General features: G+C 45.0%; 1 protein-coding gene across 2 annotated transcripts; it reads right to left on the bottom strand.

Annotated features, from left to right (window-relative positions):
- Positions 1–2,946: 2,946 nt before the first annotated feature.
- On the bottom strand, positions 2,947–31,116 carry BEND4 (BEN domain containing 4). 2 transcript variants are annotated; one of them, XM_033160908.1, is made up of 5 exons: positions 30,612–31,116; positions 13,712–14,278; positions 11,990–12,081; positions 8,319–8,559; positions 2,947–3,399 (listed from the first exon to the last, which is right to left on the bottom strand). In XM_033160908.1, the coding sequence occupies exons 1-5, from the start codon at positions 31,093–31,095 to the stop codon at positions 3,182–3,184; spliced, it is 1,602 nt and encodes a 533-aa protein (XP_033016799.1). In that variant the 5' UTR covers positions 31,096–31,116; the 3' UTR covers positions 2,947–3,181. The 2 variants fall into 2 exon arrangements, with proteins under 2 accessions (XP_033016799.1, XP_033016801.1); XM_033160910.1 differs by having other exon boundaries at positions 3,290–3,399; positions 8,390–8,559.
- Between the last annotated feature and the right edge of the window lie 31,232 nt (positions 31,117–62,348).

Here is a 62,348-nt window from a genome sequence, read left to right as displayed (position 1 = left end):
AAGGTCTGCTCCCTCCCATTTTGTATGGATTTTACAAAGACTGCACACACAAAAAATACCTGCATGTAAATTGCATGCACTCTTTCCATCAAATGTGCATTTTTTTCCCATTGCACCACAACCCTTTAAATGTATTTCCTCCTAAAATGTGCATTTTGTACCCTCTCTTTTCGTCGTTGTTGAAGATGCATATTTTTGTACTTTTGGGACAAAAGCTGCAACACAAAATTCAGATTAAGTGCATAATCCAACGGATAAGTTCCATTCCCAGCTGTCAGCAAGTTTGGGGATCTCAAATCTGGCAGCAAAAAGCAGCTCAAACAAATTCCTCTCCCACCCCCAGCTAGGCTGCAGGGAAGCAGCTTCTGTGTGGCACTTCATAATGCAAGAGTGGGGCCCGAGTAGAAATCTGCAGATTACCCTTCCCATCAAGACAGCCAGGCTTACCCGTTGCCTTAGCAAACCCCAAATGGTATTGCTTCGGTGAGGTCTGTTATGTGAATCTGGTGTGCATAATTCGAACGAAACACTTTTACTTGGATTCATACACAAATATTGGATTTCACACTGCTTATTACAAAAATACACTATCATGAGATTATACTGTAGACAAACGTGGACTCATGCATTCCATCTGACTTTTTCCCCCCACCAAAAAGATCAGCAAGTGTCACCACAGGAAACATACACCAAGGCCTGCGCTATCTTAGCAATGTGGCAGCGGCTGTGTTAAGTACAACACTATACAAATAGGACAGAAATGCCGTAATTTTTGAAGGATGGCAGTGTTTCTCTTCCCATCAGGCCACCTGGTGTCCTGCTGATTTACAACCAATTTGTCTCGGAAACCGACGGCACCGAAATGTTGATTGTATGTTAATGGGCAGAGATGGCATCATAGCCAAATAAAATATATAAACGAAGGATGTGAGCCAACTAAAGCTAAGCTCATTTTTTTAAAGTCCTACAGGTTCCAGTGGAAGAGAGCCAAGTGTGTACTTAACACCCATGAGGTTTAAAAGCGCTTAGCTTTTGCATGCCAAGACCCCGTAACTCTGCAGCAATCCGGCAAAGGCAAGCGGAAGGAATGACCTCCAAGTCAGGCCTCAATTTATTCCCTGCCATTGGGAGCAGGCCCGGCTGGCGCTGATTGGCCAGCCAAACCCGGGGCCAGGAGGAATCCTGCCCAAGCCTACCAGGAGCCAAACCAATGGCTTCGATTTTCAAGGAGATTCTGATTCAACACCAAGAATAACTTTCTGACAGTGGAACGGACTCCCTCAGGAGGTTGTGGACTCTTCTTCCTTGGAGGTTTTTAAGCAGAGGTTGGATGGCCATCAGCCATGGATGCTTTAGTCGAGATTCCTGCATTGCAGGAGATTGGACTAGAGATCCAATGCCGAGGGCCTTCTGGCAATTCCCTCATTGTGAGAAGTGAGGTTACAGGAAACCAGGCAGAGGGCCTTCTCAGTAGTGGCACCTCCCTTCCATCAGAGGTCAAGGAAATAAGCAGCTATCCTATTTTTAAAAGACATCTGAAGGCAGCCCTGTTTAGGGAAGTTTTTAATATTTAATGCTATATTGTTTTTAACATTCGATTGGGAGCTGCCCAGAGTGGCTGGGGAAACTCAGCCAGATGGGCGGGGTACAAATAATAAATTATTACTATTATTAATTCTCAAGGTCCCTTCCAACACGATGATTCTATGAGGGTTCGGAGACCCTCTGGAATGGTGTTGGTTGTAATGTGGCAAGGGGGGGCTGCAAGAAGAGGGAGAGATATTTGACACAAATCGAGGGTGGTGGTGTCAACCTTACCTACGAAAGAGTGTTGTTTTTTCCTCTCCTGCTGAGCGCCTTGTGAGGCAAATACACTTCCGAGGAAGAACTTGAAACAACAAAACCCCAAAACAATAACGGAAATAAGCTATTTCTAGAAGTGTTATACATTTACAGATTATTCTTTAAGAGTCCCAAACAGCAGCTCCCAAACTTGATATTGCAAGATCTTAAGTATTTTTAGACAATGCTCTTTTATTTTGCACATTAGCTTATTTCACACAGAGCAGCTCTGAACTGTTTCAAGTCACCACCATGCGGGTCTTAGCTCTTTGTTTTTTTTGGAGGGGGGGGATGGCAACAGCTGCTCTTTCTCACCTCGGGCCCTTCCACTGACAAGCAAATGGCTGAGGTGAATAAGCAGGGGACTCCCAGAGTGCAGTACACTCATAGAGACTTTTGTTTGGTCTTGGCCTGTGAGACTGAGTCAGTGACACTTCTTCAGCTTAAAATATGAAATGTTAACATTATGCCAGCTAGGGATGTAAGGGCCACTGCACACCTGACAGAGAGCAGGAGTGTATTCCTGAATTAGTGATTGTACACAAAACTGCGTGGCACCAGCAAAAGCAAGGCTTTACAGGAAAACATTTAGAGCAACAGAGAAAGTTTGAAAAGTAACAAGTTATCTCTTGGAACATTTATTAATCTATTAGCAGTATAGACTAGTTGCAGTATCTTTAGATGACATTCCTGCCCCCCCCCAAAAGGCAAGAAAACTTCCAAAATAAAATGCAACATGTCAAAACTCTCCCTGATTTAGATGCCTTCCAGATTTAATGAAATGTCACTACACATTCCTAGTCCCTAAAATTGCACATGAACTCAGAAGTGTAAAGTTGTGTGTTGGTGGGGGGTGGGACTGCGTTTGGCCACTGTGAAGCTATACAGAGCTGTGAGACTGGTTTTCATTGCCACACGTGAGGTGGGGAGATAAAACCGCGTCTGAGTTTTGTGCGTTAAAGATGGCAGGTGGAGACTCGCATACAGAAAACACGGGAAAGGAAATCCTTCACACATAAAAAACTAACGTGTAAGGCAGACACTTTCTAGCCTGGCCTGTTTCCTGACATGCCAACTTTCAAGCTATGTTTGTGTGGCGTTATTATTATTATTTTGCGTGGAGGAGAATTCTGCTCCCCACCCACTCAGAAGTAGGTTTGCGTCCTTATATTGTGTTTCGAGAAGCCTGGGCTTAGACACACTGGGATTTCACAGGAAGGCCTTGGATGAAACAAGACTCTGAACATGCTTTGGGTTCTTAAGTCACGTCAAACAGCACATCAAACACGCAGTCTCTTCCACTGCCCCAATACACGTGTGTGTTTCCTCCCCTTTGCCATCAGTCTGCAGATCCATCGTGGATGCCCCTGCTGAAGAGGCCATCTTGCGAACTGTGTTGCTCAATCCCTTCGTAATACGAGTTGCCGTTGTGGAGGAACGTCCCCACCGCACGACCTTGCCGTGCATGTCCCACGGCATCACTGAACACCTTGTTTATCTGTTCCTCGGAAGGCATCCACCAATCAGGGTTGGACGTGCAGTGCATCCTAATGAATTCTATGGGAAAATGTGGAGTTAGCAACAGCGGCCCACTGGCACCATTAGCTCTCTCGCAAGCTGGGCAGTGGCATGCGGATGCATTGCATTCATACGCCGGGTATATATTCTCGGAGGCAATGCTAAGAGGGGCAACCCCAAAGCTTTTAACTCCTGCAACATGTAGTCCTTTCTCCAGCTCCCATCAGGGGCTCCAACACACAGTGCGAATTAACACAGTTTGTACTGGGCGGCTGCACGGTGTGGGTTTCCAAAAGCATTTTGGGGTTAGTAATTGAGGTGTCTGGGAGGGAAAGGGGTGATGGGATGCATGGGATGTTAAGGAACAGCGGCAGGAACACAGGAAAAGGGGGGTAGAAAACATTGCATTGGAAACAAACCGACTGCTGACCAGGACAGTGCTGATTTCATACTAAATAGATTAAGTTAGCCGCGTTAGTCTGCCATAGTCAAAACAAAAAAAACAAAAAAAATTCCTTATGAGAAACGGCTTAGGGAGCTGGGTATGTTTACCCTGGAGAAGAGAAGGTTAAGGGGTGATATGATAGCCATGTTCAAATATATCAAAGGATGTCATATAGAGGAGGGTGAAAGGTTGTTTTCTGCTGCTCCAGAGAAGCGGACACGGAGCAATGGATTCAAACTACAAGAAAGAAGATTCCACCTAAACATTAGGAAGAACTTCCTGACAGTGAGAGCTGTTCGGCAGTGGAATTTGCTACCAAGGAGTGTGGTGGAGTCTCCTTCTTTGGAGGTCTTTAAGCAGAGGCTTGACAGCCATCTGTCAGGAATGCTTTGATGGTGTTTCCTGCTTGGCAGGGGGTTGGACTGGATGGCCCTTGTGATCTCTTCCAACTCTATGATTCTATCCTTCCAGTAGCACCTTAGAGACCAGCTAAGTTTGTTCTTGGTATGAGCTTTCGTGTGCATGCACACTTCTTCAGATACGCTGAAACAGAAGTCACCAGACCCTTATATATAGTGAGCAATACCTCTCCCCACCCTCTCACTATATATAAGGGTCTGGTGACTTTTGTTTCAGTGTATCTGAAGAAGTGTGCATGCACACGAAAGCTCATACCAAGAACAAACTTAGCTGGTCTCTAATGTGCTACTGGAAGGAATTTTAAAAAAATAAATTAAAATACTGCACCAAAAAGTGAACATTTTGATTCGGCAAAATTAACACAGGGAGAACACACTGGCAGGACTTTCCTTATCTTGCACAACTTATTCACCAAGTCAAGCTATTCTGAACAATGTTGGGCAGAAGATTCCTGCACTGCAGAGGGTTGGGCTCTTGTGGTCCCTTTCCAACTCTGCGATCCTTGTTTTGCTCCTGATAGGGCATGTGGGATGGAGTTATGCAGGACTCCCAAGACAGAGTGCTTTCTTTGCCATTTTAATTTTATTCTCCTTTGGATATTTCCCCCCCCCAGCTGTTACTCGAAGCCATTGTATATACGTGACTGCAGTTAAATGAAGTTTTCAGAATTCTGAGCGACTCTTACTGTGAAATGCTTCAAGATGTTTTTTAAATAATATGTTGTCCAGAAATTGAGTTATAAAGAATGAAATTAACAAGAGCTGTAAAACGGGGGGCTTTCTACTGTGCCTGCACAAACTGGCAGGGCTTAGGAAAAGGTGGCTTTCTCCCTCTCCCTTCCTTGTAGGATTACTTCATGTTCTAGAAATATAATCTATGGCTATCAGCTTGGACCCCATTAAAATTAAACCTCCTCCAACATAACAAAAAGCCCCAGCGAGCCATTCGGAGCAATAGGCATAATGCCAGTAGACATCCACTTCAAATGTTGGGTGCTTCCGCACAGCATCCTACTGTGGGGTTCGTGCCGAGAAAAGATTTGCTCAGTGTCCATGCAATGCCCTCGGCAAAATGCTGTCCCACATCCCCTTCCCGCCATTTAATGTGGATTATCGTTTCATGGGAAATTCTGAGAAGTAAAAATAAAACTTGCAGAAGGAGTAAATCCAGATTAAATGGGACAGAGGGTGGGGTTGGGAATACGGGATGGCATTTCGATGAAGTCGATGTTGTGTAGACGCTGCAAAAAGAAGAAATAGCATGCAGAAGCTATACCGAGTCTACTATCAGGGACTGTGTGGAAGCTCCCTTCAACAGTGTCAGATGTGTTTGAAACTCCAAGTTATGTTTTGCCTAATTCTCCCACTTAATGCTTGCATGCCTTAACTGGTGGGGTATATATGCAATTTACGTGCAAAAGGCTTACCACCTGCAATTTTTCAAAAAAAAAATTTAGTGTGCAATTGTGCACCCCATTGCTGACATTTAAGGACGGTCTCGATCCAGCAAGGGATGGATACCAGCATGCAGAAGCACGCTTCCGTGCCTGTGTGCAGCCAGCGCAAGTTGTGCACCTGGATGCAGATCCATCACAAACTGTGCCCCACTGAAGCAGATGGATGCATCTTTCAAAGTGCATCCCATTCGGAGCCCAAGCCGCCACCGCACTCACATCTGCCGCTCCTCAAGCCTCTGAGGGGCGATTCTGCAAGCTTCAGCCTTCTCCTTGTTGAGAATGGGCCTGCTCAAGGCTGACCATCATGGGCCCTGGACCTGAGCATTACAGCGCTGCCACTTGCAAGCCTGCGAGCATGAGGGGGGAACAGCTGCCTGCCTTCCTCCCGGGAGGGGGCTTCAGCACCAGAGCTGCAATAACTCACACAGCTCAGCAGGTGCTAATCTTCCTGAGCTGTTAACAGTGCTGCTTCAGGGCAAGCCAGCTCTCAAGCAAGCAGGAGCAGGAGCTTGACAGCTGCAGCAAGTGTGTCTGTCAGGCAACCGAGGTGACAGCAGTCACCTGAGGGAGGGCGCACAAGGTGTCGGCCCTGCAAGGGATACCTGGGTCCTGCAAACGCCAGTCAAATGCCTAGTGCTAACAGTAGGCCTGCCAAAGCCACTAGTCCTTAGTGCTGGACTGGAGCCAGTGTGTTTGGCATTTGAAAAGTTCCCTTCCGGTGCCTCTACATTTAGATGTCATAAAAGGGAGGTGGAAGAGAAAGAATTTTCTCTCTTCCGAAACGATCTGCTGCTTCACATGGCTATAGTGTGACACAAAAACAACACTGAAATAACCTCACCGTTGCTCTTCGAAGGTAATAAAACCCATTGCTGTATTTACTTGAGTCTAATGCGCATCTCTCTTTTTTTTGCCAAATTAAGCTGCGAAAAATTGGGTGTGCATTAGATTCAATGGCGCATTAGACTCAAGTAAATACGTACCTCGCTGTGAGCTCATGCTAGCTGGCAGTGAGAGGCGGGCTCTGTCCCACCTCTCCACTGAGGGGTGAGCAGCTGCAGGCCTCAATGGAGAAGTTTAAAAGCTAGCGAGGAGACATGCCAGATCCTTGCAGAGGAAGCGCGTTACATCCGCCAGCAAATACTTTTGTTGTTGTTTCAAGGTTCTGAATATTGAGGTGCGCATTAGATTCGATGGCGCATTAGACTCAAGTAAATACAGTACGTCCTGACCTGGCAAGAGGGATCTATGGGTAGAAGCACACTGACACATGAGCAGTTGCTGCAGAGGCACCTCTGCAAGGGCGTCATCCATGCCAGTCACCCATCTCTCCCTGGTTTTGCTGGTTGCATCTTTTGCAACCGGACCGTGCTAGTTGTTGTGTACATTGAGATGTATGCAGCCACAGCTAGACTGTGGCCATAAGACCAGGATATCGCCTGTTCCCTTCCATTACAAATGGTTTCCATATCTCATTAAAAATGGACTTTGGAAACAATTCTATCTCTTATTCTGAAGACAGTGTATTGATTTCAATGAAGAACCACACTTCATTCAATCAAGGATTAATCGGGACAAGAAAAGCAACCTGAATATTTTTTCTCTCCAAACAGTGAATCCAAGTAATTAGATTTAAATGTGTAGATTAATCAACCTTAATCTATTTTATAATCAAGTTTAATTTAAAGTCTGATGAAAGTTTTAGTTGATTTGAATAGGCAGGGTCAATTATAAGCAATTGGATTGTGTTTTGATGAGAGGCACTTGGGTAAGAACCCCCCTTTTTGCTACGGAGGCTGTTTTAATTTTGGCTTCCTACTATGATGGAGAATGTAAAATAAAATATTAAAGATGGCCTTGTCATCTAATGAGCAGCCGCTTGGGCTTATTGCATAGTAAATTAGTGAAGGAAATGCTAATTATCTCCAAAAGAGGACCTCTTTTGAGGGTTTTTTTTTGGGGGGGGAGAAGCATGCTTCTCAATGCTGCTCAAACTTTCTATATTTATGAACACTTTGCATTGTCTACTGAGGAGCCCTTTTGCAGCCTACAGTAAATTCTGGGGCATATTCTTGTCTAGGGCACATGCTCTGTTCACATGAGGCCAGTTGGGACCTCATTGTCACCTAGCAACAACTGAGAGCGCATCCTTGAAAACATCCTCACATCTGTGCACTGCAGGGGGAAATGGGTGGTGAGGTGGTGGAGGAGGAGGAGCAGGAGGAGGCAGTCTTCCAGAGACACTTTCCAACCCCTGCTAATTATCTTAGTGAAGAACCCTCGAGATCCCCAGAGCACAGTCTGAAAACTGCTCGATAAACTGATTAGAAAGGTAAGTGATCAGTCAACCCATCTCCCATCGATTGATGGCGGAACCTAAGCCCCATGAACCCCATGTTTACAGGAAGCTCCCTGTTCCTTCTAGACCAGACATCTCCAACCTGGTGCTCACCAGGGGTTTTGGACTACAACTCCAATCATTCCAACTAAAACAGGAATCCTGGCTGGGGCTGATGCAGTTGTTGTCCAAAGCCACGTGAGAGAACAGGAAGCTAAGCCGCCTTGCCTAAAAGCCCAAAGCCAATGCGGTGAAATGGAGATTGCGTATGGTGGACACCAAGTGAGAAGATGTAGTACCTCTGAGACATGTTACTTTTACTGGATCCAGAGGGCGTCTTTCAGGACCAGTGTCTCCTGACTGCACTGACCTTTTCCTTTTCCCAAGGCCGCACGAGTACTTAAGCTCATCGGTGGTGAAGACAAATCGGATGAGGTATCGAAGGAGCCTCCGCCCATCTTTCTTTGAGGAGTTCACTGCCTCGTCCCACTGTTTGCTAGTGATGTAGACGGGATAGTTGTTAAGCAACTGTTTGCTCCCCTAAAAAAATAAGAGAGAGAGAGAGAGAGAGCAGAGCAGTTTCCTGGTTTTTTATGTGAAGGCTAACAGGCAGAGAAGATGAAGTCAGTTGCCAAATAAAATAAAACGGAAATTAGGCAGCTGTGAAATGCTGACAGTGAAAACATAGGCTGACGGGAACAAGGACTTGCTCATACTGAGAATGAGCATTAAAAAAGAAGAAGAAATCATTTGCATTTTCTATAACAAGAACCAGTGAGGTATGATGAACACCTTGAGAGGAAAGAAGCTATTTATAATGTACTTTCGCAGGTAGGTTAAAAAGTGTCAAGATCCAGTGATTGGGAAAGCTATTTAAATATAATTTTCTTTCTTCATCTATTAGAATGTGCAAAAATGTCTTTTGAAGAGTGTGATCAAACAGGTCTTTCAATGGCAGCTGACGGATAGCTACTTCAGACGCTACTTTTTATAATAATTCCATTTACATAATTAACGTATTACCTTTTGTTTAACACCCTTAGAACCTGACAGCAGTTAAGTTGCAGGGAAAACTTTAAAGCAAATAAACAAAAGTTACAAACCCTAAGTTCCCAGAGCAGCATGACTATTAATGAATTCTATGTAAAGGCAGAAGATGGCTTTGTGGGGCGGACAATTCCCCCCACAAAATCTCTTGGTTGCCGTTTGCTTACAATGCCCAGCTAAGGAAGCCCATAAGCAGGCATTCACCCTGATAGAAACCTCCGGGGTTCTGTGGAAGGTTCAGGTGGGGTTCCTCCATGAGACAATCGGTACAATGGCTTGCACTCAACCGCCAAATCTTTTCCTGCAACCCACAGTTACAAGGATGTGCTACGAATATGCTATTGGACACACTCTTACTGAACAGTTGAAGAGAAGCAGCAGTGAGGTCCACCAGGCCTGGTTCAAACAGCCTATGTGACTCAGAATGCAGCCCAGAATCCTCAGCAGCAGGTTAAGGTTCCATGCTGGACGCTAATCCTCAGCAGACAAGTCAAAGCAGAGAAGGAAGCAAACCAGGGGTTTTTGAACTATCCCCATGAACTATCCTGGACCTTGGCCTCCCTTTCTTAAACACAAGGTAAATCCTGACACACACCAATGATTCAGGGTAACCCTTAACTGCAAGTGGGCCATGTGGCTATGGAGAAATAGGTATCTCTTGAAGCTCTGGCGTGGGTCTAACTGTTGGTGAGGGACACTGAAGGGAGAACAGGCTATTCCAAGCACCTGGAACAAAGTTTCACTCATCTCAAGGGAGCTGAATCGGGTGCCATTTCGAGTCTTATCGGGTGTTTTGTTTCCTCTACAAAGCAAGTGATGAATAAAATAGAAAATTCTTTCCAGTAGCACCTTAGAGACCAACTGAGTTTGTTCTTGGTATGAGCTTTCGTGTGCATGCACACTTCTTCAGATATCAAGTGATGAATAGTTGGGCTTTGGGCACTGGAGTTGGAGGCACTAAGATTATGTTAATATGGATCTCGTATAACCTGCACATTTCTTCCTACACTCTCATACAAACCTGCTCAACCTATATATTTGTAAAGAGTAAATCAATACCATCTCCTGTGACAAACATGTAGTCTGATCCTAAGGATCCTTCATTAGTAGCAAGACCCACAGTGTTGAATGGGACTTGCTCCCAGGTAAGCAAGATGTCTAGAATTGTCGCTTTATATTTCACGATTTGGGAAGGGGAAAGTGTGTGAAACATTGATGTTTACTTAACTTTTTCATGTAATGAGTATTCAGCAAATTGACCTCCTGGTCAGCACAAGATTTAGGTCACTTCGCCTGTGGACATTTAAGCTTCAACGTGTAATGTAAAACCTTATGTCCATATGGCTTTTGGGGGAGGAGTGTTCAGTTCTCACTGCATTTTTTCCTCGGAGAGGATATTAAAGTTGACCTAATTACAAATGGCGCCACTCAAATATCTTCCTCTTTTAACATTCCCACCCCTCAATTATTGTCGAGTGTGCGCACAGTGATCTAATTACAACTTGCTGCACTGCACTCTAGACTTAACGGCACTGATTTCTGTAAGTAGTATGTTTCTGGACACAATAACCCTTTGTGAAAAGTATGCTGTGTTTTGGCAGAAACTCATGTGATGTAGTTAACCAACTGAACAAAGCACGTTTTAACCTCTGTACCAGCATATGATGCTATCTATCTATAGAGCCAGACAGAGACTTACAAAACAGAATGAAAAACCTTCTAACATAACGTTATGTGGAAATATGTAAAAAAAAAAAAGGCAATGTTCAGTTATGTGCCTTGTGTCCTGCTTCACAGAGGCCTCACCTACACTGTCAATCTACAGTGGTTATATATTTTGGCAACTGTCACAGCTTCCTAAAGTTCAGTTAGATGCTGAGTGTTTGCTGCTACTGATCCCCAAGAAACGCCTCACCTACCGGTAATTACAATTTCCTACAAAGAGGGAATCACTGTTAAATTAGCCTGTAGAGAGGGCATGGACCAAAGGCTGCAATTGTTCACCACAACACAGCAATGGAAGATGTTTAGCTAGTTCTAACATGCTAAATGTCTCCCATAGCTGCAGTGAAAAGGGCTCATTTCTGTAGGACCACCTCAAATGATGAATTCAGCCTAAGGCAGAAGCACATCATCAGCTAATCCTATGTGGAGAGAAGTCCGGATGATAGCTGAAATGGTCACATCAAACTTGTAGTTCACACATGGAATGGGCATGTAAGTTTTACAGGTACAGTCAAACTTCAGTTTTCAAACATCTCAGCTGCCGAACGTTTTGGAAGCCAAATGCCGAAAACCCGGGAGTGAATAGCTTCCGAGGCATGTTATTCATTTTTTTCCCATTGACTTTGCAGCCAGCCCTTTGATCCTCAGTTTCCGATGTTTCAGAAATCGAACGGTCTTCCGGAACGGATTATGTTCGGAAACCGAGGTTCCACTATAACAGGGAGTAAGTCTCAAGTTTCTAATGCTTTTCCACTGTATGTATAGCCTTTAACATCAGTTGGGGCCTATTACACAATAATGTCCACAAAGAGATGATATCATTCGTGTTAAAGTTTGTAATGTTTGGTGTTTTATTGTGCTTTTAATTCTGTTGGGAAACCCAGCCAGATGGGTGGGGTATAAATAAATAAAATTATTATTATTATTATTATTATTATTATTAGCCTGGTGGGGGAAGGACATGTAAACGGCAAATCTTTCACCAGGGCGTGTGTTATCAATGTACCTAGGCTGAGAGTGAATGGTTCTCAGTAGTAATGTAGTAATGTACTGCTGAAGATAAACGAGAGTTTTGCTGTTACACTTTTTTAAAAAAGAGTAAAAGGCATATTCATCCAGCATTGAATTATTTCCCTGTGCACACTTGCCCACTGAAGTAGCCGGGCTCCAGGCACTTCTTATCACCCCTGTACAGTACCTCTGCTGGCTGCTCTGCTGGCTGAGGAATCATAAGCTGATTGTGATGCTGAAGAACAGCCTTCAAGTAATCTAAAACAGTCTGGCAGGGCACTGTAGGAAAAACAGGGGAAGTGAGTGTACATCTGCTGCTCATTATTAAAAAGGCAAACATATCAGCGAGTCAAACACCGTTTCAGAAAAGCGGAATAAATCCCCAGAACAGTTTTGTTTACCCTTCCTTCCTGAGGTTTGCTCCTTTGTGATGTGCGAAGAAACCCTCAGCAGGACAGCCTCACCAACCCCTCCCGGGATTTTTTGCAAGACTAAAGAAATGCCCCCCCCTTGGAAGAAAGGTGAGGTAAATATTGGACAGGAACGTAAAATACAGTAAGGGTGAGAAGCGAGAAGAGAATACAGAGACCCTTAAAAAGAGAGAGTCAGAGATGCGGTAGCAGGAAATGTGGATCATGCATGGGGAAGTTGGGCTTGCAGCCAACCATACTGTGCATGATTTTGATGGGCTCACCCATGTGCCAATCACAAGGCCACCTCCCCCACTTCTCACAGCAGCCCCTAGATCTCCAGCATGAAGCATGCCTCTTAATTTCCATCATTTGGGGTGGATGTGGGCAGAGCAGTCACACCTCAAGCTACGTGCAATTTAGTAGACGGGCAAGTCACTAAGTACAGGTGGGTGAGGAAAGCCCATGCCAAATAGCAACCTGTCACACTGAGTGAGCAGTTCAGGGCAGGCTATTCATGCCGGCTGCCAGCAGGAGTACCCAAACACTGCAAGCAAGAAAGGGAACGGACAATGAATAAACCAGTAGGAACTCTTAACAATGTAAGACGAAGTTTGAGGCAGGAGTAGGGAGAAGCAGGGGGGAAATGTGAATGGCAAGTGGGGTGCATAGAGTTACATCACTGCACGTCAAATTTAGCAGGTCAGTCCATTGCTCAGTCTAGCTCAATACTGTCTGCAGTGGCTCTCCAGGGCTTCAGGCAAGGGTCTTCTAGAACAACGGTGGGAGAGTGAGAGAGGGCAGCAGGCTACAAAATGCTGCCTGGCCACTGATGCCTTTTCTCATTAAATAGGGGCCTTGAGATGCTGATTCTAAAGGATGAGAGTTATCTGAGCATAATCTATATTGGGATGGCCATTGCAACCAGGGATGATGGGAGCTGGGAGTCTGATACCACCACCCTTGCTCTATGTTAAGTCATCTGAGGACACAGGTTATGCCAAAGAAATGTGCTGGAGTATACTTACGCCTGTCTCGCTGGAATTTGTAGGAGGCTAAAGGAAACTAGCTAAGTAGAGGTTTCCAAAGGGTGGGTGCTACACTCAAAGAGGCCCTGCCGTCCAGTTTGAGAAGGAGGGAACAGCCCTCTGGACTTGGAAAAAAATAGGTATTTCTAGCCAACCTTTCTGCTGAACAATAGTACTGATAGTATGTTAACCCATTTATTTACCGTAATCATGAAGGATGATGTTTTAAGGATGGAATACTTTATGTTGGTTATGCTACTGCAAAGTGACAAGTAACAATATCCTGACATGAAATGTGTTTATTTGGAACTATGCCTCTTCATTCTGGTACATCAAACATCCATGGTGGCCTTGACCCTTAAACCAAACAGCACAAACTGATGTTAACAGGATTTATAGATGCTAGTCATTGAGCCGTGCATCTTATATATCTACAGCGCTAGATGTCTCAAATGGTTCTGTTAGGATTACCTGGGATGCTCTCCAGCTTCCGTCGGAGTTCCTCGTTTTCTTGTTGCAATGAAATTACCTCCTGCTCCAGCTCTTGGCAACGAGGACAGTAGCCTTCCTCCTCCTCCTCCTCCTCCTCCTCTGGAAGCGTGGAAGAGGATGGGTGGCCGTGGGACTCGGAGGTTGCTGGGGATGTCCATCCACCCAATGTGTGCACTGGAGAGGTTGAAAGTGGATCCACGTCGGCCAAATGGCCAAAATCACTCACGGAGGAAGCATTCTGAGATGGAAAGCTTCCAGAAAGCAAGTAGTTTTGAAGGGAATCGGTAAAGACCCTCAGAAAAGCAGAGGTTTGCTGTTTCTTGTGCATGTACTGCAGGTCCAGGTCCAAGTTGTCTGGCACTTGGCTATGGACCATTTTCCCAATCTGGCACTGCTCTGGTCTTTCACTAAAGCTCAGGCTCTCCTGCTTAACACAGGAAACCAAAGACTGAGTGCGGCTGTTGTCCAGAAATTTCCCACCACAGTTTAAAAGACTAAGAACCCGGCTGCACTGCTGGGCGAAGGCATCCAGAATCATACGGCTCTCTGAAACAGAAGAGGAGACAAATCACAGTAACCCAAAGTAGAGACAGTCTAGTTGGATAGCTGGATAGAATGTGGAAGTAGATTACAGTAAAAATCCAGAATACATTATGGATGAAAACAGCAAGACAACATCACACAAACACATTAAAATCACCAAGATCCTGCATCACCATCATCATCACCACCATTACTGCCTCTCTGCACATGAACCAACCCAGGCCCTGTGTTTGGCACCCAAGGCCCTCCTATTTGTGCCCCTTCTGAAGGAGGTGCAGAGGATGGCAACAGAGAACAGGCCTTTTCAGTGGTGCCTCCCCACTTGTGGAGTGCTCTCCCCAGGGAGCTACCTGTATGCTTGGCGCCATCACTATCTAATTTCAGGTGCTGGATAAACACTTTTTTCTTTACCCAGGAAACTGGCCCTTAATTTGAAGCATTTGTAGCCCCTTTCAGTGGGTAGGATGTGTTATACCTGCCTTTTATATGCATGGATGTGTTCTTGGCATTCCTCACTCCCCAAATTCTTGATGAGGAGAGGTCTGAAGCCTGCTTTCCAAAGGTGGAAAAAAGCCAAGCAGGTCTCTTATGGGGTGGGAGGGGGGGCACATGCCATGGTGCAGGAGGACAATCTTAACTTTCAGTAGGGAAGGGACACGTGTGTGCAGAATATCCAGACAACTGGTGCATTGCATCATCAGCATGTTGGAGAGGAATAATGGAACTTTAAAGACATTATCTCAGCCCATGCGGAAGCTGCTTCTCCATGACAAGGTCCTGTATGGCAGAGAAGACTCTCAAATAAGTCAGCCACACAAGTAGGGCTGATCACATAGTTCTTTTGGATAAATAGTTCTCACTTGGCTGGGGAAAGTATCTAAAGAGCATTCCAGAGAGCCAGAGTGATGTGTTGCACAACATGATGGCTTTGGGCTGGGAAGACTTGGGTTCAAATCCCTGCTTTGGCCATGAAGCTCAACAGGTGGCCTTGGGCAGGCCCCTATGACTCAACCTCATTAACTTGTTTGCCGCAACGATCACAAGCAAGATAAGGTTATGCACACCCTATACGAAGAAAAAAGACAGCACACAGATGCGATAAAAAGAGAAGCATATGAGAGAGGGAACTGTCCCCTTTGCTACCCAAGTGGCAGCCCTGCAAGAACACTCAACACATTTCATGCATGCCCTAATCCCCTTGCTGACAATCAGTGTGGTGATGGTCAATTTTGGCTCACACCAGCACTTGTTCAGAGGGACCAGGGACCAAAGGTGGAGGATACCCAACTGCAAAAATGCCATTTTCAATTCCGTTTTACTGAACAAATGGAGGTAGTGTTCTCAGTCTTGCACTCGGATACAGAACTCTGTAGATCTCACACATCCGCAGCAGTCTAGTCTACAAACATCTGATGAAAATTTCCTTCCATAGGGGTGAACAATATGGCTAATGGCTAGTTTGTCCCCCTTACAACCAGTCATTCCTCCAGGCTGCCTTTCCTTCATAACCAACCCCACCCCATGTGAATGCAACGTCTGCTTTGGCCCAGGTACCCATCCAGACGTAAGACACTGCAGGACCCTGGAGAGCTCCCAGGAACTACAGAATCTCTATTCCTTATTCTAGTCCTGATGGATTCTAAAGCTCTAAGGCCACCACCCAGGATGCTGTCATTTTAGACTCTGGAATATGTCCAGGGGTGCCAACAGGTTTTAAGAGTCCAGTACACTGGATGTGGCTTAGGCCCTCCGACCCACTCACCAAGAGGACACAGATTTGCATAACATTCACATTTGCTCTGTGTCATATGCAAATGTGTGTCCTTTTTTTTTGCAGGTGGTGTGGAAGGCCCAAAAATAAAATAAGTGGTTTCACACATAATAAAATGTCTGACAGACAGAATGTGAACAAATGAAACTTTCCAAGCTCAGGAACCAGACAAGGGTGCCCAATATCCCCCCTGTTGTTCATTACGGTCCTGGAAGTGTTATTGAACAAGATAAGAAAGGAACCTGAAATTAAAGGGATCAGGGTGGGAGTAAAGGAATATAAATTAAGAGCCTTTGCAGATGACTTGGTTTTAACGTTACAAAATCCAGAATCCAGTGCAGTAAAGGCACTGGAAACAATAGAAGAATTTGGGCAAGTGGCTGGATTTAAACTACCGTATTTTTTGCTCCATAAGACGCACTTTTTTCCTCCTAAAAAGTAAGGGGAAATACCTGTGCGTCTTATGGAGCGAATGGTGGTCCCTGGAGCTGAATTGCCCAGGAGCCAAAAGCAGATTGTGCTTTTTATTTTACAAAGAGAAAAGGGAGTGTTGAAAGGACCCCGTTCAGCAGCTGATCAGAAATAGATCGGGAGAGAGATAAGAGTCCCGGCTCCCTTTCAGCCCCGCCCTCCACTGTTGAATGTGCTGCAGAGGGAGGTTGTTTGTTTCCCCAGCAACATGTGACTGGCTGATTAGATTATCTGACTGGAAACAGTAGAAATGGCTCCTTTTCCTTAAGATTTTTCAGAAATGTGAGTTAAACCCCATAAAAATGGGGCTTTTCCTCTTTGTGTTTCCCCCTTTGCAAAAGGAGCTTTGCTTTTCCCCCTTTGCAAAAAAAGCTGCAAAACCTTTAGCTGATCCTCAAAAAAACAACAAAAAAACAAACAAACCAGGGCTTTTCCCTTTGCAAAAAAGCTGCAAAACCTTTAGCTGATCCTAAAAAAAACAACAACAAACAAACAGGGCTTTTAGAGGAGGAAAACCAGAAAAATGTTTTTTTCCTGGGTTTCCTCCTCTAAAAATGAGGTGCGCCCTATGGTCCAGTGCGTCCTATGGAGCGAAAAATACGGTAAATAAGGCAAAAACTAAGGTTTTAACAAAAAAATCTGACAGGTTTTGAAAGAGACAAACTACAGAATCTGACCGGTTTGAACTTTGTCAACAAAGTGAAGTATCTGGGGGTTAATATGACTACAAAGAATTTAAATCTTTATAAAGACAATTATGATAAGCTGTGGAATGAGGTTAAAAGAGACTTAGAAATATGGACAAGGTTAAAGTTATCCCTATTAGGGCGTATTTGAGTGATTAAGATGAATGTGTTACTTAAGATGCTGTTTTTATTTCAAGTCCTACCGATTATTGAGGGACAATAGACAACTCTAAACCCATCCTGGACACATTTGGTGGAAGGAAGCTTCCACAGGAGTCACACAGCTCTAGAGAATGGGAAAACAGGAAACAAAAAAACTAACGAGAGACTCCCGCTAACATCATGATCAGATGATAAAAGAATAATGAAAATGTAAATATCAGTATCAGCCTCAATATAAGGTTGCCTTCCCTCATTATTCACTCACTCCATTTCTCTTTTGAAAAATATCAAAGGAAGATATTGATTGGAACTTTGTAATTCAAATACACAGCAGTTTTTCATCCGTTTTAATCCTATAATCAGATTCTAGACCTGAAGCTGTATTTACTGTGCGCATTTTAATCAGGATGATCCCAAGTTCTCAGAAGTTCTCTGCCTTTTGTATCTCCCCTGCACCTCCTCCATCCACAGAAGAAGAAACATATGAATGGAGACTTCAAATTACATTATATATGCTGCGTTAAGTATTACGATTTCCCCTAGATTTAAGGCATGATCCACTTTTGATGCCGCAAATTTAAATGTAAATGACTTATTACATTTTAAAATCAGGAAAAGATAAATTTGTAGATAGGGTAAAAGGTAAAGGTAAATGACCCCTGGAAGGTTAAGTCCAGTCAAAGGCAACTATGAAGTGCGGAGCTCATCTTGCTTCAGGCCGAGGAGCCGGCATTTGTCCACAGACAGCTTTCCAGGTAGATATAACACCAAATGAGTAAGGAAGCTGTTGCTGTCCTGAGTCTCTTTTATTTTTTTAATCAATTTTACATATTGAAAAAATGATACCACTTATAGTATCAGACTGTGTTGGCTATGTTCCAACCAATAGCTTAAACCAGCGGTGACCAACATGGCACTCTCTAGACACTGTTGTGTTCCAAGGGTGTTTCCAGCCTGTTCCTATTTTCAGCTAGGATTCAGTCACATGCCGGCAAATTCACGCAGCGACATTATAGTTGACTGGAGGTCCTGCAAAAACAACATGTTTCCCCGTAAGATCAGGCTTTCTGTGATATAGAATATATAGAAATACTTTATTGTCACTGTACCACTTGTTTACATTGAAATTAAATGAGCCCCCCATCTTTCAGCCCTTGTTACACTCTATGTGCTATCGTATGACCACCAACCCCAAACGTCAGCTGCAATGTTGCTGTTTTCCATTAAGCAGCCTCATGACCCATGGGTAGAAACTGTTCTTTAACCTGTTGGTGCAGCTTATCATGCTTCTATATCTCCTCCCCAAGGGCAGGAGATTAAAAGGGTGTGAGTCATCCATGAGAATGTTCCTCGCTCTTCTGAGGCAAAGGTCTCCTGCGATGACATCTAGCGGACTCAGGGGACAGCCCATGATATCGTGTGCTGTCTTCACCACCCTCTGTAGGAATTTTCTGTCCATGGCTGTCAAACCAGCGTACCACACCGTAATACAGTATGAGACAACACTTTCTATTGTGGACCGATAGAAGGAAATCATCAGTTGTTGTCTAACATTGTTCTTTTGCAACTCCCTAAGGAAATGAAGTCTCTGTTGGGCCTTCCTAACCACCTGGGCTGTATTGACATTCCAAGTAAGGTCTTCACTAAGATGCACTCCCAGGAATTTAAAGGAAGAGTCTTGCCAATGTTTAGGTGCAGATTGTTCTCTGAGCACAATGTGATACCTTTTCAACCTCCCCCCTGTATGCAGATTCATCTCTGCCTGTAATTAAACCCATTATGGTGGTGTCATCAGCAAACTTAATAACTGCAGTAGATGGGTCACATGAAATGCAATCATATGTATGCAACGAATACAGGTATGGACTTAGCACGCATCCCTATGGAGTGCCAGTGCTGAGCTTCAGGGAGGTAGATGTAACAGGTCCAATCCTCACTGTTTGTGTCTGATCTCTCAGAAAGTCTTTAATCCAATTACAGATGTTAGAAGAAAGGTCCAGGTCCCTTAACTTTCCATTGAGAATGTCCGGAAGGATGGTATTGAAATGATGGGAAAGGAAATGATGGGCAAACACAATGAACAGTGTTGGTAGCACTTGTTTTGACACAAGACCATCTAACCTCCAGACAAACGAATCAGAATAAATGCTCATGAAATACTCAGTGCTGTCAAACCTCTCTGCATAGTCACTAGGGTGGATGTGCAATAAACAGGGCATCTGGAAGAACCCAACTCTCACCAGCTCCACTCATCATGCTAAATGATTAGAGATGATGGGAGTTGAGATCCAGCAACATCTGGAAGTAACCATGTTGGCTGCCCCAGCTCCAATTGTTGCAAATCTTAAAACCCATGAGCATCTCTAGCTATACATTCTGCAGTGGTTAAATGGACCTAATGGGCATAAGTCACGGTAAAAGAGCAAGCATGCGCGCGCGCACACACACACACACACACATATGCAGCTTGATATATTTACATTCATTAGCCAGACAATGCATATTTATTTCTTATGAAGCAACCAAGTAGAATATCTGCATGTTTTCTTTTGTAAGAGGGCTAGTAAGAGATTTTATTTGAAGATAAGTGACCAAAGGAACCCAGAACATTTCCCTAAGTGTCATATCCTCACAGGTCCTGGGGTGATATTCTTAGGAACAATTGTTTATAGCAAGACTCTTAAATCATGTACCAGTGCATCTTCTCTGAAAATTGCAGGTGCCCAAACAAAATTAGAGCTTGTGGCGGAGAACCTTTTTGTCCTACTGTAGGAATGGCACTGGCTGGTACAATGAAGGAAACAAGTCGGAACTTAAAACAGTCGGGTAGTTTCAGCAACATTTTACATACCAAAGTCCCTCAGATCTTAGCCTCAACTGGATGCTGGATAACAGTTCCAAATCCAGTGCTATTAACAACTGTGTGGGTGTAAAAGTTCACAAAAAGAACATAAAGACACATGCTGTTTATTTACGTGCTTGGGTGCACTGTTCTGATTTAAAAGGATTATCTTGCCAAAACTAAAACTATAAACTGAAGACTGAATGTTCATGTTGGAGAAACCTACAGAGCAGAAGGTTTGAGAATTAGCCTTTCACTTACTGAAGAGGCATTTTGCAACCCTGCTCAAAACGTGCAGAAAAAAGGCACATTCCTTCTTGAACTGCAAACTTCAACAAATCAAAGAAAAACTACCTGCACATGGAAAATTAATACACCAGGCAAGGCTAGAACCCTTTCACCCAACTCACTAGCCTTCCACGTGCAGGGAAGTGGCATTTTGTTTTTAAACACTGGGGGACTTTCCAAGAGGCAATCCTTGCCTTGATCGTAGTCTGAAGTCCTACAACTCAACTCAACACCTCATGAAAATAGTCTCTTACTGATGTCATAAAACAAATAAGCTCCAGGTGGCTTTGCATGTGAAGGGAAAGCAAGCTGGCGATTCACACTTCCTCCTTTTGAGCCTCAGGGGTCATGTGCAAATGGTGAACCTGTGAGTTTCTCAATGTAGTACAGTGCTCAAGATACGGAGACAACTCACAGAGCTTACAGCAGAGAATGTGTACGTATTCCCCTCCATATATTGCTTCAGAAGAACAAAAGACAGTCTTGTGCCGAGCAAGAGGGAACCCCAGCTGATGAAGTATCTCAACCCCAATGACAAAGCATGAAGGTAACAAGCTGTGTGAGTTCAGCAGAAGGGTAAGGGGGAAAGGGGAAATCACTCTCCCACCCTCCCTCTTATTTGACCTAAGAGTTCTGAAGTATTGGAAGCAGTGTACCAGTTGCTAGGAATAACAAGGGGGAAGAGTGTGGGTTGCACTCAGGTCCTGCTTGCAGGCTTTCCATAGGCATCTGGTTGCCACTGTGAGAACAAGATGGTGGACTAGATAGGGCTTTGGTCTGATCTTTTTACGCTCCTAACATGCAGAGCTGATCTCAGACTTTACACCTGGCTAACTAGCAATAGGGAGAAGTGCAGCTACTCTTAGATTTTTCAACATACATGCTTATTTTACATGGCATTAGTTGGTGGCAAAGTTGTGGATCTGGCCTCAGATGCCACTACAGCCCTGTTAACTAGGCAACTGCAGAAGCTGTCATAAAAGACAGATGGCGTGATACAACAATGTGCCCAATGAACATTCTGGTATGGTAACAGTACTAACTTAGGGCTGAGGCAGAGGCGATATTTGTCATGCGGTTTGCCATTTTTGTGGTTTAACAAATAGCCAGAAAGAGGCCGGGTAGGAGAGATCAAGCCAGATCAGGACCACGGAGAGAGAAAGGCTTTAACCCACAGTCTCAACTGGAATTACCCCGCATGCTTGCAATTTGCAGTGAGAGGAAAGGTCCCATTGGCACCATATTGCAAACATGCAGGGGGATTCCAACTAAACCCCAATCTCCTGGTCCCAATCCAACCTGGCACCCCACATAAGGAAACATGAGATGACTACAGTCACAGGGATTGTCTTTCAAGAAGCTGCACTGGGTTCATCTAGCTCATGAGTTGTCTGCACTTCCTAGCAATGCCCCTCTAGAATTTCAGGTGGCAGTCTCTCGTTGGGAGATTCCAGGGATTGAACCTGGGATCTTTGGCATATGAAACAAGTACCTTGGCCACTGCCCTCCCTGCCCTGTCCACTTCTAGGTAAGCAGCAGCAAGGACCTTATCAGGAGGGCAGATCTACGCCTATAGGGGCCACTTTTGAAACTGACTCAGCATCTCATACAAGCTTTTGGTCGTTGGCCACTGGAAATACAGGAAACAAACAGTACAGCAAACAACATATAAAGTAAAACATACAACCCAGCAGCTATAATGCAAGATGAACAAGCTGGGAATAAAAACCACTGGGTGATGGGGTGGCTTAGTGTCATCTGGTAAGACAGGCCTGTAATGTCAAACCATATTTTGTGCAACAACTCTGTGGAATGTGTGAATAGGGTGCACACACCCTAAAAACTAACATGCACAAGTCCAAATCGTGCCATCAGTTCTCTTCCCTCCTCCCTTCAAAAATATTTTTCAATCTACCTTGTGATTTGGCCTTACGTACATTGGATTTTGTGCAGGCAGACCCTGTTCAAATATTACAGTGACATGAGCTGTTCTGGAGGTGCTGGAGATAGGACAAAAGTGGGAATGACAGAAGGGGCAATCTCTTCCTCTTACCATGCATACAAGGAAGGTAGAGGAGAGCAAATTCTGAAACGCACGCTAATCCTTCACCTAAAAAAATCACAAGGTATCCCTGTTTCCTCCTTCATGGATCACTGCCTTGTCGTGGCGAAGGGGCTTGAATAACTCAGGGAAGCTATGAGCTATACCATGCAGGGCCACCCAAGATGGACAGGTCATAGTGGAGAGTTTAGACTAAATGTGATCCACCTGGAGGAGGAACCGACAAGCCACTCCAGTATACCTGCTAAGAAAACTCCATGGACAAAGGGAGTGCCTGGCGTGCTCTGGTCCATGGGGTCACGAAGAGTCGGACACGACTAAACGACTAAACAACAACAAATCCCTGTTTCAGCTCCAAAACCAAGCTCTCCCTATTCTTTGGGTCTGTGTAACTACTCTCCCTGAGGGTTGATTTTCTGGTGCCAGCAATGGTTTTATATAATTAGGTAACTCTCTGCCTGAAGTGACTAAAATGTTTGCATTGTTAACGAGCCTCGTTTTGTATACAATTCATTCTTCCTTGAAAAACAATCCTGCAATGCTGAAACATCTGTGTCCCTTCAGACACACACACACACACACACACACACACACAGAGAGAGAGATTTTTTAACAGCAGTTGTACAAAAGTGAAAAATCTTAACAGCAGCTTCAATATTCAGCTGGTGTGCTGCTGTTTTGCTGCTACTTTCCACAACAGCTCTGCATATCTCTTACCTAAGCGTACCTTCCGTTCTCTTAGACTAATAATGCAATGACATTCTGTATCCAATCATATTTACCGGACAGTTAAATGCCTTCTGAAGGGCATTCCAATTCTGCAAAGACAGCACTGGTGTTTTGATAATGAAACAATATTCTGATCCCTCCTTTCGACCCAGTCAATCTGAACTCCCTCGAGGACATGAAAAGCAGAATAGAAATAATTTACAAGTTTAGAAGACCTGTTTATTTAATGGACATGGGGGGGGGGAATCTACACAGAAGATGTGACAGTGAATGCGGATATTCAAAAAGCTTTATTGGCAGGGCAGAAAGAATAATCACATTTTTAATCATTTACTTCTTCCATTCTGTAAATCAAAGATATCTCCATGGGATCTGCAGGAACTGAATAAAGCAATTAGCTATATGAACTTCATAACAGTTGAAAATGTTTGCAGCTTTTTGCAAAAATTATTGGGAACTGCAGCATGATGAAAGTGCTAAGAATGCTTGCCAGTCACCCTTGAACTGTGATTCTGTTGGGAAAGAATGACTATTACACCAGTTTATATCTGTGGTGCAGATAATCCCTGCGAGAACAAGTGAAGAAATTGATAGGGCTGTAAGCAACAGAATGGGTTACACACAGATCTCTGGAATATGATGACGTGATGTGTGGGAATGTTTAGGAGTATGGATGATAATATATTATTTTATATATCTCATCCCAGATTGAGTTAACAAGCTCCAAACTTAGCAGAGTTACATTCCCTTTTAAAACACAGCAGAAAACGGTTGCATAGGCTTGCTAAAGCCTCTAGAAGAAATATATATTCCTGGTATATTCCCCTTGTTCCCTCTTAAAAGTAAAGACACAACACAGTACTATTTATAAGATATAAAAGAGTTTACTTACAGTCATCCATGAGTTACAGTACAGGCTCAGAGAGGCAGATAAGCTTAGATAAATGTATTTACATGTAGTGAAGCTGATTCCATAGGGGAACAGGCTTCACCTCTGCTCCTCTCAGCTGAAAGCTGAGAGAGAGCATCCTGCTTGTTCAAAAGATGGGGCAAAAATGGTGACTGATCTTTGGGATCCTGTTCCCAGGTAAGACCACACCTACTTCTGGTTCCTGTAACTCAGTCCAGGTAAACAGGAAGTTAAACCTGGAGGACTGAGTTACCTTCATGTCCACTCTAGCAGTGTTGGGTTTGGCTGCTCTGTGTTTACACCCCACATGATGAAGTACACAACTCTTTGAATTGCATGTCTTGGTCCTACCATGTGTAGAACACCCTGAGCGATCTAGGGCGTTCTTCATGACACACACATGCTGCACTCACATGAAGCACATCACATGTGATGTTCTTCATGGGATTCCGACTAAGCTTCAGGAAGAACTTTCCAACGGTAAGAGCTGTTTGGCAGTGGAACAGACTCCCATGAGAGGTGGTGGCCTCTCCTTCCTTGGAAGTTTTCAAGCGGGGGTTGGATGGGAATGGGTTTGGGGTACACCTGTGTAGCAGAGTGAGAGATGGTCCCCCCCTTGCAGAGCAGTCTCACATCACAGGGCAATTTGTGCACGCACATGGGCAGGCAAACCACAGCAGTGCTTACTGTCAACCTCCCTTCCAGTCAGGCAGTGAAAAACGCCTCCGTATTATTAGCCCCACCCAAATGATTAGTTCCTTCACACAAATTCCCCCAGGGGCATGCAAAGGAGGCCGCTCACGGCACATACAGCTTGCACACTAAGGGAGGGGCATCTGATGGATGCAATGAATTTGAAGGAAGCAGCCCTTTAAAAAAACAAATGAAAAACCATTGCATTTTCTTGGGGGGGGGGGGAAGGCAAGCAGCCATCAAAGCGACCAAACCAGGCTTTCATCCACCCACCCACCCACCTGCATTCTCCTATATAAATAAATAAGCAAAGGCTGTGTCAAAATGAACAGATGAGTTGAGATGCCCATTGCTATCAAAACCAGATGGTTGCCTCCCAGTATTCAGCCTGCTCAGTCAAACCCTGACTATTTTCTTGGACCCTCAGTATATAAAACGGGGATGCTGTTATTTGTGATGGCAAACAAAAGCAATCATGCCTGCCAAGCACATACTATAACAGTCAGCCTTTCAGCTCTGCTAGACAGAAAGTAATTAGAATGCTTTTAATGTCCAAAAGAATGATGCTGATAGGCTGCCACAGATGTGTAGATTTATGAATATTTATACGGTGGTTTATAGCTGACACTTTTATCAGTTGAAGAAGATAAAATATCTGCCTGACTCAAAAGCTTGACAGTCAGGTTAATAAAATCTCATTAAAGAGAATGACCTATGCAATTATATAGGATTTATTGTAATTCATTTTTGATTGTAGTCTGCTTAAAGATGCAATTTCCCATTTCCTGGTGCCAAATTTAGGCTGCATATCAAGAACTACGTGAGCTCTAACACCAAGCCATCAGTAGGAAAAGGAGAAGAGAGAGAGAGGGATAGAGAGAGAGAGAGGGAGAGATGCATTTAACATCTTAGTAGGTTATACCTTGAGAGAGAGGAAATATTTTGATCTGCATCTCAGTTAACACCCCCACGCCAAGGCTCAATAAATTTATTTATATATATATATATGTATATATATATTTTTAATCAGAATCTATGTGCACATCTATCGGGGGGATTTTTTTTTAAAAAAACCAGTCTGTTTTCTGCTAATGGGCTGTATCTAGAGTCTGTACATTTTACAGAAAGCAAGTCACAGAAGAGTGAGCTGTCACTCCAATGGTCGTTTCTGTCCTGTGTTTTTTCTCACCTCATTGGAGAAGCAGTGTGCTGCTCTCATCCAAAAGATCAGGTCACACACAAAAAAAGCAATAATCTTGATCACAAAGCGGCGACAAGAAGAAATTTCTACCCAATGCTAACCCATTTTCAACAGAAAGGTTTCGGCAGGGCATGAAAAACTTTGTTCAGAGGGTGTCTTAGGTTTTTTTAAAATGTTTAAATGTTAAATGTTTATCTAGCAAGAGTATCTACAACAGTTATTACAAAATGAAGAAAAAGTCCCCTTTTGGGGGCAGAAGTCATATCGGATGAGCCTGTACTGCCATGGTGAGATTTTTGAAATGCAGGGGGTTGGATTAGATGACACTTGGGAATCGCTTCCAACTCTACAATTTTATGATTCTATGACTATTGCTGTTGGTAGCATCTCTCCAAGGATTCAGGCTAAGCTTATCCCTGTTTCCCAAGACCCGTTTAAGATCTAATTATTATAATCATTTACAAGAGCACAGCCTAGTTTCTCCTTTTCCCAGCTCCTCCCACACCTTGAACCCTTTGACCTTTTTCTTTACATCCATATTTCCAGTCCTATCCTATTACTCACCTGAAGATTGAATGCGCACCAGGAGAGTTAATTTGTTAAATAAAGTACAAAACAAGATATGCAAGCAAGCTTGTGTTTGTACTTTTGGTAACGGATGAGCATGTTTAGCCTGGAAAAGAGAAGATTAAGGCGGACACAGGATAGATGCTTTTAAATATCTTGAAGGGCTGCCATGTAGAAGGAGCGGACATAATCTGTCGCTCCTGAGGCGGGTTCAGACTGCAGGGAAGCAGAATGTGGCTGAACATTAGCAGAAACTTCCTAACGGGAAGAGCTATTTAACAGTGGAAGAGGCGACTTCAAGAGTAGGTTGTCCTTCTTGGGGAAAACTGAAGGAGAGTCTGGACACTTGTCTGTCGGGGATGCTGTAATTGCAAGTTTCCACAAGACCAGACCTGATACGTATCAGAATGAGTGTGGAGGCGACTCCCAGGCATCAGGGTGGATCCTGGTAGAGGAAGCGAGATAAACTTAAATGCAAAAAAAGCCCAGTCCTTCAGCTTTTCCCTGGCTGGCTCTCTTAATAATCCCCCCAGCCACTCTGGGCGGCCTCCAACAGATATTAAAATATCACAGGTTAAAAACTTCCCTAAACAGGGCTGCCTTCAGGTATTTTCTGAATGTCAGATAGTTATTTATCTCTTTGACCTCTGCTGGGAGGGCGTTCCACAGGGCGGGCGCCACTACCAAGAAGAAGAAGGCCCTCTGCCTGGTTCCCTGTAGCTTTGCTTCTCGCAGTGAGGGAACCGACAGAAGGCCCTCGGCGCTGGATCTCAGTGTCCGGGCTGAACGATGGGGGTGGAGACGCTCCTTCAGGTATACAGGACTGAGGCCGTTTAGGGATGTGGAGAAGGTCCAAGACTACTAGAAGGCAGGTACAAAGGGTTTTTTTTTGGGGGGGGGGGACAAGGGGACATGGAAGGAGGAAGCAACAGTCAAGAGAGAGACTTTTCTTGCTACTGCCCAGACTGCTTTGCTAACCACAGGAAGTTGCAGAGGTGAGCAGGCGTCAGCTGAGGACTTCTGGCTTCCTTCTTCCTCTCCTGCCTCCTTTCCAGCCTGGTTTTTGGAGGGAATCAGAGGCCCAGCCTGCATACTATATGTTTAAGGCAGTATTATACCACTTTAAAAAGCCATGGCTTCCTCCAAAAAATCCTGGGAACTGTAGTTTGACTAGGGTGCTGCTAGGAGTTGTTAGGAGACCCCCTACAACTGTCACAGTGGTTTAACTATCCATCTTTCTTCCCAGGGAACTTTGAGAATGGTAGCTCTGTGAGGGCAATAGGGGGTCTCCTAAGAACTCTCAGCACCCGCAACAAACTACAGTTCCCAGGAGCCATGACTGTTTAAAGTGCTCTGGCGCTGCTTTACATGTATAGTGCAGATGGGGGCCTGTAGCGGCCACCATGTGCGCTTCTAACACAGAGTGCCCCCCAAGCCACAAATTCTTACACCCACTTGTTTTGCAAAGATTTGGTACACGTATCTGACAAATACAGTAGTTGGGTTTGGGCGCACGATCGAGAAAGCCTTTCCCAAGCTCAGTGAAAATGGTCCAGAATCCTGCTCAGCAATTAGTATCATGGAAGGGAGAATTATGGATGGCAGCAAGGAGTGGTCAGAGGAGACCAGGGGTAGGGAACTGAGGGGGATACACACCCTTTGAGGGAATAGGGACACACACTGCCCCTACCTTCCACTGGTAAACCATAATCCCCCAGGTCCCAGTTTCCATTGGAAAAAGAGAAAAAGTTTCTAGCATGTAGGAGACAAAATGTGCACACAGCATTCTCATTTTTATTTTATTTTTTGTGAGAAACTAATCTGCTGCAGATCAAACCTATACATTCCTTAAGGAAATCAGCCCTGAGTGCTCACTGGAAGGACAGATCCTGAAGCTGAGGCTCCAATACTTTGGCCACCTTCATGAGAAGAAAAGACTCCCTGGAAAAGACCCTGATGTTGGGAAAGATGGAGGGCACAAGGAGAAGGGGACGACAGAGGGTGAGATGGTTGGACAGTGTTCTCAAAGCTACCAACATGAATTTAACCAAACTGCGGGAGGCAGTGGAAGACAGGAGTGCCTGGCGTGCTCTGGTCCATGGGGTCACGAAGAGTCGGACACGACTGAATGACTAAACAACAACAACAAATCCGCTGCCCACCTTGAGTGTTTTACTCTCCTACTCCTGAAAAATGCCTGCAGATGCCCATCCTGGGCAGCAACCTTCCTAAGGCCACATGCCCAGGTGGGAAAGCAGGTGGAGCAAGAAGTGGGCTAGTTTCAACACACATTCACACACCCCTTTCTATCCTTCATCACACAGGTGAGCAAAAGGCACTGTCAGAGTTCAGGAGGCCTTTTAGCCAGAGAAGAGGGTCTGTGAGGCGCATGGCTTTGGAAGAGAAGGTGTGGCATGGAGAGAGTCCTGTGGGATAGACAGAGAGGCATGGAGGACTGCATTTTGACCCTTTGGCCTGAGTTTTCCCACTTCCAGATTAAGTCCTGCTGCTACATTCCCCCTCCATGCCCTTCTTCCCTTTAGCCTGGCAGCAGATTCAGTCCAGATGCAGATCCCAACACCAAGAAATGTCCCCCACAATTAGGATCTAAAGCACCCCACAATCTGTAGGGTGTTTTGCGCACTCCCTCCCAACAGAAGGCTGGCCGACAGGTAACTTGCAGTCCCCAGAGGCTACTCCCTTGCTTCCCCCAATTTATTCATTTCTAAAGGAAGAGAGGCTGGGGGTCAGTCTAGGCTCTCTGGCTCGTAAAACCCTTTATGCAAATCCTTGGAGGGTGTGGGTAGGATGCAGGCTGTGGTTATTCATCAGCAGGCTTAAGGTGCTTTGTGCATGGGCAGAGACTCTTTTTTTCATTCTGCTATATATTATCGATGTTTGCATTAAGGCACTGGAAATTTTAAACCGGTTCTGAGGCTGAGCAAATATGAAAAGCTTCGGAAGGGTTGTGAGCTTGAGATGAAGTTGGGGAGGGAGAGGAAGACCTTCCGTCTCATATTTTAAGAACCCACCCATGTGGGATACTCAGACTTATCACCAACCACAGTTTTGAACCTTCAGCTTCACTGATCTCTCTTTCACGCACCTTCTGTCAAATATAAACACTTTCTGCCTCTCCGAGGGGATGCAACTATATCCAACGAACCCTACAGCTTTTAATAGCAGGACAAGCAACTCAAAGCCCAACAGCCAAGATGGATCATAGTCAGCTTGCCTAAAGCTTTGTCAGCTGCAAGGCTGTTTCCAAGGGATGTCCATCCACATGCAACTCAGCAGCGATGTGACGCCTAAACGCGGAGGTGACCTCCTTGGTGTGTGAACCAGTGGCACCAGTTCCTCATAAGGACTGGTGTAGGGCAGTTGCCAAGAGCATTGGCTAGGGGACTTCCAGTTCCCATCTCACCTGAACAATGAATTATTCCTCTCATTCTCAGTTCCCTCTCTGATCTGCAGTACAAGGACCCTTGGACCAGCCTATACTGTTGCAAGTGCAGGAGTCAATGCCTAGGGGCCAATATCCCTTCAAGACCGCCCCCCGTAAAATATTTGATGGGGCCAGACCCCCTCCGAGTTGATGGGCATTGACATTCAAATGGTGTGCCTGCACCGCATCATGTGATCGATTATGCGCATCATGTGATTGATTATTTCCTTCAAGTTGGCACCCCTGGTTGCAAGCGTCGTTAAAATGATGGCTAGCGATCACTCTGAACACTGCAAACGCACTCCTCCCCCTACAAAACGGATTGCCTTACGCTCTGCACATGCCCAGAGTCACCCTTGCTACTTTGCACAGCGCCCTTCAGAATAAGCTTGGGCGTGCGTGTGCGTTAGAGAGAGGAAGCTGAACTTCTCTCCCCGCGAAGGCATGCCAGAAGAGGCACCGCATGCAAACGACCCTGGCCGGCCAGCCCCCTCCGCCAAAGTTGGTACCTGCGCTGAGCTCCAGGCTGCCGCTTCCCTCGCTGCTGCTGTTGCTGCTGCTGCTGCTTGCTGCCCCCTGGTGGCCGTGGCCGTACCTGGCCGACGAGGACGACGACGAAGCGGCGGCAGGAGCCGCTGCCTGATGTCCCAGCTGCGGAGCCGGCGTCCTGGGCGGGTGGCCCTGCGAGGCTCGGGCTCCGGGGTAGGAGCCGTGCGCCTGGTAAGGCAGCTGATGCTCGCTGAGGGACGACGACGACGACGAGCCGACGGCGGGCAGCGGCTGGAAGTGCTGCTGCTGGTGGTGCTGCTGCTGCCCGACGCCCGCCCTGACCTGAGGGATCTCCACCATGGTGGGTCTCTCGTAGCGCTTGCTCAGCGCCGGTCTCCGGCTGCTGGGGAAGGTCTTGAGGGCGCTGTAAGGGCTGCGCTGCTGCTTATAGATCTTGGCCACGCTGGGGCCCTCCTCCGCCACCGCCTGCATCGCCTCCTCCATCGGCAGCGCCCGCTTGCTCGCTCGCTCGCTCGCGCTCTCCAGAGCCCCGTCTGCCGCCGCCGCCGCCGCCGCCGCCTTCGCGCTCCGGAGCCCCGTCGTGCGGCGCTGGGGGAGACGCGGGCGGGCGCGCGGGGCGGGGGGGGGAGTTGGCGGCTGATTGACAGGCGGCCTCGCCAATGCCTGGAGGGAGAAGGGCGGCGAGGAGCAAGCGAGGGAGCCCCCACCCCGCCCCGCCCGCTAATGGGAACGGCCCGGGGTGGGGAGGCGGGAGCGCCTCAGGGAGCGCGGCGCGCGGCGCTGCTGGCTGCGCCTCAGGCGGCGGCGGCAGATGCCGCCTCTTTGCCCGAGAAGCCCGCGGCGGCGCTTGCTGGGCGGGCCACGACGAACCCGCTCCGTTCCCTCTGGAGTCAGGGCGCCGCCGCCACCTCCTGGGGCAACTCCGCGGGACTCCCGCGTAAAAGCGCGCCTCGGCTGGCGCAGCGCGGGAACTTTCCTGCGCTCCACGGCAGGCACGTTTCCTCAGAGACGTCGCGCGGGGTGGGGGGGGGGAGAGCAGGCTACCCGACCTCCTGAGTTTAAGCGCGCAGAGGAATCCTGAAGGGGGTCCCCGCGCGCGCGCACCCTGACCCGCCTCCGCGCAACTTCTTCGCGTTCAAGCGGGAAAGGAAGTTTGACACTTCGAGCTGCTGCCGCCCCTTATGAACGCGTGTTTCGGTGGTGTGGAGGGTGTACACGGGTCTCGTTTCCCCCTCACGGGACCGGGATCACGCAGGCATCTTTCCGACGACCTACTTGCCATTCACCCCGGAGCCTCTCGCGCCTCTCTCATCTCTCCTCCCCCTCCCCCCCCCGCTCTCCCGTCTCGATTTCGCGCCACCGGCTCCCATGTTAGCGATGGGATGGAGGCCGCCGAGAAATAAAAGTATTCGGGGGTCCAAGGAAAACCGCCAGGGCCGCCGAGAGCGCGGCGCAGAGGACATTTTGTTTCCCATTATGCCCGAGCCGTTTCCTGGCGAAATCGGAGAGGCGGCGGGGCTGTAACTCAAGCATGTCAGATTTCCAGGAATCCGAGAGATTAATCACGTCGCTCGACGTGATTTGCACAAAAGCAGCAGGAGGAGGAAGAGAAGAAAGCGCGCTCGTCTTCCTTGGCCTCGCGAGGCGAGGCGAGGCGGGTTTGCATTTGGTCTTCTTTTCTTTCTTCCGAAACTCTTTTGACTGGGCGGGACACGTGGCTGCCTGGACCCCCCCGCGCGGATCAGGCCGAACTCCCGAGACCCGAAAAGAAGAAGCATCAGCAGCTCTCCGGATTTGTTTGCTGAAGAACAACGGACATCTCTGGGAGAGACACGGGGAGATCTATGGCAGCTCCAGGGGAGAGATGGCCCAGGGAAGAAAAGGAGCCAGACCCAAACGCAGGCTCTCCCGTTTTTCAGCCACGCAGTTTTCCTGTCTCTGCACCACCGGGGGTGCCAACTTGAATAAAATATTGGGGGGGACGGGACAGGGAAGCCCCACCTGGCATAATCGACCACATGTTACAATGCACACACACACCATTTGAATGGCAAAGGCCACCAACTGGGGGAGTGACGGCCCCCTCAAATATTTTATTAGGGGGCCCGAAAAGACCCCTCGCCCAAGGAGTTGGCTCCTATGCTCTGCACTTACACACTCCAACATCCCTCTAAGGCCTAAGCTTTCAGAGGGAAGGGATTTCTTCCAGCCCCACCTGGAGATGCCTGGGGCATTCTGCATGCAAGGGAGATGCTCTAACAACTAGCTGTGGTCCTTCTCTTAGTTCAGCTAATTCTAGTGGTGCAACAATGCTAGCACATTTGCAAAACTAAGCAGGGACTGGTGTGGTTTCAAATTGTGGGGGAACTACATGTTGAGATTCTTGCATTGCAGGAGGTTGGTCTCTTCCAATTCTATGATTCCTCTGGATCCAATGGAACAATTGATTCTATCCTGAGCTGTGGCCCTTCTCTTGGGTTCATCTAATTCTGATTCCTATGGAAGAATTGATTCTGCTCATTTAGGTAGGACCCAGCTAATTTTAGTTCCACTGACTTCTAGGGAAAGTGAAGGAGGTGCTTAAGGCTACAGCCCTAACCCCATTTATTCAACTATCCTTGTTACACACAGAGAGAAACACAAAATATGTGTTTTGGGGGGTGGGCACCGTTGGGGGGGGGGAGGATGAATTCCTGGCCATTCAACACTGCATAGCCAGGCAATAAGGGCTCAGTGACAATGCTCAACAGTAAAGTAAAGGCACTTACATTTCAACCACAGTTTCCCAGCAAGTTCAGTCTCTACAACACTGTAAACCAGGGCCTTACCAGCGAAGGAGCTGCTTCCAGGGATGGTGCCACATGGGCAGAAAAATCCCGGTATGCACTCACAGGGAACCAGTGTCCAAATGACCAGCAAACCTGTTGGCGTGGAAAAGGCTGAAGAATGTGCATGCCTTAAGTACTATATTGTTACAGCTGACAAGTGAGATGACAATCTTTCCTTCTAGGCTTTTTTAGTTTGTTTTTCTTTTAGCCTATAGCTAAAGATGCTTCGGTGAACCTTGACAGCTAGATGATACTTGCTTATATGACCATTCAGGGGTTTTGGTGGCCAGCAGCTACTATTTTCTAGGGACACCACACTTGCTTGGATGGATGCTGGAGTGAAATAGTTTGGCAGTAGGACTATAGAAAGAAGGGGGGTGGGGTGGGAAGGGACTTAGAAGCCCAGCGATGGATTTCAAGAATAAGCCTTGGTGTACCAAAGACATGCTGTTTGCTTTGAGGGGAACTGATGTGGCTTTTTGCAAAGCAAGTGAACGTCTAGACTGTCACGGTTTTAAAGGTGGAAGTCAATCACATACTAGCAAATTCAAGTTGCACAATTAAAAAGTTGCACCACAACCCTGCTATCTGTTTAAATAATAACTTTTTGCAATAGGGAAAGTTATGTGGAATGCTCTGGAAAGAGTGGGATAACAACTTCCCGAATCAACGTCCCTGCCAACAAATCAGTTGAGTGTTCTAAGTTGCCTGCAAACTTTGTGCAAACAAATATGTATGAATCACCAATAAATAGGTAACCTGGAAGTGACTTACCAGTACCAATGACTGACTGAGTCTTTTCCTGTCCCCCCCTCCCCCATGCTCAGCTTACAAAAGCACCCTACCCTAATACTCTACCCACAGGGAAACAAACTGTGTAATAAACTTCTCCTGGAACTTCCTTTGACTGGGGAGCTAAACTATTTTAAAAGAATTGAGGGCAAGATTTACATCTTATGTAAGAAACAAGACTGGGGGGGAAATTATGGAAAGTTGATTTAAAATTCACCGCATGTACAACTTTGAAAGAGAATTATATGAAAACGATGTACTGGTGGTATTTAACTCCTGTCAAACTGGCAAAAATGTATAGAACGGGTGCTAATAAGTGCTGGAAGTGTAAAGAGAAAGAAGGTACGTTTTACCACATGCGGTGGAATTGTAAAGTAATTAAAAGTTATTGGGAAATGATATATAATGAAATGAAGAAGATGTCTAAAATAACCTTTGTTAAAAAAAAAAAAACCCCAGAAGCTTTTCTGTTGTGTATAATAGGACAGGAACTACCAAAAGAGTGGAAATAGTTGTTTATGTATGCTACAACGGCGGCTTGGATTCTAGTAGCCCCAAAATGGAAGGACGACAAGATACCGACGAAAGAAGAATGGCAAGTCAAGCTTATGGAATATGCAGAAATGGCAAAACTGACAGAAAAAAATCAGAGACAATGATAATGAAGAATTTAAAGAAGTCTGGGAACCTTTTATGTTGTATTTACAGAAATACTGTAAAGATATGGACTCACTAGTAGGGTTTGATTAAACACTTAAAAGTAAGAAAATAAGATCAAAGGTTGTAAGGACAACATGGAATTAAATTGACTGTAAGATGTAATGATGAAGGAAAATTTGGTATAAAACTGATAAGAAAATAAGAGTATTAAGGTGTAAGATTATAAAAAAGAAGATATGAATTAAGTGGAAGTAGTAAATATTTAAAGAACCAGAAGGAGAAGTTGAGGGAAGTCACGGGGGTGGGGGGTTCTTTTTCTTTTATATGACAAATGTTATATTGTGTTATTTGATTGAATATAAAACTCTAAAAAATCCAATAAAATCTTTAAAAAATAAAATAAACAGGAGAAACAAATGAACTTGCAGCTACCCTTGTATCCTATGGATTCAAGGTGGAATTTTGAACGCTTTATGTTATTAAATGAAATAAAACAACAGAATAATAGTGTTGTTGTTGTTGTTGTTTAAAAAAGGGACCTGGAAAGTCAGCCACATTGCTTTATATGCTCTCATCTTTCTAGGAAATATTATGAAGTAGTACATGTTTGTAGTAGATCGAAAAAGACCCAGTCTAGACATGGGCTATCAATCATGAAATGTGTCTGTGTCTGGAGGTGCAGTACTCAAAGAACAAAAGCCATTTATCTCTACCTCCGTAACAATGGGTAAATCTCTCTCCTTTTATGCCATCCTCAACTGATGAAGGAGTACAGAGGGCAAATACGATTTGCCCCCCCACCCACCCCCAATAATACGTCACTGCATTTAGCAACTGTGATGGACGCTGCAGTTGGCAACTGCTTCCAACCCCCCATCTTAGTTTGTAATCTAGATGGATTTTGAGCAGACTAGCTGGCTTTTCCTTCCTGAAGCATTTAACTTTAGCTAGCTAACTGAAGCCTAGCCCAATTGCTCCTGTTTGTTAATCACGAAACAAAATAGTCAGGAGGATCAAAAGAAAATGAACTGCAGAATCCACTATTTCAGCAGCTCTTGATAGACACAAAATGGTATCAAAGAGCGGCATTCCAAACCATAGGCCTTCAATTATGATAATGAGCCTAACAAGGAAATGAGATTGATGCAGCAATTCTATCCCCCCCCCCTTAAATCCCCTGTGGTTACAGATTATTCAGGGTTTGTTTCTGTTTTTAACCTCACTGGCAATTCTAAGCTATGAGGCAACACTGTGGAGATTGGATCAATCAGGTGACTCTGAAGCCCAGAGGGTTATGCACCTGAACTAAGCATTATCCCATTTTCAATATTTTATACAGGTTTCCATTGGGGATTGCCACCCTCTGCCCAGTTACGTTGTTTGCCAGCACATTCTGGGAGAAAACAGATGGGGAATGGAGTGAAGTGTTAGTCATACTAATCACATCTTCTGCAAGAATTGGGGTCTTGCCATTGTTATATATTTCCAAGTTGTTTTTGGCTTGATTGCTGCAATCTGCTCTTTGTGGGGCTGCCCTGGAAGGCAGTCTGGAAACTGTAGCTTCAAGGAGAAATGGCCATAGCTTAGTGGTAGAGCATCTGCTTTGCATGCAGGTTCAATCCCCAGCATCAATCCCACTCAATGTAGAGAACTGTCATAGACTGGTTGGATGCAGAGGAATGGTGGGAGGAACAGTAGTGGATCAGTTCCATTCTTGCCATCTTCCAACAAGGGTTAAACTCCTGCACTCTCAGTCCATCCCTTCAAGCAATCCTAGAAGAAGAAAAAGGCCTATCTGTCCTCTTCTGGACCAGAAGCCCACAGGACATGACGATGCAACAAGGAAGGGCAGCTTCAGAACCTTGGAGAGCTCTAAGTGAGCTGCTTCCCCAGACAAGGTCTGGAAAGGAACAGAAACTTTTTATTCTGCCAGGGCCAAATCACTCTCTCATAGCCTCCTGAGCTTTCCTGAAGAGTGGAATGACTTTAAAAAGCGCTCCTCTGGCCAGGAGCCCAGTAACACTTCCCTCCTCTGTTGATTACCTCTAGGCTACATTGACGGTGTGGAGCAGGGGGTTTTCAGGAGCTTCCCTCCCCATCCCTAAGACAAGTTGCAAACAAACGAAAAACCAAGGTTAGCCAAGTTAGTCTGGTACCTGAGAGAGAAAATTGCACAAGTGCCTCTCCTTTGCAGTAAAAATACAACAGCAGCAGCGTCAAATTAAGCAATTAACCATTTGATATGCTTTTGTTATACAGTCGTACCTTGGAAATCGAATGGAATCCACTCCAGAAGTCTGTTTGACTTCCAAAATGTTCAGAAACCAAAGCGCAGCTTCTGATTGGCTGCAGGAAGCTCCTGCAGCCAATCAGAAGCCGCGGAAGCCCTGTCAGACGTTCGGCTTCCAAAAACAGTTTACAAACCGGAACAGTCACTTCCGGGTTTGCGGTGTTTGGGAGCCAAAACGTTCAAGAACTAAGCTGTTCGAAAACCAAGGTACAACTGTACTCCAAATCTGTTGCCTGAGGCAGCCACTTCACACTGCCTTATTGTAGAGCTGGCCCTAATAGGTTGTTGACTTTGGAACTTAGTTAATGTATATGGGATAACTACCTAACAGAGATCTCTGTAGGTTGTTTTTCAGTTTAACCTCTGAATAAGCACAACCTTGAGACACATTCTCTTTTGTTTCTGACTCTGCAGACCCCAGTTCTGGCTTTCATGGGAGGAAGCATGGATAGGCTCGTGTTCAGAATGTCATGATGTTGGGGCCTGGCATTTTAATCCAACACCTCTGTCTCTGGTGCTCTGACCGATCTTGCATATCTCTGGTGCTCCCTTGTCATCTTGGTCAGAGCCAGAATCCAGCTCAGGGTGTTAAGGCCAGCATTTGTGGGTGGTTCTATTAATTCTTTGCCACATATACCTCTGTGGCTTTGATAAATGTAACCTTTATGGGGGGATATTTTTAATTCCAGTGGGGCTCTCAGTTGACAAGAAGCCATCACAAACAGGATATAGCCATCTCACCCCCTTGCTTTTTCATGTAAGACCAATTGCAGTCATTAACAGTCGTCAACAGGTTTTCCACACCTATCAGCCAATCACCCATTCCCTCCACCCTTCTGAGTAATACCCCTCCCCACCATCTCACTATAGATAAGGGTCTGGTGACTTCTGTTTCAGTGTATCTGAAGAAGTGTGCATGCACACGAATGCTCATAGCAATAACAAACTTAGTTGGTCTCTAAGGTGCTACTGGAAGGAATTTTTTTATTTGGTAAATTAATGTAACTCAATTTGGGTTTCAATGTATGAGTGTGTTTTTTCGTTGTTGTTTTTTCTTCTTCTTCTTCTTCCTGAAACTGTAGCAAATTGAATACTTGGACGGAGTAAACAAAAGCAGAGGAGAATAATGGAAAGAGAAGGCGAGAATGTGTGTTTGTAAAGATCATGTTGTCTGAGGAAAAGAGAAGCGTGCTCCCCTGAGAACCGACGAATGGATGAATGAATTATTTAAAAATAGTCAAAAGGGTATGCAGGGAAGAAGTAATGGCTCTGACACCAGATGTGGGGGTGGGGGGTGGGAGATGAATATTTTAAGGGATCCAATTGTGAACATATGGGAAAGCTCATTGTATCAAATAAAATGCAGCTTGGAATCTGGAGAGCCTGACTCGGCTAAATGAAACAAAGTGGTGGCTGAGAGGGGTTCATGCCAGGCTCCAGGGCAGACGCTGTATACTTGGACAGTAAGGGCAAAAATTAAATAAATTTGACATCATTTTAATGTACCACTGTGTGGTGTTTTGGGCAGAGCAGAGGGAAGGCAAAGGATTCATGGGTGGGCAAATGCTCCTGCTAAAGACTCTGGAGCTCCTGCCCTTTCCGAAAGCTTGGGGTGAGGAGGCTTCCATTGGGTCCATTCCGGAAAGGGCCGTAGCTCAGTGGCAGTGCATCTGGCAACTCCAGGTAGGGCTGGAAAATATTTCCCTCCCGAAACCCCAGAGAGCCCCTGCCAGTCGTTGTAGGCAATATTGGTCCCATGGTCTGACTTAGAATAAGGCAGCACCCAATGTTCTTTAATAAATCTGCCGCCCAGACATATTATCATGAAAAAAGTAGATAAAGTTCTTGCCTCCGTAGGCACTGCACCCAAACACATATAAATGCATATTTAAGTAAATGACCGCGGCTCAGTAGTAGAGTACAAGCGTTGCCTGCACAAGAGCCCAGGTTCAATGTCTGGCATCTCCAGAGGATCTGGTAGCAGGTGCCTAAGACCAGGAGCAGACATTGGTATTATGGGGCCCTGCGCTAGTCCAAAATTTGGCACCCCTCCCACGAGCCCTCGCACTGTCCCAGGCCTTGGGAAGGAGGTGAGAGGGCTCTGGCAGGGTCTCCGAGCCCTACGACCTCCTTCCCAAAGCTGGGAAAGCACCAGCTAGGCGTTGGGAAGGAGGATGGAGGACTCTAGGACCCTGCCAGAGCCCTCATGCCTTCTTCCTGTTGCCAAGCAAGTGCTTACTGAGTACCCCCTCCATTCGGTGCTCAGTGCGAGGGAACCGGTCACACTGCCCTGAAACCACTTCTGCTGACACCTTGGAGAGCATTTGCCATATAAGAGTTGACAAATTTTGGGCAAGATGGACGATATACGTAAATCTCCAACTCCTCGAAAGATTCCATCAATGGTGTCTCCGAAAATTTTTACACATCACTTGGGAAGACAGGTGAACTAATGCCAGTGTACCGGAAGGAGCAAAGATCACCAGTGTTGAAGCAATTATTCTTCAACATCAACTTCATAATGCTGGCGGCCAACAAAAGAGGTTTAAAGACTCCCTTGAGGCAAATCTAAAAAAAATGTAGTATAAACATTGACAACTGGGAAAAAACTGGCCTGTGAGTGCTCTAACTGGAGAACAGCCTTTAGCAAAGGTGTCATGGGCTTTGAAGACACTTGAACTCAGAATGAATGGGAGGAAGGCACACTTGGCAAACCCTCACCATGATCAACTCCCACCCGGAAACCTATCTCCCCACTGTGTTGGCCTTCATGGTCACTTACGGACTCACTGTTAAAACTGTGCTTATGAAAGACAATCTTACTTGGCTACAAGTGATCGCCAAAGAAAAAGAAGAAACCATTTGTGTCTGGGCTGTGATGGGACTGTTATGGCTTCGACCCTGTATAGCCCTCAAAAGTTCTCCAAAGGGATTGGTGGGGTGGGACTCTCATTAGGCTACTAGGCAGCCACTTGCGGCACAGGCCTCAGAAGGGCACAGTTTTATACAGATTAGCTTTTACTTCTACTTTATATTTTGAATAATTTTATCGTTTTTGAAGTATTTCATGCATTTGAATGGTTTCTTTATGTACGTATGGAAAAATGCACTTAATTTTAAATCTTACAGTCTCATCTTAATCTTATTTAGAAAATGTCTTCATTTTTCTAGTGAGCAACTGCTGATGAAACAACAGCCATCTGGAGCTCAGTACTGCAAACGTAAGGCAGAAAAAGCTAAGGAGCAAGCGATGCAAGAGGGGTTCTTCCTGAAACTAGTACCGAGGGAGTTTAATGTGGTGGTGGTGGTGCTGCTGCTGCTACAACAATTGATATAAACTCTAAGATGGAAGTCTCACATATTGGAGATAAATCTGGATAACAACCCAGAGGAAAAAAGAGGATATCAAGAAAAGCAAGAGTACTGCAAAGTCTGCAAAAGAATTGTGCCTGACTTGAATTGCAGTGACCCTGCTAATTGGCCTAACCATTGCAGCGATAATTTGCAATACAACATGGACCACAGCAGGTTGTATCACATTATTTCCCCAAAGACTCAAAAAAGAAGATTTTCTCCTGTGCGCTACAAGAGGAAACTAGCAAATGGTGAATAAGTGTGCTGCAACAACGGTTGCTATATTCATCCTCAAAAGTTGTGGAGGTGTTTTTTGTTTTTTGCTGAAAGTTGTTCAGCAAAAAAGAAAGAGAAATAGGTTCAAAAGATTGGAAGAACAATAGAGCAATTCTGTCTTCCCATGAAAGGAATACTGACCATCGAGAAAACTATCAGACTTGGGGGGAACTTGAATTGTGCTTATCTAAAGGGGGGGGCAATTGATGATATTAACCAGCAGAAAATTAGGCAAGAAGAACAACATCGGTGACAAATCTTGGAATGCTTTATCGCTTTGGTCAGAGTTCTTGGCATGCAATTGTTGGCATTACATGCATGGTACAACCGATGAGTTGGACAGCGCTAATAAAGGAGTATTACTTATACAAAGTTAGCTGTTCTGAGCCCAGCTCTGGCCGGGGAAGGCAGGGTACAAATAAAATTTTTATTATTATTATTATTATTTTAAAAAATTGTGCAATATCTAACCTTTTTAAAAAATCCTATCATAAATGAACATTTGTGCAGAGTTAAAGATCAAGAAGCAATGGAAATCACTACTTAGGAAAAGATACTCACAATGAGCTTATACAGTTTCTAGCACGTGCTGTAAAGCAGAAAAAATTTAGGGCATGCAAACTCAGCCAAATTCCAGTCAGTTATTCTTTGGAATCATTGAGATATCACCTTGGTAGTACAGGTGAAACTTGAAAAATTAGAATATTATGGAAAGGTTAATTTCTTTCAGTAATTCAACTTAAAAGGTGAAACTAATATATGAGATAGACTCATGACATGCAAAGTGAGATATGTCAAGCCTTCATTTGTTATAATTGTGATGATTATGGTGTACGGCTGATGAGAACCCCAAATTTACAATTTCAACTTTGGGGTTTTCATCAGCTGCACGCCATAATCATCACAATTATAACAAATAAAGGCTTGACATACCTTGCTTTGCATGTCATGAGTCTATCTCATATATTAAACTCCAGTAGCTAATGAAAACAATTGCTTACATAAATGGACTTTTCCACGATATTCTAATTTTTCGAGTTTCACCTGTATATATGGTGCTTTAATGGAAATCTTCGATTATGCAATCCTAAAAGGTGTATATGGAAGTATTACCCGGATTGAAGCTATACATAAGTTCAACCTTTCCCTTTTTTTGCGGGAAATTCCCTTATTATAGCATTGGGAAACAGCAGGGAGGGTTGACAGCTATGCGCTCGGTAGTCAATCTTACAAGCAAGCTACTACAAAATAAGGAATCTGATTTAAATTAATTTAAATTATGGGACCTGATGGTCAGGGGCCAATTATGGGACCCAGGTGGCACTGTGGGTTAAACCGCAGAGTCTAGGGCTTGCTGATCAGAAGGTTGGCGGTTCGAATCCCTGCCATGGGGTGAGCTCCCGTTGCTCGGTCCCAGCTCCTGCCCACCTAGCAGTTCGAAAGCACGTCAGAATGCAAGTAGATAAATAGGGACCGCTCCAGCGGGAAGGTAAATGGCATTTCTGTGCGCTGCTCTGGTTCACCAGAAGTGGCTTTGTCATGCTGGCCACATGACCTGGAAGCTGTCTGCGGACAAACGCCAGCTCCCTTGGCCTATAGAGCGAGATGAGCGCCACAACCCCAGAGTCGGACATGACTGGACCTGATGGTCAGGGGTCCCTTTACCTTTACCTTTTAGAAGCCAATTGCTCCAGTACTTTGGCCACCTCATGAGAAGAGAAGACTCACTGGAAAAGACCCTGATGTTGGGAAAGATGGAGGGCACAAGGAGAAGGGGACGACAGAGGATGAGATGGTTGGACAGTGTTCTCGAAGCGACTGGCATGAGTTTGGCCAAACTGCGGGAGGCAGTGGAGGATAGGGTGCCTGGCGTGCTCTGGTCCATGGGGTCACAAAGAGTCAGACACGACTGAACGACTGAACAACAACAAGAAGCCAATTGCAAGTGACCAGAGATTATCTTGTGAACTGCAGGTGTGGTGAGGGTTTTCGACAAGTTTTGATAGACGTTACTGCAATTGCAAAGGAGCTAGAAATACTACAAAACTTTGAGACAGGATAAGTTAGGGGAAAAGAGAAAGAAATGGTAGCTTGTGTACGAGGCCTAAGAAAGGGCACCGCAAAATCCATAGCAAAAAATCAATGGAAGTTTCTGCTATGCTTAGACATGGCCATACAGTCTGTTGAAGAAAGATTTCAGCAGCTACAACAATCTAATTCCCTATTTGCATCCTTATGATATCTATAGCATCAAGACAAAAAATCTACTGAAGATGTGCCTGCAGGAATTTGGAAAAAATCATTGATGCACAATGGAAACAAATATATTGATGCTGAAGATCTGTGCTGTGAACATATAGCAACATCTCAAAGACTTCCAAAGTCTATGCTGCCACAAAGGTTACTTCTCTTCGTAAGGCAGCAAATACTCCTGGATAATGTGCCGAAATGTTTCTGTTGCTCTAAGGATCCTTCTCACACTTTCAGTGTCAGTGGCAAGGGCAAACTAGTTTCTCAAAGCACAAACTTACATGTGCTCAACTAAGTTGCAAAAGAGATCTGTTGACTTGGTAACTATTATCAACTGAACATGCCCAAGGCATCAGCATGTGGTCCTCAAGTAATTGGTGACAAATTTTGCAAAGGAAAATGCATGCAAAGTGAGGTTTTGATGTTCCTGAAATTTAAACTGTTAAGTGATTTACATTTTAATTTACAATTCACAAGATTATTCAAGATCCAGGTTTTGGCCTTGGAAGGGCCCCAGAACTACAGGGGCTAATGGGCACAATCCATCATGAATAGGAAGCTTCCATTCATTTCAATGGGGCTTACATACAAATCTTAATTAATGTTTGATGTTTCATTATGTTTTTATATATGTTGTAAGCCACCCAGAGTGGCTGGAGAAACCCAGCCAGATGGGTGGGTCGTCTTCTTCTTCTTCTTCTTCTTCTTCTTCTTCTTCTTCTTCTTCTTATTCTTATTCTTCAATGATGATGTTGTTTACTGATTATATGTTTAACTGCAAAACAGACTTAAATTAATTAATTCAGTCATACTGGAAATTTAACCATGTAAAAATCGGCCTTTGTTTTCTCTGAGCTTACAGACCCATGAATTGCTAGGAGACAACGCACTAAATAGTGACAACGGGTTGTTTTGTAGTTTGTGTTCCAAATACTTTGTGTCACCCAAAGAAAGAAACTGTGCATCTTGGGCCTTGTCATGCTTACTTGGAAGTAAGGCTGACTTGGTTCAATGGGATATATTTCCACATTAGCCTACATAACACTGTATATCCTTCACTGATTAATTAGACTGGTTTTAGGTGAGTAATTGCATAAATCTGCATGACATTGTACGTGAATAAGCAGTAATTTTGAAGGAAAAAGCATACTCTTTTTCTACCAACATTTAACTCAGCAGACACTAACTTAGGGAATGGAATCTCTACTGTATCTTAGAAAAGGTGGCAGTGAGATGCCTTTTCAATAATAACAATAACAATAATTATTATTCCTACCGCGGTGGATGGCGCCTAACCTCTGGCTTTTGTAAGTACGGTACTTAGATTTTTAAAAGAATCGTGAAATGATACATTGGGAAGACTTTTCTAATCCATCAAATGATTTTAAATTGATTAATTAACCAACAAATCAGCTAATAGTGACAGCACCTTTTGCATGCAAAACAGATGCTCTACCATCAAGCTACAGGCTTTCCCCGCTGATTATTTGGACTGCTGGACTTCTAAAACACGCAAACGTCCCACATTTTTTTGCCTCTGCCCCTTCAACTGGCATGTGTGCGAAGTGCTACAATGCCCACTGGCAAAGCCACAAAGCTCTCTCCACGGAAGCGTGGTTGTGGCGGCAGCTCAGAAGGAACTACATGCAATGCATCCCTTTCCGACACATGATGGATCACTCTGAATCTCACCGTTTTGAGCTTATTTATGACAACATCTTTTAATGCTAGCTTCAGCATTTTAATGAGTGTGTGTATGTGTGTGTGTGTGTGTGTGTGGAATCACATAAATTTGTACAGCAAAATTAAAGAAACGCAGTCTGGAAGTAGACAGCGTGGATATGGAAACAAACGCTCCAAATAGAATATGGTTACATCCTGTTATCGTTCATGCAGGTCAGTATTATATATGATAATAGATTCAGGCTTTGTGCTGAAATATATGCAGAAATGAACAATTTGCATGATGTATGGAGTTTAAATCATTTGATTCACATTATTTCATCCACAGTATATTACATATCTTTGCACTGTATGCTCCCAGTAACTAGCAATGATATGGTAGGCCTGGAAGCCAGGCACACTTAATCTTGGCATATATTTAAAGATGGTATCTTTTAAAAAGGGGATAGGGAAGCTGTGACCCTCCAGATGTTGTGGGGCTCTCACGCCTCCCTCTGCCTTAGCAGGCCTGGCCAGTGGTATGTGACAATAGGTGCTGGAGTCTAGAAACATCTGGAGGGCCACGGGTTATTCTACCCTTGTTTTAAATCATAATAGACTGGAATATCAGAATGATTTTTTTTCTTGGAGCTGCTAAACACACTCTAAACTACCAAACAGGAGAATTTCGAACATTGCAAGCAGATATATATACTGAGACCTGCGGGTATAGCGCAATATATAAATTAAATTATTATTATTAATAATAAGTGCTTTTCTTCTAGAAAAAAAGGTGCCAGCATTGCGTACCCTTGAGTACCCCCAGGAAAAAAGCTCTAATCATAATCATCATTATCATCACCTTGCATAGATGTTAGCTGGTATGGGAGCAAAAGTGGGTTGCGAGCATTTTTAGAAATTCCACAGCCCTAATCATCATGTATATATTGATGATGATGATGATGATGAGGCTTCCCAAGGGGGTTCGCTGGTTTGAGACTCCCCCCCAACTCCTCATCCAGCCAGTCCCTAACAGACATGCAAACACATCTCCTAGACCACATCCTGGCCTGCATTCCAAGTTCTTGGATCCTTTAACCAATTAAGCAAGCACTTCATCCTCATAACCATTCTTCACTGTTAAAACCAAAGTTATAATGAAAACCATGAACCTTAGATTATGAAGAGGCAAACCGTTCCCAGCATAAACTGCAATGGTACATCTTCAGCATTTGGACAGCAGCTGGAGGTCAAAGGTAAAAACCAAGAGCAAAGTGCTAAAACCAAACAGATGCAATGTCCCAGTGTCTCGTGAAGATATTGTCCGAATAAACTCGTTCAGAATGAAGCAGCCATTTTGCCAATACTGGGGAGGGCCAGCTTAACTTTCCTCCACTCCTGTTGCAAGGATAAGTCACAACTGAACAGCTGCCCTGTGATGATCTCCCTTAATCTCCAAGAGAAGCAGCAAGAGCCAAGACGTCGAATAAATATATAGATGATCTGTAATTCGCTCTTCATTCAGTAAAGCCAGTCAAGTTAATTAGGAGTAGGGGAAGGCCATTGATTAATGGCCGTCACATAACATCGAGTTGGCCTTTCCTGCATAAATGCTGCGTTGCATTTAAGCAGCGAGTCCACTTTTGAAGTTTAAAATGGGGGGAAGTACAGTGTTATAGTAGCTGTGGTGGAGAACAGGCATTCTGCCAACCTTCTATGATCTGGTGGCCGCCATGTTTGCCCAGCAGTGTATAAAGACTGCAGGTGACCTCCAGCCTTAGCTGTGCTCAGAGCAGACACACTGTCCATTAATTTCAGCAGGTCTACTCAGCATATTTTGCAGCCTTTAGTCAATGGACTTAAAAGTCCATTAATTAAGTGAATATGACTTAGTTGGGAATCACCCGTAATCACTTATTTTGGGGCACTCGCCCAGGTCTGGGGAATAGCAAGCACCCGCAGCAGACAGCCACAAAGTCTGGAGATGTAGAGGGAGGAACTGGTGGTGTCCTGCAGTGATAAGTGAGGAACTGAGGAAGTGCAGCAGGTCAGGAGCTTTAATAGCAAGCGGTGGCGGATGATTGGCTCCTGGCTGTCACCTGATTCTGAAATCCAGGAGGATTCTGGTGCATGGGATGTTTCCATCCCACTATTATTATGATTTTGTAATGTATGAAGCCCAAATGTGGATCACCATGAGTGATGAGCACATTGGTTTGTACATCTGGTTCAATGGCCAACTGCAACTTCTCTCCATATTGTGAAACATATTATGTGCTGGTATTGAAATAAATGCATGTTTTCTGTGTAGGAAAGGCATGTCAAGTGTGAGGTACCCTGAGCTGGGGGGCCACTTGGCACCAAATGCAATTGCACTCTGCAGACTGTACCCTATTAAAAATATTGCATTTAGTGGGGTGCGGTAAATATTTATTTGTAACTTTCAGAGAACATTAAGCTGGGAGTAAACATTTTGTTGATGGCTACACTCTGCTTTTATTGGTAATTTTCACATAAATCAACTTATATATATGGAAAATGTATTCATAATCTGAGTTTTCTCTATAGTGATAAAATGTTTCTGCTTCTGTGGTAGAAAATAGCTTATTATGCAAACAACATTGCCTGTCTTGCATTATGCATGGAATTCACCTGGCGAACATCAGAAGGCTTCAACCCAATTTTTTTTGTGTGTGTGTGTGTGTGTGCGTATGAAGAAAAATAGTGAGTTGCATTTACTGAACCACTTGGCAGTTATAATTAGTAGTAAATGAGTTGATAGCTCTATTTTGAAATGTATTTCATATTTGCCTTAGTAAAGTCACAGGAAAAAAACAAAAATGAAAACAGGTATCACAATGCATCCCTATGAATTTTGAAATGATAGCCTCCAGAACGCCATTCCTAAATAAAACAAAGTAAAATGCAGGTGACACAGTTTTAATTGCTTTTAGTAATTTTTACTTACAGAGTGGCTCCTGGCTATGATTGTGTTCACTCATTATTGCATTATCTTCTCTGTGGCTCACTTGATTTAATTATGGGATTTGTCCATGTATTCTGGATTATCAGTAAAAAGAATAGCATTGTTAGGGGAGGTGGCCAGTTCTAAATAAACCAGACATATGGTACTGGTTCAGATACGAAACAGTGGTCCTCAAAGGGCCACTGCGCACAACTGAGTAAACTCAAACACATCTCAGTGTGGATGTATTAAGGCCAGGCAAAAGACGATGAATAACTCATGATGTGATGTTCAGCTGATATGTCTCAGTGGCCATAAATGGGATATTTTATTCAGAGTTTCTTTGACAAGTTATCCAACACCCCTTTTCTGCCTTGGCTATGCAAAAGGCCAACGAACTGAATGAAAACTGCAATCCCTGGGAAGACAAACTGTGCTGGCCCCAGGGGTTTGTCCGTGAAGCGAGGTCCAAGTCCAGTCCTGGGTCTAGGGGTCCAAAGGAGGTCAGTCCGGCGGGGAGCGAGGCAGGGAGCAGGTCAAGGTCCAAGGCAGGTGCAGGCACGAGGTTGCAGGTTGAGCATACGCTTGCAACTAAGTTGCTCACGCAACTTGGGCTGGGTCTGGCTGGCTTTTATCTGGCCCTATGCTTAGGGCGGCCCCGATCTTCCAGAGACTCGCCTCTCCTCCGGGCCTGGAGGCGAGTACTCCTCCTGTAGGCACTTAGCTCTCTTCGCCTCTCTGTCCTGAGCCTCTGCAGCTCAGGAGAGGCTGGTGGGTTACTGGACCCAGGGGCTGCCTCAGCTTCCTCTGAAGAGGCTGGGGGTGGAGCACCTGCAGGCAATGGGTCCTCCCTCCCATCAGGAGCCAGAGCAGACTCTGCTGATGCCTGCACCTGGGGATCCAGCACAGGTGGGGATCCTTCAGGCTCAAGCCCTGGCCTCGGCTCAGCTGGTTCTGGAGGCGGGGAATCCTGTGCAGGCTGGGATCCCTCAGGTTCAGCATCAGAGTCTGACTCCCAGGCCATCACACAAACAATGTCAACGCACAGCTGTCCTGCAAGCTCTGCCTCCCACTTGTTCAAAGTCTCAAGATGCAAAATGCCATTGCACCCCCAAAAATAACATGCACGCAATTGCACAAGGAACTTGCTGTTGAGACATCTCTCCCTCTTCTTTGATCTTCTTGCGGGGAATCTTGCGGGGGAAGGAGCTCCAATTGCACACCAAAGCCCTCTCCCCTCCACTGCATCCTGCAGTCTGCCTTGCACCTTAAGGGATCCTACGGAGGAAGAAGGGAATCAGAAAGGTTTGGAGGTCAGTGTTGTTGTTAAATGAGCATCCTGCACAACTGGCGATGCTGTAGACTCCTCCTGTTGTCCTTCCCCACCCTCCCCCATTTACCTAACAGAGATAGCAACAACAGTGGCCTACCTTGCAGGGCTGCTGTCAGGATTACTCAGATAATGTGAGTAAAGCACTTGCAGCATTTGAAATGTGCTATACAAACACTAAGTACTTTTATTATTGCGACATTGCCAAGAATTTAAACCAGATGGCTCAGTTTGAAAATATCTGAAAATGCTATGCAAACCAATGTATGGAGATTGATTGCTGCTGTCTGGCTTGATCACCAGCAATTCTATTTCTTTGGCATTTCTGATGCGATACCAAGGTGGGGGAAAATTGATACTTGGGAAACGTCCTTGAAAATGGATCTACTGGGTCATTCATTGCCTCTGAAATGTTGGTGTTTTTTTTTAAATGCCAGCTAGGATGAAGTTTGGCATGGTATGCATTAGAAGAAAGGCTAACACAGGGTTGTATCCAAGGGTAGTCCTGCTCAGAAAAGACCCACTGAAATGAATGAACATGACTAACTTAGCTCTATTAATTCCAATTTTGTCTGCTCTGAGTGAAAATTTGTTGGCATACCACCCGTTGTTCTCATGGAGCCACATTTTAGCCGTGCCCGTTAAGAGTCCAAGCTGCATTTGTTTGTCACCCACGTTTCCTTTCCTGTGGATCCAGTGCAGGGGTTGCCAACCTTTTTGGCATAGCTGTCAACTTTTTCCTTTTTAAAAAAAAGGGAAATTCCCTTATTCCGAATAGGATACCTCGCAAGAAAAGGGAAAAGTTGACAGCTATGCTTTTTGGGCCACTGGGCATGTGTGCAAAGTGGAGAAATTGTTTTGGGTGCTAAACGGACACACAAATGGTGGCTGCTGCTGGTAGGTCAGAAGCCAGGCAGGTCAACAGTAGATTAAGCCAGAACCAATGACAGGCAGAACCACACCCCCCCCCCCCGACTGCTTGTAAGTAAGAAAGCAGCAGGTAGGGGGTTAATCGGAGAGCAAACTAAGGTTGGTGGGGCAGTCAAAGGAACCATCCTCCACTGACTGCAACCAAGCACACACCACAACCTATTGTATTAGGTTGCTTCTTTCTGGTATGGACCCAGTGAGTGGCAGGGAATGTTTCTATGGGCTCATGTGCAAACATGGGCACCATGTTTATGACACCTGATATAGGACATATCAGCACTGGACTAAGCATGGTTTACCAGCCATTCTCTCTCCACAAGACATCCTGGAACTGTAGCATGGGTGGGAGACTAGGGAACAAAGCTCCCTCAACAGGCTTCAATTCCTAGACTTCTTTGGATATAACAAAATTATCTAAAAGGCAGGATATATGTATAATTAAATAACATACCATAAATATTCCCTATGGATGCAATTTGCAGCCACTAAAATTGATGAGAGTCTGCCAGTGATGTCCATGAGGTTCATCCTCTGATACTCATGATCAGATTAGTGTATTCATCTCTTGCCTCCATTGAGGTGAATAAAGCAATGGGCACACAACTTTGTGTCCTCTGTAGTAGGTTCCCAAAGAAGCCAAAGGAAAATAACAAACACAGACTGCTGGTAGAGGAGGCAGGAGAAGCCACCCATCCCATGGAGACTGGTCAGCTCCCTGGTTGGATCAAATTGAAGCACAACCATCCCCTGGGGACAAGAACTTAGCGTAGGTGTTATCCAAAACCAATGGTGAACTCTTCCTTTTCAACTTTAACTCATATTGACAAGGATAACTAGTGTAAGCTTCTTCGCTCATGCTTGCAAAAGCCCTGTACTCTGCACAATTGCCTGTGTCCAGGGAATCAAGGAATTAAGGGACATGGTCAGGGTGCCAGGAAGAATACAAGGCTTTAAATGAGGCTGCAATCCTAGACAGACTTACTTGGCTGTTAAAGCCACTGGGATTTATTTCCGAGCAGATGTGCTTCAGACTGCACTGTTAATAGTGTTATGAGTTTTTTGGGGGGAGGTAGGCTGTATGCCTGAGCCCTACTTCTAATTCCTGGTTCCAGCACAGATTCAGTTTCCCGGAATAGCCAGGTCAGCCTGGTAATGGCCTGCTAAATATGGGTCGTTAACAGTGCTGTCAAGTATCCCGTTCTCCCCGGGATTCTCCCTTATTTTAAGCAGTTTCCCGCTGCTCTCCCTTATTTTTTATTTCCCTTAAATTTCCCGTTTTTAATGGAAGCAGCTCCTCCCCTGCTGGCCAGGGACTGGGTGGGAAGACCTCGCCTACTTGGAGAGAAAAGCCTCAGCCCTCAAAGCAAATGGGAGCCGTTTCCCGTGCTTACAGGGGGGTGTATTCCTCCCCCTGCATCAGCCCCTATCCGTTGCCGCCGAGCCCCTCAGCCGGCCAATAGGGTTAGCTGGCGGGCGGAGCCTGGCTGCCTTTGAGCAGCTGCTGCTTCCTGTCCTGTTTTGATGGGATCAGACAAGAAGACGATGGGGCTCCATTGCGCGGAGCACATGGCTGCCCTCCTCTTTGCCCGAGCCCGCTTGGAGTTTACATTGCTGCTCCGCCCACTTTTGCTTCTGGCTCCGCCCACCACTGACATGTGACTGTCCCCGGGATAGGTGAGACTGCTGATCCCTTATTTTCAAATCCGAAACTTGACAGCTATGGTCGTTAATGGAACAAAGGGAGTGGCTGTGTGCCAGAGGGCCAATGGGTGGGCCTTCCCTCCTCAAGCTGGATGCAAAAGTGGCAAGCTGGGAAGGCAGAGAGTCAGAGCCATGCCTGATCTTTGCTGAGATCCAGGACTGCGGCTGTGGGAGAAGCAAGACCCTATTGGGGGGTGTTAATACTGTGAACCCCTCTATTGTAGGCTCAGGTGGTCTACACAGTCATACCTCGGGTTGCGCTCGCTGTGGGTTGTGCGTTTTCAGGATACGAATGCGCTGAACTTAGAAGTACCGGAACATGTAACTTCTGGGTCTCGGCGCTTGCGCATGCGCAGAAGCACTAAATCATGCTTTGCGCATGCGCAGATGTGCCAAATTGCATGATGCGCATGTGCAAACGCAGGTTGCGAACGCTGCGGGTTGTGAACGTGCCTCCCGCATGGATCGCGTTTGCAACCTGAGCGTCCACTGCATGTGTAAATAAACCATATATCATAAAGACGCCACCCCCCCCCCCCTGCTGTGCCTCATTTCCAAAAGGAATCACGAACCCTGGGTAAGCATGTCCGGAACTTCTGGAATCTTGTACCACTTGGAGATTGGGGTGGCGTGCAACAGTAGGTTTGCATGAACATAAGCTACATAATCTTAGCTCTGTGACGGTCTTAATTTCTACTGTATTCTCAGTACTGCCGGTAAGCATCCAGCTCAATATACCCCTATCCCAGTTAAGAGTTCTGTCATTTCGTTAAAGTGCAGCAGAAAAATAATTCTAAACTGCGGACCACATAAGTGATAGCAATAAAAAGCCAATAAGAGTTTCAAGATTCACTACTTACCACTGTAATATGGTCTTTATGCTTGATATTATACCTCGTTGCAGCCTCAACGTTGCTTTGACTTTCTCTTGTATTATATTGAGGCGTGGTGTAGCATATTGGGTAAGGCTGCAATCCTATGCACACTTACATGGGAGTAAGTCCCAAAGAACACAGCGGCATTTGCTTCTGAATAGACAGGCAAAGGATTGCCCTTTAAGACACCGAGAAAGTCCCTTTTCTTTGAACCTTGCTACTGTCACAGGAATTAAGATTGCTGGAAAAAATATCAACAACCTCAGATATGCTGATGATACAACCTTGATGGCAGAAAGTGAGGAGGAATTGAAGAACCTTTTAATGAGGGTAAAAGAGGAAAGCGCAAAATATGGTCTGAAGCTCAACATCAAAAAAACTAAGATCATGGCCACTGGTCCCATCACCTCCTGGCAAATAGAAGGGGAAGAAATGGAGGCAGTGAGATGGGATGTTGGGAAAGATGGAGGGCACAAGGAGAAGGGGACGACAGAGGATGAGATGGTTGGACAGTGTTCTCGAAGCTACTACAATGAGTTTGGCCAAACTGCGGGAGGCAGTGAAGGATAGGCGTGCCTGGCGTGCTCTGGTCCATGGGGTCACGAAGAGTCGGACACGACTGAGCGACTGAACAACAACAACTGTCACAGGTTAACTAACACCTCGATCCTGTTCATTTTTACTTGGGAACAAGTCTTACTGTGTTCAGGACCCTTAACAAGGTTTAAAATTTCAGCTGTCTGGGCAATCCTCTACATCAGTGGTGGCCAAACTCAGCCCTACGACTCCCATCATCCCTAGTTAACAGAACCAGTGGTCAGGGATGATGGGAATTGTAGTCCCAAAATATCTGGAGGACCGAGTTTGGCCACCACTGCTCTACGTGCTAGCTCAGAGGTAAGCCCCATTGCCTTAAATATGACTTTCTCCCAAGTGAGTGTAGGAATGCAATCTAGCAGTGCAATAGGGTAGCAGTGCACCCCTAGGCAAGTCTAGTCAAATGTAAGTCCTGCTGAAGGCAAGTGGATAAGCCTAGGTGCCCTTTGACAACCTCAGTTTTCCATCTGTAATATGGGTATAAAAATACTGGCCCACCTTATAGCACTGGGTACTGTTTCAGGATTTTTTATTTTTTTTTACTGCAGGTAAAAGCACTCATGACCCGACTAGCAATGGGAGAAGGCATATTTTTTGAGTGCTAGAAGAAGGAACATAGACCTGGTGTTACACACACAAGGTCAGGATAATAGCCCACAAAAGTCAAACTGCAGGCAAATACATTGTAACGCTGCTAGATAAGAGTGATTTGCAGTTGTTAAGAGAGCCAATAATTTATATCTTTGTTATCTGGAGGGCGTTTTACAATCAGAGTTAATCACATTGCTTTATGGTTCCTCTGCTTGCTCAAAACTCGAGATACAAGGGAAAGGTTGCTAGATCATTATAGTAATTGTGACAAGGCCGTTTCCATACTAAATGCCCCAAAATAACAAAACCAGTTACATGATGAAGGTACCCTCGAATTGGATGAAACACCTCCAAATTCTGCAGTCGGTACACAGATACAAACAAGCAAATCACTCTCCCAGCCTGATAGTGAAACATTTCTTGTGGCCAAATTATCTGTGTGACTCTAGCTATAATATAATACTGTTTTCAGCATGGACCACAAATTCATTATTCATAAGGCTGGACTTCTGGAAACATATTGCATCATTGGCTCCAGTTGTTTCTCAGGCAGAACTATGTAGGTACTGTTACATGCCAACCCAATCTCTGCGTGGTGAGAGACTCTATGGCAGGCATGGCCAAACTTGGCCCTCCAGATGTTTTGGGACTACAACTCCCATCATCCCTAGCTAACAGGACCAGTGGTCAGGGATGGTGGGAATTGTAGTCCCAAAACATCTGGAGGGCCAAGTTTGGCCATGCCTGCTCTGTGGGTTTCAAGTGCTTACCTTGGGTTCGGTTTCCTTGGAATGAAGGTCAGCAGAGACCGTAGTGCTTTTAGGATATATTGCTTTATTTACACATATGAACAACCTGAGCATTGGATGGAGGGGCTCATGACATTGACCCTCTCATAGATCTTGCTTCCCCTTTAGGTTTCCAGGGGAGCCCGAAAAGTCCAGCACAGAGCAAACATGTCATTGCGTCTCCAGCTTCCAGCCTCCCTTTGGCTTGTTGTTCTTGTAGCTATTGCAACCTAGCTCACCCGTTGAGCTGCTGATGAGAGCACTTAAGTGGCCAGCTAAGGCCATTGTCTTACAAAGAAACTTGTCTGACCATTCAGTAACCTCTTCTACTAGATTCTAACCCTCACTGGATAAAAGATCACAGGCCAGGCAGAGATCAGAGCGTATCATTCAGACCAGAAGCACCAAGTTCTGCCTAATATGGGGGGCGGGGCGGGCAGCGCATGCTTATGATGTCATGCGCATGACACTGACCTGGAAGTGACCCAAAAACATCACAATAGTCACAAAAACGGGTGGAACGTTGGCAGGCTTTTTCAATGGAGTTTCAAATATACACAATTTCACTGACACGCACGGTGCCTCGGAACATAACCCCTGTGTGAATGGGGAGTTGCTATATGAACTAAATACTGAGAACATCTCACCCCAGAAAACCAGGCCATTGGGAAATTCTTAGCTGTTTATGTCAGTTATGTGGTTTGCCTATGCAGCTATCAAGCTATCACTGGCTGGAATCTATGTGGCTATTACTTGGCTTGTGGTTGGGCACACAGCCAGAGATGCTAGCAGGGCAGGGCTTTGTGTGTGTGTGTGTGTGTGCGTGTGTGTGTGTGTGTGTGTGTGTGTGTATGTGTGTGTATGTGTGTGTATGTGTGTGGAGGGGGGAAAGGGCAGGGTCCCACACAGGGGGGGTGAGCAGTGCAATTTTAACCAGCAGCCTGGCATTACATTTTGAGCTATGCAAAGCAATGCTATCTAAAGAGGTGGCCCCCTGTAAGACCATTAAGTCCTATAGTAATGTTTCTCAATCTTGGGTCTCCAGCTGTTGTTGGATGACAAGTCCCATTATCCCTAGCTGGCAGGGAGAGTGGTCAGGGATGATAATAATAATAATAATAATAATAATAATAATAATAATAATAATAATAATTTTTTATTTATACCCCGCCCTTCCCAGCCAAAAACCGGGCTCAGGACGGCTAACACTAATTAAAATCACAGCAAAAACATAAACACAATCAATTTAAAATAACAGATTAAAATACAAATTTAAAAATTCAATATTAAAACTGCAGTCTCATTTTCAAATAACCCACCAATAAAAGAATGAAGCATAAATATCAAACAGAAACCAACCCAAAGGCCAGGTGGAACAGCTCCGTCTTGCAGGCCCTGCAGAAAGATGCCAAATCCCGCAGGGCCCTGGTCTCTTGTGATAGACTGTTCCACCAAGTCAGGGCCAATACTGAGAAGGCCCTGGCCCTATTTGAGGCCAACCTAGCATCTTTGTTGCTCGGGACCTCCAAAAGATTATTATTTGAGGACCTTAAGGTCCTACACGGGACATACCAGGAGAGGCGGTCCCTTAGGTACAAGGGTCCTAAGCCGCATAGGGCTTTAAAGGTCAAAACCAGCACCTTAAACCTGACCCTGTACTCCACCGCAGCTGGTAAAGCACTGGATGAATGTGGTCCCGTGGCAAAGACCCGGTAAGGAGCCTCACCGTGGCATTCTGCACCCGCTGGAGTTTCTGGGTCAGCTTTAGGGGCAGCCCCGCGTAGAGCGAGTTACAATAATCAAGTCTGGAGGTGACCGTCGCATGGATAATGGGAGTCCAACAACAGATGACAACCCAAGGCTGAGAAACACTGTTTATAGGAAGGGCCACAGCTCTGTGCTTTGCATGCAGAAGGTCCCAGAGTCACTTCTAGTTAGGGCTGGCAGAGGCTTCCTGTCTGAAATCCTGGAAAACTATGGCCTGTCAGCATTGACAAGACTAGGTGGACCCATTTGTCTGACTTGGTATAAGGCACCTTACTATGTTCCTGAATCCAGGGTTTAAAAACATCTAACCGAACCACTGCACACACAAATGTCATTTTAATGAACTGGGCCTCCCATTTAATGAGCCTCCAAGTTGGGAGCACCCCTGTATCTGTCACAATGCTCCTTTTGCTAAGCCACCATATTTATGCAAATCTCAGTGGCCACAATGGGGGCATCGGTTCCTACCAGCTGTGACCCTGGTGACCTGGAATAATATTGGGGACAGTAGTGTGGAAATTACTGGGTACACGAACCAGCCCCGAATCCAATGCCTAGTAGGCTCTAGGCTGAAATTAGTATGAATGTGTGAACGCTTGTCATTTTCCCTCCCTTCAAAATTTGACAGCTAGAGATGAGAAGAGGTTATTTTTGCATCACTCCTCCTCCCAACAATGGATGCGGCTGCCTTTTCTCCTCCCGTAATGCGGTGTTTTCTTTGGTGAGAGAGTTGATTTCCAGTCACTCTCTTTCGGCCAAGGTGAATGCTCAGAGATAAGGGCCGCTTGATCCCCCCTTCTATTTTGTGCATAGGGAAAACTCTTGTGCAAGAGTGAGCTGCTGGGGGGAAATTCATTCACATCGGGAGAGTAAAGCCCGTGAAAATTGGCGTGGTAAGTGGTTAAAATGAATATGGACCCCATTGCCTGCTAATAGCATGTCAACCTTGGGACATATTGATTATAAATGTAGATGAAAGTGGCTTAGAAGTACTGATAAAACGGTCCGTGCACATTTCAAAATATTAGCTACATCCAGCTAAAAAGGGTAGGGAGGAGGGGGGTGAGAAGCGAAACCCACCGCACCTATCTATTGTGTATGCTAGACTAGATTTGTTCTGATAGATTGGGTTCCCTTTCCATAACTCTTTGCCTGGTTTAATATGCATGACAGAGAAAATGCGTCTCCGCACCAACATTGCAAAGATAACCTTGAAGAGTATAAATGAATGCACGTATTGATGGAGCAATTTGTGTTTTTATTGATTTCTTACTGCGTCTCACTGAATTCTTAGTACGAAGACTAGGCAATGGCGATTTTGCTATCAGGGATGTGCACAATAATATTTTCTTTCACAGGTTTTTAACAGCCTTAGAGAATGTACTTTTTTTTTAATAATAAAAAACCAAACCTGACAGGCACTCTCTGATATAAAATGCATGATGCCAAATGTGGAAACAGTAAAAATTAATCAGTAGATAGGAACCCAGAGAGCATCAAGTGGCATCTTAGGAACATACTAAGGAGGACCCCCATTCCCCCTTCTCTGCCTAATGTCTCAACAACCAAAATTGATCTGTAAAAATGTTACATGGAAAAATGTGAGAGACATTTTGTAAACCAAGAAAATCTTTAATAAAAAAAGATGTATTTCCTGTTGCAGGAATTTAGAGCTACTGTCACAAATTTTGGTATATTTCCTGTGCTGATTCTGATCGCCCATCTTGACAAGCAGCTATTGGAAGGGGAGTAGTCCTTTTCCAAGCAAGCAAAGCAGATGTAGGCAACCTCTACAGTAATCTTACAACAAAGCATGAATGGTCAGGCCAGAGGCTGAACTAAGTTAGGGGCAACTTAGTCGTTGCTGAACTACAAATCCCATCATCCCATTGGCTATGCTAGATGGGGCTCATGGGAGTTGTGGTTCTGCAAACCTGGAGAGCAACATGTTGTCTACCTCTGAACCAAGTGGTTAGACAAGAGCGCTAAGTTTTATGAGGGGAAATCTGTCCCACACCAAGTATGAAGAATTTGTCAGCCTTGCCTAACCATGGGGCTAATGACGTTTCAGGAGCAGATGTCCCAGGAACCACAGGGAAGCCACCACAAGGAGACTGTGGTTTCCCATTCTTAACAATCTTCTGGCTTTTCTTTAATGTCTTAGGGGCAAACTGCATATTACATTATTGGTGTTTATTAAAAAGCTGTCTTAAACTGGCGACATTTATTCTTAAGGAAAAGCAACTGCAGGACCCCAATCCAGAAACACGCTCCTTGTCTAGATTGAGGTCCTGCACAAATTTCCTGTTGAGGAGCATCCCCCTGACACTTGGTTCCTGAGGGTGCTGTTTATGGTCAGCAAATTTGGGAAGAAATTGCAGCAGGGACAATTTTCAGAAGGAAACTGGTGCAGATCCCCAGTCTAGACTGGCAATATGTACTTGAAGAGAGTCTCTTAGCTGCTTTTTCTTTTTCTTTTAAAGGCTCATTGGGTACTGCTGAACGATGCCCAAAGGGCTATCACATGGAAGATGGCTTCAAACTTCAAGTAAGGAGATTCTGACTAAACATCAGAAAGTAAGAGCTGTTTGACAGTGGAACGGTCTCCCTCAGGAGGTTGTGGACTCTCCTTCCTTGGAGGTTTTTAAGCAGAGGTTGGGTGGCCATCTGTCATGGATGCTTCAGCTGAGATTCCTGCATTGCAGGGTGTTGGACTAGATGACCCTTGGGGTCCCTTCCAACTCTACAACTCTATGATCATAAAGACACTGCAGTCTCCGCTGTGCCTCATTTTCCAAAAGGAAATACAAACCCAGGGCAAAGCATGCCAGGAACCCCTGCGGAGACTGGGGTGGTGTGCAACAATATCATATGGTTGGGTCCTTATTAAGGGGGGGGCAGTAATTGGCACTCTGATTACCCACAAACCTGTTTCTGTGAAAGCATCGCTAGATCATATCTTAGCTACGAACCCATATCAGTTTTGTGTTTTTGCTTCCCTCCCCCCCCCCAAATAATCTTGCAGATGGTGTTTGGAACTGTCTGTCCTCCCTCAAAGAAGAACCACAATAGGAAGATTTCATGGGGAGAGGACACGACTGTTAAAATGCTAAAAGGCTGTGGTGTAGCCATGCTGCTAACAGTCTCAGTTATTCAGGGCACACTGTCTGCATATCATACATGAATAAACCCTGAAGAGGCTAATATATGCCTGTGCATAGTGAGTCTCTGTGCAACATGTAAGAGAGAAAAAGTCAATATTGTTTGATTTCTCCCAAGACAGTGTGAGATCGCTAAAATTTAAACAGACACCTCTTTTTTGAGCAACTTGGACTAGTCTCTTTCCTCTTATGCTATCTGCTTGAAATCAAGGCTTAATTGAAGCAATTCTATTATAAATCAAATTTCTATGCATAGGCGATGCTTGCGAGGAACGGGAAACGTTTGCAGAGTATTTTTATGTGGGTAAATGCTGTTGATTCAGTCTGGAGGGCAGGGCTTCTCACCTTCTTATTTGTTCTATTAAAAGTATATTCTACGACAACTCATCTGTATTTGCTTTAATCAAAACAGGATTTCTGAAAAGCAGCCTATACAAATACATGAAAGGAGATCACCTAATATCATCCCCCCCTCTCTTTGCCATCGAGCTACATATCTGACTCTGGCTTTCTGCAAAAGGAGACATTTCTAACAGCGCAAATGTTTGGCTAGGAAACATTTTCCCCTTTTGGTCTCTTAAAGATTGATTTTCAAAGGGACTCTATACTCACTGTGCACCCAAGATTCTGGATTCATTAGAAAATCAGGTCTTTGCAGATTTTTTTTTCTTTTTAACCTTCAGACTACCTTGCCACACTCCTGCAAAGAATGACACATGAATGTTGATACTGCACACACTTCCCCCACCCCCAGAGACAAAATAATGCTATGTATACACAGTGGATGCATTCTTAAATAGCCAAAATGGGACTGCCTATGAACAAGAGGGAGGTATCAACATGCTCAGGGGAATCTTAAATTTGCAGAAGTACCAAAAATCTTGGGTGAGTGGAATGAAGAGAACCTCTTCTTTCTCCCCCCCCCCAATACTCCAATGAGGAATGAGCATGTTTCCATGGTCACGGAATGTTGATTGACATTTGGGGTGGTTGTGGAATGGAGTATTCTGGAAGAAGAAGGCAAGGCTGACGGGCAGCAACACTTAACAAGGGCATTTCATGCTGCAACATTCTGTTGCAGTCGAATTAAAAAACCATGTGTTCTTTATTGGACACACCTTTTGGCAATGCTCACAAAGGCCAGCTCTCTTAAATGACGTGTTTAGAAAAGAAGGGTTTCGCTCAGAATGGGAAGTAGAAAGTTGGGAAGTATTTTACGGATAGGTGATTGCAACAGGTGAAAATGTTAGCCGGGGATACTATGCGGTTTGTTTTATATGCTGCTGTGTCCATCATGTTCCACATCATATTAAAGCTCATTAAGTTCTGAAGAGATTTTTCAGGAAAGCACTGGCGAAGGGATGGAGGGATAAAGATAACCTTTTCTTTTTTTACTGGTACTTCCCCTGCCCTCTGCTTTTTCTTCATTTGTAGCCACAAAGCTCACGTGAGGGAAAAGAGAACTGGAATCCATCTAACTAAACCAGGGGGTCCAAATTCTGTTTTCTAAATCCTTCTATTCCAAGTGATGATCTGTGTGTGACTGATTTTCACACTGGTCTTCCTTGGTCTGAGCAACTTTCTACTGAGGAACCTGCCTGCCTACGAACCAACCAACCAACATTTTTACTTTTCGATTGGCAGTTTATATCAAGTATTTAACAACCCCTGGATGTGAGTATGTGACAGAATTAAAACCAGAGGAGCAACTATCTTTTTTTAAAAAAAAGGTAAACCTCCCTGGATGCAATACAAGTGCTTATTGCTTGAAAGGCTGGGTCTCCTTTGCATGCTTATTAATAATATACTTCCTTATTGCCGGATACAGCATTTATTTAGATTGCATTATAGTTGCAGATTTGCCCCCCCTTCCCTGCATCACCTTTCAGCCATCTATTCATAGGCCTGTATTTTAAAAACTGTATAAAACTATTAAAGAAAAGTAAACACACAAGAGAAGATTGCGAATCAAATATTGCAATGAGCACAAGAAGTAAATAGAGACAAAAGGAAGCTAAGCAAGGAAAATTAAGTTGTGAATGGTTTTTGGGAATGGAAAATTGATATACATAAGCAGATGTTAGCAAAAGCATGGGAGAATTCTGAACAAATATCACGAATTAAACAAAACAAAAACAAAACGACAATTGCCTATTATATTTGGAGGGCCACTTTCCCTAGGATAGCTTTCCTCTTATTTCTTTGGCAGCTATCTGCAGGGAAGATTTTGGGTACCACATAGCAGGATGGAGTTTCGAACAAAGATGTGCTCTCCCAAGCCCACATTCCTAGTACAGTGGTGCCCCGCTAGACAAAAATAATTCGTTCTGCGAAAATTTTCGTCTAGCGGTTTTTTCGTCTAGCGAAGCGGCAATGTAAACCGCGGTTTTCGCTAGACGAAAAAAAAAACGAAAAAAATTCATCTTGCGGGGCAGCCCCATAGACTTTTTCGTCTTGCGGGACAGCCTTCCGCTAGACGAATGCCTTCGTCTAGCAAGTTTTTCGTCTAGTGAGGCATTCGTCTAGCGGGGCACCACTGTATGTTTGCACTCCTGTCTCGGCGACGTCTACGCTGGCTCGGTCATGCCAGTAGAATGGAAGATGGCAGGATCCCCAAGTATATGCTCTTATGGGGAGCTGTCTTCAGGCACCAGGCCCATTGGCAGACCAACTCTGCTACAAAGATATATGCAAAGGGACATGAAGGCTGGCAACGTTGACCTCGCCCTGTGAGAATCCCTTGTTGATGACTGCAGCACCTGGAGACAGTTGGGCTGTGCATCCATAGCAGCGACCGGAGGAGGAATGACTGCTGGGACACCTGCATCAGCACAACCGGACGCCTTCATTTGCCCCAGCTTCAGAAAAACATGTCTCTCTCATATCGGTCTCTACAGCCACAGCAGGCGCTGCAACCAA

This window comes from Lacerta agilis, chromosome 9 (genome assembly GCF_009819535.1).
Source record: "Lacerta agilis isolate rLacAgi1 chromosome 9, rLacAgi1.pri, whole genome shotgun sequence".
Taxonomy (NCBI): Eukaryota; Metazoa; Chordata; class Lepidosauria; order Squamata; family Lacertidae; genus Lacerta; species Lacerta agilis.
Note: the sequence above shows the minus strand (reverse complement) of the source record. Positions and strands in the feature narration are given on the sequence as shown.

What these genes read in the sequence shown, in the direction of transcription:
- BEND4 (XM_033160908.1), bottom strand. Translation starts at nt 31,095, where the DNA reads ATGGAGGAGGCGATGCAGGCGGTGGCGGAGGAGGGCCCCAGCGTGGCC. An exon ending in CAGCAGAGCAGCCAGCAGAG is followed by an intron (nt 8,560 to 11,989) that starts GTACTGTACAGG and finishes TTATTTTTTTAG; the next exon opens with GGGAGCAAACAGTTGCTTAA. An exon ending in AAAAGTAACATGTCTCAGAG is followed by an intron (nt 3,400 to 8,318) that starts GTACTACATCTT and finishes ATTTTCCCATAG; the next exon opens with AATTCATTAGGATGCACTGC.